This window comes from Pinus tabuliformis, chromosome 4_1 (assembly GCF_031772625.1).
Source record: "Pinus tabuliformis cultivar Carrire ecotype Pingquan chromosome 4_1, CPIR1, whole genome shotgun sequence".
In the NCBI taxonomy this organism is placed as follows: domain Eukaryota; kingdom Viridiplantae; phylum Streptophyta; class Pinopsida; order Pinales; family Pinaceae; genus Pinus; species Pinus tabuliformis.
In genome coordinates, this window is record NC_142303.1 from 478,995,600 (window position 1) to 479,067,688 (window position 72,089).

At 35.9% G+C, this 72,089-nt stretch overlaps 1 protein-coding gene, 1 long non-coding RNA gene and 1 pseudogene across 2 annotated transcripts; 2 read left to right on the top strand and 1 right to left on the bottom strand.

Annotated features, from left to right (window-relative positions):
- The first annotated feature begins 7,537 nt into the window (after positions 1 to 7,537).
- Positions 7,538 to 8,270, top strand: LOC149176570 (uncharacterized). Its single transcript, XR_016258657.1, has 2 exons — positions 7,538 to 7,665; positions 7,954 to 8,270. It is a non-coding gene; the product is annotated as an uncharacterized LOC149176570 (long non-coding RNA).
- Positions 8,271 to 33,051: 24,781 nt separating this feature from the next.
- On the bottom strand, positions 33,052 to 42,026 carry LOC149176571 (transcription factor MYBS1-like; annotated as a pseudogene).
- A 5,350-nt stretch (positions 42,027 to 47,376) lies between these two features.
- Positions 47,377 to 47,913, top strand: LOC149176572 (UDP-glucuronic acid decarboxylase 4-like). The gene has a single exon (XM_089421516.1). The coding sequence runs from the start codon at positions 47,377 to 47,379 to the stop codon at positions 47,911 to 47,913; it is 537 nt and encodes a 178-aa protein (XP_089277642.1).
- Positions 47,914 to 72,089: the final 24,176 nt, after the last annotated feature.

Genomic DNA, 72,089 nt, shown 5'->3' on the forward strand with positions numbered 1-72,089 from the left:
AGTTGCAATCTAGACAAGATCAACTCCAATATCTCCTGATGAAGACCCTTCCATACATATGGCACCATTGGAATATATTCTTTGTATTGATTCTCCGGTACAGATTTTTCAGTATCTTCAGTTTCCAAAGGCACTCGTTGAGAGCATTCCAGCAACACCAACATCATTTTTTCAGAAACCCAATCGCTCACTCTTTTTATCAGATCCATTGCTTTCCCCAAACCCTTGCTTCTAAATTTCAAGGATTTTCTTCCAAATGCTTGAATCTAACCATTTCATACACTCAGTTTCTTCAGTCCACATGCTTGGAGAGATATCAGATATTTTATCATTTCCAAATTGTGCCTGTAAAACAAGAGGGCCAATCATATGCACGAAAGGAAGTCTCCTCCAGAGCGCATTGACTATAGGACCATCAAGATCATAAAATGTAATAATAATTACAAATTTGGCTTCAAGGGTGGTTTGTGCTTCACTTTTGAGGAACTAAAACATGTAATTGGGGGAGTGCGTGAGTTGCAATGATTTGGTGAGATATTTTACATGAAATTGGGGCATTCCACAAATAAAGAGGATTATTTGATCCATGTACCTATTTGTGAAACAACTCTCATATGTAACAACAAGTAATATGATATAGAGTAAGCTCGCTCTTCGTAATCAAGAGGGGGTTAGAACTTAGAACCCAAAATCAGTGCAGTGAAAAATGAGTATTCGATAAGAGATATACCTTTGAGAAAAATATAACCATGGTGGACAACAAGAGGGATGAAGAAGAAAGCGGAGAAACCGCAAGCGCTATGCAACAAGACACACAACCCTTCGAGATAACGTTGAATATGCTTCACACAGGATAACCTTCATTTGTAACCAAGCTTGAAAGTTTCTCGCACGATGCATGAGGCTATTTCGTAGCGAATTGTAACCGGCAAATAGTGGTTTCTAAACAATCTGATGGCATAAATTATTTCTATCGTCTAACAACAAAATCAATGACTCATAATTTTACATGTGGTATGGGAGGGGAGTTAGCCTCAGAGGGAAACCCCTTATGCTGTAATTATAAAATAAATATTTGGTAATGTGGCTTAGTCTATTATATTATATTATGTTATATTATTATCTTATAATCATATATTATATTATAATTTCTATTCTATATATAAGTATTATATTTTAATTTATGAAAAGTTATTTAATATGGATATTGAAATGTTTTATTTGGTTTATCGAGATACTTTTATGTTAATAATATTTTTTTGTTATAAATATTAAAGTTAAATTCAACATAAAATGAGTTAGATATCATGTAATACTAGTAGAACGACATTAAAAATATTAATGCGGATGGACCATTTTACTAATGTCAAGCCAGGAGTAACTCCAGTTTGGCAGAAAACTGATACAATTTATTTCATTAGGTAGCTATTGTTATATACAAAGAATGTGACTGCTCAGTTCATCTTTTGATGACTGTTCACATTCCAAATTCACCCAATCACAGAGTTTTAGGTGTCAACATTCCCCCTCTAATCTGAAGGGATGTTGGTGAGTCCAAGCATCGTTCTGAATCTTTCAAGCTTTTCTCTTCCAAGTGCTTTGGTGAAGATGTCTGCAATTTGCTCATTTGTGGAACAATGAAGGAGATGGATTGTTTTGGCCTCAACATGATGTCGGATCAAATGATATTTAGTATTGATGTGCTTTGTACGATCATGGAACTTTGGGTTCTTGGCCAACTTTATTGCAGAGGTGTTGTAAATCATGAGTGGAGTTGATTGTAATTGTTTTACCTGCAAATCTTCATGAATTTTCCTGAGCCACACAATTTCTTTTGTTGCTTCAGCTGCTGCCACGTATTCTGCTTCTGTTGTGGAATCTGCTGGAACTGATTGTTTGCGTGATCTCCAAGAGACAACTCCTGATCCAAGACTCATAGCATATCCTGAAGTAGATACCCCAGTTTCTTTGTCTCCATCAAAGTTTGAATCAGAGTATCCAATCAAGCTGAAGTTGTCCACCTGTGTATACTTTATTCCAAGTTCTTGAGTTCCCTTCAAGTACCTTAGAACTCTTTTTGCAGCAGACCAATGTCCCTCACAAGGATTTTGCATAAACCTGGAGAGGATTCCAACAGCAAATGAAATGTCTGGTCTGGTAGTAGTGAGGTAGATGAGACTTCCTACAAGTTGTTTATACTTTGTTGCATCATCAGGATGAACACTTTCAAGTGTCTTTGTCACCCACTTTGGGGGACCTTTCTGAGATGGTCTAGGCTGCTCTGTTGATTGAGTTGGGACTGAATCAAGATTGAGTCTCCCAATTCTATCAATTACATCACTTAAAGCATCATCCGTTGTTGGAGTTTCATTCGGGGGAGAGTGATCTTCAGATGAAGATTCCACATGTTGATATAGTATAGGAATCCCCCCTTCAAGATGTGGAATCTGATTATCAAATTATTGAAATGATTTTGTTTTTGGGAATCTATCCAAGCGATCAAGTTGCCGCTCAACAACATTGTCAGATTTGGATGATTCAAGAAAAATTACATCTCTAGATAACACAAACCTTTTATTTACTTCATCATAGAGGCGGTATGATTTGGAGGTGTTTGAATACCCCAGGAAGATACACTTACGACCACTAGCACCAAGTTTGTTTCTATGTACCTTTGGTATCAAAGCATAATAGGTGGAACCAAAGATCTTGAGATGTTCTACCGAAGGAACATGTCCATACCACAATTCATAAGGAGTCTTGTTTCTTATAGCATTAGATGGACATATATTCTTTATATATGCAGTACATAGAACAGCATCAGCCGAAAACATTATCTTTACATTTTTGAAGAAAAGCATGGATCGTACCATATTCAAGATTGTTCTATTCATTCTTTCAGCTACACCATTATGTTGGGGATTATAAGGCACAATTGTTTGATGTTTGATCCCATGTTGGCGAAGATAGTTTTCAAATTCATTTGATGTATATTCTTTTCCATTATCAGTACGAATAGACCCAATATGAGATTGTGCATCATTTTCAATCCATTTATGAAAATTCTTGAATGTTTGAAAGGCATCAGATTTGTTCTTCAATAAATAAACCCAACACATTCTGGTGTAATCATCAATAGATGTCATGATATATTTATTTCCATTTGCAGAAGGAACAGGCATTGGACCACATAAATCTGGATGAATGAGTTTAAGCTTCCTATGTGCTCTTGAATGTGAATCATGAAAATAATGTTTGCTATGCTTTCCTAGAATGCAAGCATCACATTGCTTATGTTTCCTAGGAATTGTAGGCAAACCAGCAACACCATTTTTCTTGAATAAGCGGAGGCTGTCATATTTTAAATGTCCAAATCTAGCATGCCATAATAAACTTGATGGAAGTGTACCTTCTTCATGATGAGAAATATATGAGAAATGTTGTGCATGAGCTGAGGTTCCTTGCAGTTTGAGAAGCCTTTCTTCTTCTATTCCCCTCATGACAAGTGAGTGGTCAGAAGCTTTTCTTACCTCAAGCTTGCCATCAAACATATGAATGGAGTGACCTTGCTGGTGGATGTGGACCAAGGACAACAAGTTTCTCTTGAGTTGTGGGAGATATAGAACATGATCTAGAAGAAAGTCTGGAAGACCAGGCAGTTTAAGCTTGATTGTGCCAAGCCTTGATGGCTTGATTTTTGACTGATCTGCAAAGTATACTGCTCCATCAACATTGTCAGTGAAATCTTCAAAAAATTATTTTCTATGAGTCATGTGACAGGATGCTCCTGAATCAAGCAAACAATCATTTTTCGAAGAAGCAAGTGAAGCATTAAACACATCTTCATTTACTCCAATGTTACATTGTGCCTCAATATAGTGAGTGGATTCAGGTGCTTTACCTTTGTCTGTATCATCAGTTTTACCTTTCTGTTGGTTTCTTTTCTGCTCAATTTTGTCCCATGGTAGCTTGCATGTAGAGGCATCATGTGATCCATTTCTTTTGCAGTAAATGCAATGCAAATATGCCTTTTCTCCTTGAGAATGTCTGCCCCCCTGCCTTTGAAATATCTTCCTCTTTCTCTTCGTCCACCTCTTCCTCTTGTATAATCTTGAGCAGAATGCTTTTCTTTATGAGTAAGGCACACAGTTTCTTCAGACGATTCAGGGGTTGTCTTCCTTCCAAAAGCTTCCTCTCTTTCATCAAACTTTTTCACAAGAGAGTCAAAGGTTATATCTTTGAGATTTCCATTTGCTTGCAAAGACTCAAGATAATTGGAGTAAGTAGGATAGAGTGCCTTGAGAAAAGCAATAAGAGGGATATCCAGCTCAACCTTAGTGGATTTGATATCATGCATTAGAGACATTACTTCAGATGCAAGAGCAAGAGGATCATTATTTTTCAGTTCAGGAGTGAAGAGTTTAATCATGAGCTGAACAACTTCAAGTGCAGAATGTGAGTCATACAGTTCTTTCAGCTTTTGTAAATCTTCAAAGGCAGTTGAATATGATGAAATATGGCGACTCACCTCTTCATTTACAGATGCTGCGATTAATGCATCGGCTTTGCTGTTCTTGTTTTCCCAAATGACGAGCTCTTTGTCTGAGCTAGGCTGTACTCGGTCATTGTCTCCTTCTCCGACACACACTCCTTTCCACAACTCATTGAAGATGAGGGTGTGTTTTATCATCTGGGACCATTCAGGATAGTTCTCCTTGCCAGTGAGAACTATTCCTACTATAGAGATGATTGAATGCATTCTGTAAAAAAAAATACTTCTGCTGATATACAGTGAAATTGTACTCAAAGGGGTAAAAAGATTTCAAATACTTTATGCACTATGTTTCTTCAAATCCCTCCAATGTTTATAAAAGCATCCTCATATAATATATCCAACATATTCCATACTCAATTCATATTCCATTCAACGCATTCAAATCGAAGCCATTCAATATATATCATTCAATATATATACTGGACCATTCTACGCATATACAGACTTGGACGGTCATATCTATAAACCCACAACGTTTCCCCGGATGCACACCACGTTAATACTCAAAAAAGCGTTAATATCATTCAAGCCAAACGCACCAAACTGAACACCAAACTGAACTGAGCAGTAATTTAAAAACTGTGCATTTGAAACAACACCATTCAAAACTTTATTTGAAACTATATCCGCTGCGCCAACATTATACTCGTTCAATCGAGGGGAGGACTTTTTCGAATGAAACTAGAGGTGGCGCATATCATGAATATGCACCCATCCAATAAGAAGCTACACCATTCATGAATATGCACCGCACTAACAAAACTTTAATACAGAGATAGATATTTATAAACAAAATAGCAATATACATACGGTGGCATACCACGCTTCCACTGCGCTACCATTCAACACAGCATACTATTCAACACTGCATACTATTCCAGAAAGTTAAAAAATTCTAACTCCGCACTGCAAATATTTATGAATCACATGGACAAGTACGAGGGAGCTTTCCGTGACCGATCCGGAAATTCAAGCCGCCAGCAGTAACGCCCTCAGTGGTAAGGCCTATTCCAAGGATGTCGACTTCTAGGTACACAGGGAAACGTATTTGTTTGAAATAGAATTCAAAACAACGACAGCAACAACAAACATATTTGTTTGAAATAGCATTCAAAACGTATGTTCATTGAAGATACACAGTCAATTCAAGCGTTCAATGTAACACCGCAATGATACACCGTTAATTCAAACGTTCATATCATGATTTCCCATGGCAATCCAGTGCAACACGGATTGTAGTCAAATGTATACAAAAATGCAGTAAAATGCAATACCAATTCACCTTTGTCAGCCTTCCGCTCTCGACAAAGGCGTTCTTCAAAAAACGCAGACGCACCAAGTAATCATTCACCAAAGTAATCCTTCAGAGGACAAAGGCGTGAGGCAATGAATTACAATGCAGAGGACAGAGGCGTTGAGGACAGTGCTCATGTTAGAACGTCAGAGGACAGTGTTCAGTGGGCAGTGCTCAGACCAACGCACAACCCACAGTAGCAAAAAATTAAGGGAGTTACAACTATTTTGAGAACTGGCTCTGATACCATGTCAGGTCAGGAGTAACTCCAGTTTGGCAGAAAACTGATATAATTTATTTCATTAGGTAGCTATTGTTATATACAAAGAATGTGACTACTCAGTTCATCTTTTGATGACTATTCACATTCCAAATTCACCCAATCACAGAGGATTAGGTGTCAACAACTAAATAAAATTTATCTATATATAAATGAATGTTATAAATAATAATTATGAACTTATTAGAATTGAAATAATCTGAAATCCCTAGTAAATTGGTGGGTGGGGAGCCAAGTGACATGAATCTAGTTTTTTAAATTTATTAAATGCAATGGGCCATTTTGCTCAATAAAATTTCCTTATATACAAATAAATGTTATAAATAATAATGAAGAACTTATGATGGAGGAAGTTAATAGAATTGGAATAATCTATAATCCCTAAGAAATTTGTGGGTAGCTAGCCACCTCAGAAGAATCAAGTTTTAAAAATTTATTAGAAGTCAATGCAAACTAACAAACTATGTAACACACTACAACTATTAATAAGCATTGATACCAAGCATATGCTTAGCATATTCTTTTGAGAATCAAAGTCAATGCAAACTAAAAAAGTGTGTAAAACACTACAACTATTAATAAGCATTGGTACCAAACATATGCTCAACATATTCTTTTGAGAATCAATCTAAGTCCTCAATTAAAAAAATAAACAAATCCTCATCCACCTTAAGTTGAAATAAGAATTTTTGGGAAATTAATATTTTTTTTTCTTATAAAATTTCAATTAATTTGTGACTATATATAGAATATACTTAAAATTAAGCTCCAAATTCAAAATTTTATTTAATGAGCCACATTTTTTTATTATTTCTATATTGTAGTAAGTATTATTTTATTATTTTTTTAAGATCATTCACCACGCAATATCTCTTTCCTAATGGATTATAGAAGACTTCTAAAGAAAAACAAATGAATGAATTAACTTTTTATCCCGATATTAACCCTTTTTTTTAATATAACTGACATTTATATAATATAACTTTAATTATAGACCATATTACACAATAAACACCTATGTATATAGATTCGTGGTGTTTCAGATTGCACCTCAGGTATTTAGTAGACCAGTAGATTTGGATTTGTGGACCATATATCTATTTATACTTTAACCTCCACTTGTTCTCTGCACCATGTACATAGATTCGTCGTCACCTATTTACATAGATTCGTCGTCACCATGTACATAGATTCGTCGTCACCTACTACAGCCCGCGATCGTTGACTTTTTGTTATCTACATCCGTCGTCACCTATGTACATAGATTCCTCGTGTTTCAGATTTAACCTCCGGTATTTAGTACAGCCCGTCGTATTCGGCTTAAGCAGCAGTAGATTTGGACTCGTGCACCATATCTCTATTTATACTTTAACCTCCACTTGTTCTCTGCACCATCTCATCTCATCTCATTCCTGCTTTTCTTTCTGGAATTTGTTTTGTTGTTTTGGTTCATATCAATGGCTTCGAAGCTCGTATTAGCGTTGGGTATTTGCATTTTCGCTCTTTTCCTGTTATCTCCCGTAACAGCCCGACCAGGTAAAATACCACTCAATCACATGTTACACAGCAAAGTTGAAAAGCTTGGAATTCCTCGCTTATTTCAATAGTGTTGTATCATCCTAATGTCCTCTCATCCGATCTCTAACTCTTCACCATTTTATGTTATAGAATATATGCAGTGTTCATAACATAATCAAATATGTGATTTTAGTAAACGTAATATAAAAATAAAAATATCAAAACAAAATTCAGTTATGTTGGAAAAAATTCGCTTAATAGTTTATTACTAATTGTAAAATTGTTTGATGTGTATGGCACATACAGAACGTCCCACCGTGGAGAGATACTGCTGCATTACCGGCCCCAATGGTTTGTGCATCCCACAGCCCTGCCCTCCTCCCGAGGCACATGGTGTAGCCGAGGGGGCTGTTGGTGCATCAGATGGTGGTCACCGCTAGATAGAATAATTAGGCTAGGTTTCGGTGCAGACTTGGATCTATATAAAGTACTCCATGACTGTTTAGGTTTGTTTAGGAGCTAATAAGAAGTGCAATAGCATTCATTATTTTATAGTATAAAGTACTTTATCACTGTTTAGGTTTGTTTGGGAGCTAATAAGAAGTGCAATAGCTCATTATGTTATGTGTTACGCTATTTTGATGATTGATCTGTTAAATGTGTAGCCATTTTGATAATTGATTTGGTTAAATGTTAATATTTATTTGTGTTTTTTTTATAATAGGTTTTGACCACTTTGTTGAGTGGTATATTAATGGTTTTAATGTTTATTTTTGTGTTTTCTAAATATCTTTGAATATATAGTTTTTTATTTAGATTTACAGGTCTTGGAAATGTGAAGATAGATTAAACATTACATCAATTTTAGTTATAAAAAAAGTAATGTATAATTCATAATTTTTAATTTTTTAGGACTCAATATAGATTTATTTGAACTTTGGATTTATAGAGGGTTTATTGGTTCAAATCTATTGAAAGCACAAATTTTTTTGAGAATGAAAATTTTGAAGAATATTTGATTCATTTAGAAAAATGATAAATCCTAAGCTTATAGGAATTTTTAATTGTTCTTTATAGATTTTATTCATTTCAATATTTGATAAATAGTAGATTAAGATGGATATATACTAGCTCCTTATACTCAACATTTTTTTGATATATCTATATCTATCTATCTATCTATATATATATATATATATATATATATATATATATATATATATATCCCCAACCAATTCAATGGTGACTATAAAAAACAAATAAGCATCTTTTTAGTTTTAAGCATTTTTTTAATAATTATTTTGTAGATTATGTATATATTAAGACTAAAATATTTTATTGAAAATGACTATTGAATTATTTTATATAAGGCACATTATCCACACTAAAATGTTTTCACTATAAAAAAAAAATTTAATACATTATACATATAGTTGTCATTAAAACATGTTTTTTTAGATGGTTAATATATTTTTAAATACACACTTAAGCAACTCTCTCTCTCTCTCTCTATATATATATATATGAAATATTTGCGTAAATATTGTGGATTATCATTTTTTTAATTTTTTAATTTTTGTAATTCACTAAAGGAAATATGATGACCATATGTTTATTGTTAATGTTATTAAGGGTTGTAATGTGTTACAAGGTTTGATAGGTTGCATTGACTTTTAATAAATTTAGAAAAACATATTCATGGGTGGTGACGTTTGTGAACCAATTTCCTATTTGACATTATTCCAACTCTAAGAAATAAATTTAAAAGATTAGATGTGTGTCAAGTGCCTCATGACCCACCAATTCCAATTTCATAGGGATTTGACATTATTCCAATTATAATAATTCCCTCCATGATAACTTTCTTATTACTATTTATAACATTCATTTATATATAATAGCTCATTTTCCTCTTGAACTTAAAGTTGTGTAATTTCTTTTCCTCCTCAACTTACAGTTTACCCATGAACTTTTTATACATGATTAATAAGGTAAATGTGTTCATTGGTTAAACATTTTTAGTGTGTCACAATTGTTTATTTTGTTATATTTATGAAGCTTTCCATTATATCAACCACATTAATATTTTTATTTTTAATGTGGCTGTACTAGTTTACTTAATGTTCATATCAAGTTTTGTTATTATTATTTTTGAAATGCCACATATGAACTCTATATTAAGAACAAAAAAAAATTATTCTTCTTCAACATGCTAAGGATTAGGAAGCGATCTAATCTCTGGTACTTTATAGATATACTATTGCTATAAAATTATTTAATTCGAGATTGAATTTGATTTTTTTTAAATAATAAAAAATAATATATTTACCTTATAATGAAAAGTGAAAATCTATTTTTTTTTTTTTTTTACTTTTAATTACTTTATCTCTATAGAAAGTTTACATAACATTGAAATATTCTAATTGGAGTTATGAATTTTTTTTTATTATTCATATAATTTTTTTTGAATTACTATTTATAAACTCTATTTAGCATGGAATGAATTGCACATGGTGTAAAATATATATTATTATCATTTCAGATTGTCCATGTCAACTTCATACTTGGTGTACTAATTACATATCTCGTGAAAGAGACAATTATAGAGAAAATTAAAAATGTTTCACTATAAATTTCTTTATATCTCTATATATAAATATAAAGTAGAATTAACTTGTACATTGAAGTTCCTTGGATGGGGTGTTTGTTAAAGAATAAGTGGGGGCATAATGCATTAGTGGAGGGACATGACATTAAGTGTTGTAGATACCATGCAACAATTTCATTGAAGGCTACTAGTTTAAATGATTATTTTAGGTGGAGATGAAGCTCATAGATGAAGATTCATGCTTGCAAAAAAGGTGGATTCATTGCTACTAAAGGGCTCTATTCTTGTTGGATAGGGAATGAAGAATGGAATCTCATATTGCAAATAAGAGAAATTTAGTATAATGGTTTGAGTTGACACCAAAGATATTATGTGAAAAGCCATTATTGGAAGTAATGCTTGGAACACTTCTAAATTGTCACCACCTGTAAGTGTGTGACTTCTTATGTTATTAGTTGTATCAACTATTTTTAGTATTCTACATCCCCTTTTCTAGGATCTAGAAGTATCATGTATTCTTATGTATGTAATCTTTGTGAGATCAATAAAATTATTGTATGAACTATTTTTAGTATTCTTCATCCACTATTCTCTGATCTAGAAGTATCATGTATTCTTATGTATGTAATCTTTGTGAGATCAATAAAATTATTGTATGATTTGTGTTGTGTGAACAATCTCTCCCTCTATCTCTATTTTCTAACATGGTATGAGAGTGGGTTCTAGATTGTCTTCTGAGTGCTACTAAAATATGAGAAAGCCCTTAATTTGATTACTGTAAATAAATAAGATAGGAAATTGTGTTTTGTGAGTAAATTATATTATTATTTTTTGTTTGTAGATTTGTTCTCCTTATCGGAAGCCAAGAGATAAAAGACTTTAGGGAAGCCATGATATCGGTTTCATTATTGCCCATGGAAAAGTGGTTTTACGTGCTGCCTAGGAAATTTATCCTGTGAGGTTCTATGTTAGAGGATATCCAGATTTGTTCTTCAGTCGATGTGAAAGAGCAATTCGGCAAATTAAGAAGGCGTGGGAGTTCATTCCAAATTGGAAAGGAGTCATTCACCACTCAATGATCTTTATGTTTGTCACCCACACTTATGGTGATCTTTATGTTTGTCATGCACACTTATGGTAACTAGGGATGCGGCGATAGACAAGTTTGAATACAATGATGGTCAAAATTTGCTTCAACGATCAGCCAAAGCGTAATAATATTTTCTTCAGGGTTTTGAAATCCGTCCAATGGTTTTGCGATTTTGCTAACGGATCTCTCTCCCTCTATCCAGAAGCACTGTTTTCGCTGTTGTTAAAACACATTGTGGATTATGTGACCAGTTTCATGGATCTCTGTGTCGAGGTATTATCCATGCCAGTTTAGGGACTGGGATCTGTTATTATCCAACAACCGTATAATATCGAGGTTAGTGGTTTGGGCAGCAATTTTTGTGTTGCCGTTCCGGCACAGGAATATCAGACATCGGCGTTATATAGCGGAGCAACTGTCACCATTGCTTTGTTGTAGACCTCGAGAAGCTTAGCGCTGTCGACAAGTATAAAGCCATATAATGAGGACGTCATGGAGAGTCGAGAGCCAAATATTATTGGTTGTGTGTTTGTGTATGCAAGTTTGTGGTGTGAATTGTAGTATGTTATTATATTGTGTAAAAATCAAATAATACAGAATTACTAAGAACAACTTAATTTAATGTGAAGTTAGTGTTATCTGTCATGTTTCCATAATTTGAGTAGTAGGTTATTTATACAAGGTCAAGATTAAGTTGTAGAATTGTCTATTGAATACATTTTGTACCCATAATGCTATTCTAGATAACTAGTGAATATACGGGTATCATAGAAGATATATTCAACATATGGTGGAAGTTCCATAAGATGGTTGGGTATGGAGACTCACCCATTGCTCTCTCGAGGTTGAGAATATAGAAAATTTTAGGGGCCAATGTTAGCCCTAGGGAAAAATCTAAGAGGTTTTATATTTTGGAGCCCATTTGTTTTTATAATACACCCATTTATTATAATTAGCCCAACATTTACTTAAAAAATAATTATTTATCACATTTTAGCCATTAAAAAAAATAGGATAAACCATGCAAATCCCTATCCACCTAGTTTGGGAGGCTAGATTTGCTTGCAAGGATTTTGTGGGTTGGGAAGTTAGATTTTCTTGCAATAGTGTGATTCTCTAGTTTGAGAGGTTGGATCTCAATCGGCCTCATTTGATTGCAAATCTAGGAGTCTCCATTAGGGCACACTTCTTTAGAGCATTCACTAACATGCAAGGCTTCAACATTGGAATATTCACCATATTGGCGCCTTTGATGATCTATGCATGCATGGGACTACATGCAAGATCCTTTCTGCATGATTTACTTTGTGATTTGCTCCTCCTTTCACTCTACAACTGCATAGTTCTCTCTCAAACTTGTTGTAGGTGTCAAGTCTTCTCATTAATCACTACATGCAAGATGCTTTCTGCATGTCTCTCCAGAACTTGTTGTAGGTGTCAAGTCCTCTCATTGATCAACACTATGGTGCATTACCTTGGATCTTCAGCTAGTGATGCTAAATCATGAGTATTGTAACATATTTTCTGAATCAATAATTGTTTTTGTTCTTTCAATTTTTTTAGTGTTTTTGCTCCGCAAAGCTGTGTATTCAACCTTTACTAGCTAGTTCATCTGTGCACATTTTCTAACACATATACATGGTATGAAAGCCTCGACCCAGGTTTGATTCCCCCGAGTTGCATTTGAGGGGGGGTTTTGGAAGAATCACCGCACCTCTATGGAATCTGTAATTTCCACCTTGGGGATGTTAGCTATTGTTTTCGAATGTTTACCAACACTTGCAGGTTTTGGTGTAACAGAAAACCTCTTCAATTATTGTATCAAGAGGAACTCGAGGTCGTGCCTATTCTTTATAGATTATGGTAGTAGCAATTACTTTCAACTACATGCCCACACAAGCTCAAATATTTCTAGAAAAGCCTAGACATATTCCTCTTCATCGTGTGCATCAAACCTCATCTCACAAACATATTAAAAATACATTAAGTATAATGGAACATAGAGTGTCATTGTTGTACCTCACATAATGTCAAATATGCTACTTATTTTCTACTAATTCCTTCTACCTTTTGTGGATTTTAAGAAACCCATATCATAGGTAGGAGACTTTCATTGTCCATACTGTAAAATCAATCACAATTAATTATACGAGTAGTTGAGATTCATTGATGATGGAAACCAATGTATCCAAATTGTAATTGTATTTCTTATGAGGGGTTAGATTAGGACCTAGATTACATAGGCACTCCCACAGAAAAGAACAATTCATAAATTATTCATCTCATTAAGTTCCCAAATATGCACAATTTTCTACTGTTGCAGAATGGTCACATGCATAGTTGATCATGAGTAAGCTAGCTCCTTGGCACAAGTATTAACGACTACCTACTATGATTCCACCACCAACTCTACACTTGGATGCAATAAGAGGGACATGTGTAAAAATTCAATGACTCTTATAAATACTAATAACACAAACTCTTATAATTTGGAGTTCAATGATTTAACAACTTCAACAGTAAGTAGTAAATATAAAGTGTAAGAAAGCAACATATAGTGCACCCCATGCAATTGAATCCAATTAAATGAGAAGAGAGAACACCACTTGGAAAATGGATCACCACCACCAAACCATGAATCACCTCTGATTCCGCCTACACTGAGGTTCTTGCCACGGATCAAGTGCCTCCAATTGATCTATGCAACGGGTATTTAATACCTTCTTTCATGATATGGTTTCCATTAGCAGTGTCCCACTTTTATGGGTCTTTTTTATCCATTTTCCTAGGTTTATCTTAGGAAATATCACTTTTATATCCCACGCAGATTTTCCTCATTGATCCAAAATCTTTTGCTTATAGATGTGTTAAAGAATTACATGCATAAATTGTAGTTTAACAAAGAAAACTTAATGTGCATATGAGAGAAGAGGAGAAACACATAAATCATGAAATAAGACAGAAAGACTTGATAACGGAGTTCGTCTGACTTGGACTATGTCTCTAGGCCCTCCTTGGTCAATGGGGAGGCCTTCATTCATTAAATGGCATGAGTTACAAAAAAGGAGTTTTATACCTCAATACTGAAAAATGACCGAAAAATGCAGAACTCTCATGGAGAAACAACCAACACCATTGCATTCGTGGCATCGATAAGTGTTGAAACCATATAAAATTTGTCAAATTATGACAAAGTGAAAATTCGGCCCTCCTGCAAAATTCTTCCCTACACTGCGTGCATTGCCTCCTCTCCCTCGGCACACTGATAAACTGTGTTTTAAATATAAATTGTGGTGGTAGATTTCTTAAAAATTTTGTTGGCGCAGTTGGTTAAGGATTTGTTTATTATGGATGAGGTCGGGCAGTCAAACCCCGCCCTCTCCTTTTTTATAACAAATTCCCTTTTTTTAATAAAAAAATGGTTGTGGGTTGGGTCGGGCCCGCCTTGGGTGGCCTACCCACTTTACCCACCGTACCCACCTCCACTGGTTGTCCTTTAATTGCTGGTGGTTGTTTTTGTGTGGGCGTGGTTGGGTTCATGCCCCAAGGGTTGGCCCACCACCCGTTGTTGGTTACGGTGCCGAGGTGTGGGGTGGCGGGGTCATGGCCACCCACCCCATGTTAATTGCTGCATTCTTTGGGTTGTGTGGAGGGGTCAGGGGTCATGACCCTCCTCTCCATAAATAACTGTATTATTATGCGGGTTCGGTTGGGGTGGTGGGATTGGTGGCCTCCCACGCCCTTTTTAATTTTTTTTTGTTTAAATAAAACCAATTGCGCATCTTTCGAAAAATTGGTTTTCGACCAGAGGAGTCTTTTTAATGAGGAAAACATTTCGCCTAGAATCTGGTTAGAGTTGGCTGGGTTCCATCTGTTGGAAAAAGTCCAAATTGTGCCTTCATTAATCATGTTGAGTCATCAAAACTCAACCTAACTTTGATTACCTCTATGTCCTTCATCCAGACTCAGATTGGAGTGCCATTCACACAGTTGGAATTAGGGCAATGAGCACTTTGATCTGGTGTCAAGTTCATCACCTTTCCACCACTTTCAATTTTGAGCTTTTTCCATGCCACTGTGTCTAGAGATCCACCTAGATCGATCCTCCACATTGAGGAACCTTTCTACTGCCAAAAACTTTATCAGTCAATTGGCAAGTGAGGGAATTGTTCCCCCACTCTTTCTTTTTCCATCCATTTTGCCTGGCTAGGGTGCACCCCCTTGAAACCAACTTGAAGTTATTCCACATATCCCCGTTGTGAAGTCCTAGTTCTTCTGTCAAGGATGATGTCTTCAGGTAACGCATTGAAATACCCTGGTGCAAAGTCATCAACTATAGGCACTATTCCCACCTCCTCGGTGTCCATAATCAACGGTGGCTCATACAGATTTAAGTTCTGCACATTCACTACGGAGTACATTTGCATATATATCGACAAATCAAGACAAAAGGCATTGTTCCCAATCTTTTCCAAGATGATGAATGGACCATACTGGATTGGTCGCAACTTCTTCCATTCTCCCTTCTTCTTGTCCTTACTGATACGAAACCACACTTTTTCGCCCAATTCAAATTGATGGTCGACTCGGTGTTTGTCGTTTTGAGGCTTGTACCATGCTTGACTTTTCTCCAACTCCTCATGTACTGATTGGTGAATCAACTAGATCCGCTGAATGAACTACTACGCTTTGTCCCTGTCGAAAGGTCCATAGGAGTCATTTTCCCTTCCAAAGACCATATGAAAAGGGTCTTTTGGTAGGTAGCCAAAACATGTCTCAAATGGTGAAAGATGCATAGATGAGTCACTGCTCGGTTGTAGGAATGCTACACATATGGAAGATGCTCATTCCACAACTTAGGATGTTTTCCACAATAACCTTGCAACAAGTGCACCACGGTGTGGTTTACAACCTCTGTTTATCCGTCAGTCTGTGGATGGAATGTCGTGATTCTTTTCAACTCTGTGCCCATCATCTTCCACAAGTTGGTCCAAAAATCTCCAAGAAAGCGAGAGTCCCAATCTGACACATTCAATGTGGGCAACCCAAAGTGGACCCAAACATTCTGAAAGAAAAGATAAGCAGTTTTCTCTACAGTGATCCGCTTTTTACAAGGAATTAAAATACACATCTTACTAAAACGGTCAACAATGACATACAAATAGTCGTGGCTTTTTCTAGACAAAGGAAAACCTCCTACAAAATCCATCAACACACATTCCCATGGACGAATCGAAATAGGGATTCGTATGTCTAGCCCGAGTTTACTATTAGAGGGCTTTGAAACATAACACATCACACAACCCTTTACATAGTGAGTCATAATGTTCTTCACATGAGGCCAAAAAAAATCTTTGTACATAACACAAAGTTTTTTCGACACCAAAATGACCAGACACAAGGGAGGTGTGGGCCTCTTGGATTACATGTACGCTTTCTCCTGTGGGTATGCATAATTTTCTAAGGTGATATAACAATTTCCCCTGCAAGTGATAGTTGTCCATGTGTGAACCATGGGTTAGTTTTGCATAAATCTCCTTAAAGTCATCATTTTTAGCATATTGTTCAACATAACTTTCAAAAGATAACAAAGCAGTATGCAAAATAACAGAATCAAAAATAGGAGGGCGAGATAGCATATCAGACACTTTGTTGCTAATGCCCTTCTTATACTTTATTACCAGATGAAAATGTTGAAGAAAACCCATCCACCTGAAATGACGAGATTGTTGCAACTTGGTTTGTTACTGAAGAAAATTCACATACATACACCAGTATAATGAAAAAAAATCTCATATAGTTTCTACACCATTGTATTCTTAATACCAAGGATTGTCATGGTATTGGTCCACAGTAATGAGCATGACAATGGATATTTGATCCCATCAAAGAATACCATTGGAATAACTACAAAATTTGCCTAAGGTATTGTCTAAGGGATAATTTATATAAGGATATGAAGGTCGAAATGTTCTGTGCATGTGATTTGGTTTATTGATGAAATGTTTCATATGAAATAAGTGTGTACCTAGTAGTGTGATGATGGATCAAATCTTATAGATCTAAAACGACTACACATTGAATAATCTTCTTATGGGTTGATATATTTGTGATGATGATGTTATGATGTGTGTCTTTTACAATATGTCCCTAGATTTGGGTTTTATTGATGATCTATTATGCAATGAAGGTATTATTTGGTAGTTATAGATATATACACAGTGTTTCTTCGGAAAAATTGCGTAGAGACAAGGATCAACTTTTATGTAGTAGCATATTGATTCTATAGTATGGACATATTTGTATGTAGGTATGTTTCTTGAAAGGAACATACATACGTAAAACTGTCTTAGAAGGGACACTTACATATATGCTAGGGTTTTATTGTACATGATGTATGATCAGTCTTGCTGTGTCTACTACTATATGCCAATGAAGTCATTCCATGTTGATCTATGTTTGAAAATGTTGATTGAGGTTGAACTCATTACGTTGTGAAATTTTTAATAGCAATGATGTTGCTATGAGATGATTTGTATTTGGTTTAGAAATATGTGACAAGTTCGGTGTGTGTTTCAGTGACTGATTTCTGTAGTGCAGTGATTCAGTTTTTGGGTTCACTATTTTGATATATCTACGTGGGATATCTAAAGATAATGCAAGTATATAAGAAAGGATTTCTCATAATAATAATTTATATGTTTTGACATAAGGTTGACTAGGATTTTCAGTGATGAGATCTTGTTTCTGGGATGAACACTAGGTGGTAGGACATATTGATGAAGAGTATATAGCGAATTGAAATGACCTAGTTTTTTTGGTTGTTTGAGATTCAATATTTGATTTATTCAATGATTTGGTGATTAATTTAGTTCAATGATTTGATACAGTGTTGGTTTCAGTATTATTGTCTAATATTTAGAATGGATCCACTTTCAAATATTTTGAAAAGTGATCCACAAAGAGCAAAGGATAAGGGGGTCGTAACTCCCTTCGAGTAGAAGCTTAAAAAGAAGAGAATGTTATAGCCTTCTGGATGTGGGTGCCTACAGATTATTAAGCTTTTGTACAATTACAAGTATTGTAAGAAATTTATCTTTATAATAAAATAAGAAGCCAAAGAAGACAACAACGGTGGTTCTTTCCCACATTGGGTTTCCACCTATCCTAGTGTTCATGTGTTGCTTGTGTGTGCTGACTTATTTTGTTATTAATACACTCAATTCTTATTTAATTAATGTTAAATGAAGCACTTATATATTGCCTCAAGTTAAACATATGAGGAATTAATTGAAAAAGTCAGTGAACTGGATATATTCTACTTTCCTGCATCGCAGTCATGTACATATGTAGGTTTACTTCATGAAAGTTGCATATAGAAATATCAATATAAAAAGAAAAGTTTAACTAGTTTAAAATATCGATTCACTACCCCCGTCTCAGTATTTTTCTAACATTTGGTATCATATAAAGTCCTTAAGAATAGGCTTGTTCACTTAAAGGAAGATTCATAAAGATGAGAAACCGAGAAGGATCATCATTTACCAGGCCACCATTATTCAATGGATCCAATATGTTTTTTTGGAAAGTCATAACAACATCTTCTCTACAATCAGTTAGAGAACATGTTTTGGGAACCGTTGAATGATGCTATCAATATCGATCCTCTATTCCCATAGATCAAATAAAAAAGGAAAACTATGAGACCAATCCAAAGGTTGTCAATGCTCAATTAGGAAGCTTGGAAGAATCAAAATTTGTTAAAGTCATGCACTTGAATACTAGAAAAGCTATATGGGACAAGATCATCCAGAGTTATAAAGGTGACACCAAGGTAAAGAGTGCCAAACTTCAAACTCCTAGAATTTAATATGAAACTCTCAAAATGCATAATCATGAAATTGCAAGTTTCTTTGTTATGGTAGATGACATCATGAATTCTATGAGAAATTTTGGTGGCAAAATAAAAGAATCATTAGTGGTTGAGAAAATATTAAGATCTCTAACACCAAAGCTTGATTCAAAAGTCTCTCCCATTGAATAAATGTAGGATTTGAGGAACCTTACTACTGAAAAACTTCATGGGATTTTAATAGCCTACGAAATGATAAAAAGGGGTCCCTTAGATAGAAGAGAAGTTGAATTCAATGCTACTTCTAAAGGAAAGTAAAAGGAGTAGGTCAAGGACTGAGGATATGTATCAGATACTTAAGAGGTGAATTTCATAGAGAAACTCCAAGTGGGTACTCGAATATTTAGAGGTAAGCTTCCTTTCAAATGTTTTTCTTCTGAAAGAGTTGGTCATTATGCTGCTAAATTCCCTTATAGAGAAAACCATGAGAAAGGAAAATATGCTACAAAAATGAAGGTTAGAAGAAGGCTTGAAAACAAGAGAATATTCTACACACATGAAGATAGGGATGGTATTTCAAATGGAGAAGAAAGTGTGTCTAATCAAGAATATCAACTACTATTGATGAATTTAATGATATTTTTATGGATGCCCTAGAAGAAAAGGATAATCTCATAGAATAAATAACTCAGCTTAAAATGCATTTGGAAGAAGCTAAATTAGTAGAATATGCTCTGAAGAATCAAATCCTAGAAAAGGACAGGCATAATGAAAATTTAGAACTACAAGTTCTATGTCTAACGAAAGAACTTGAAAAATAAAAAAGTATAAAACTTAGATTTGCCAAACGATCTGAGACGTTAGAAGAAATCATCCAAGTAAAACACTCTATTATAAAAAAAGGTCTCAGATATAATAGAGAATCATAAAAGACTGTAAAATCTTCTGAAATAGGTACATGAAGCTATCTCAATGCAATGAAAGCAAGCAGTCAACATAGTTCTAGCTCTGAGCAAAGGAGAATGAGATCAAATGTTTCTAAGTGGAATAAACCTTGTCACAATCAAAGGGAAATCTACACAATAAGGTACCACACTCCAAGGAACTTTTAATTTAATGGTCAATGCTTCACTTGCCATAATTTTTTTCATAAGGTTGCTTAGTGTGTTGCTTCTGAAACTATCATGACTACAAAAGAATAAGACAAGGTTAAAGAAATAATCTTACAATACCTTCTCACCTCTTGACGATGAATCTATATTCTCCTTTTTAAATAAATTTGGGTATAGAGAAACTGAATGCAGAAGAAAAATATGATCTACTCTTCAGAGTGAACAAATAAAACAACATGTAATGTATGGAAAAATAAAACCATAGAATATGAGAATTGTGCTTTATATTTATATGCACAAGATCAAGAAAAGAGGTTTTACATTAATAGGTGATAAAGAGAAGCTTAGTTCGTTTAAGGGAATAAAGAAAAAAAAGAATGTAAGATTTAGAAATAATTCACATGCTTTTATCAAAGAGGAACTATTTTGGTGAAATAAAATTTTAAAGATGGAAATGTTTTGCTTGTTTATGGATTAAAACATAACTTATTGAGTGTTAGTGAGATGTGCGTTCAAGGGCATGAGGTGGTTTTCAGGTAACAAATAGTGTGGTACAAAATATGGATATAGTTAAAATCATAAAAAAGTGGAACAAGAACTCTAGGTAATCTCTATGTCTTTGGAGTTGGTTTAGAACACTGTTACTTGAGGAAATCAGGAGAAAGCTCGCTCTGGCATAGAGGATTGTGGCACCTAAGCTTTAGTAAACTATAGAGGTCAAAAAAATGGGAGCGGTTCGTCGCTTGCGTAACATCTCTCTTACCATATTAAAATCATGTCAATTCGGTAAGAAAATGAGAGTGTAGTTTAATGCCCTAAGAAGTTACTTCAAGTAAGCCACCAAACCTTATTCATACTGATTTATGTGGTCGTACAAGAAATAAGTATACACGGGGGAACAATACTTCATATTATTCATTTATGATTTTACTTGCACGTGTTGGATTGGCCTATTAAAACATAAATATGAACCATATGATATATTTAAATCCTTCAAATCTCTAGTAGAGAATCAGATAGATTTGAAAATAAAATGCCTTAGATCTGATAGAGGAGGAGAATTTATATCAGATGAAATTTTCAACTTTTGTGAACAATATGGCATTAACAAGTAGTTTTTTATAGCTAAAACTCCTCAACAAAATGGAGTGGAAGAAAGAATGAAGAGAATAATCCAACAAATGTCACATGGCATGGTTGATGAGTGTGGAACACCTCATACCTTCTGGGGGGAAGCAAAAAATACAATAGTAAATAAACTTAGCAAAGCCCATATCTAGGTAAACAGTGACAAAAAGCCTCAAGAACTATGGTTTGGTAAACCTCCATTTTCAAGAATTTTAGAGTCTTTTTGAGTAAATGTTACATAAAGAATAATTATGATAAATCTGGAAATTTTTAAGCTATAGTTGATGAAGGAATTGTCCTTGGATACTCCTCTAGAAGCAAAAGATATAAATTATACAACAAAAGACTTCAAAATATTGTTGGATGCATTGGTGTTGTGATTGATGAATCAACAATAGATGATGAACATAGTCCTACAGAAAGGAAAAAGAATGTTGGAGAAGGAATCAATGAAGCATCAGATGAAGCAATTAGCAAGAAAAAAAGCATAAAAAATGACTCCATCCAGCTATGTTCATAAAAGTGATGTAGAATCTCAAATTCTAGGTGATAAGGGAGATGGAGTACAAACTAGAAGAACTCTTATTTGAACTACTAGTTATCTAGACTTATTATCCACAATTGAACCAAAAAAACTAAATCAAGATAATAAATATGAATGCTGGGTTAAGGCTATCGAAGAAGAACTTGGCCAAATAGAAAAGAACCATACATGGGAATTAGTACCAAGACGTCATGATACAAATGTTATTGGAAAAAAGTGGGTTTTAAAAAACAAACTAAATGGAAATGGAGAGGTAATTAGAACAAATCAAGACTTGTATGCAAAGGTGAAACGCAATAACAAGGAATGTAATTTAAGGAAACATTTGCGCCTAGAGCTGACTTGAAGCCATAAGAATGCTCCTTGCATTTTCAAGCTTTCATAGCTTTAAAGTATATGAAATGGATTTTAAATCTACATTTATGAATGAGGATCTAGAATAAGAATTTTATATTGAAAAACCTCAATGGTCTGTTCTAGGAAATGATAAAAACCTTGTTTGAAAACTCACGAAGTAACTGTATCCGAAAAAAGAATCTCCTTCTGCATGGTATTATAGCCTTGACAGGTAGCTCCAACAACAAGGTTCGACTAACAGATTTGTAGATAAAAATCAATATACAAAGATAGATTATAGTAAACATTCAATAGTTGTTGTTTACGTAGATGACATAATATTTGGAAGCAATGAAGATTCTATCAGTCAATATTTTGACTCAGTCATGCATAAATAATTTGAAATGTCATTACTTGGTGAACTAACATACTTTGTTGGTCTTCAAATTCAACAAGCAAAGAATGGTATCTTTCTCTCACAGACTAAGTACCTAAAGTAGATTTTAAAGAAGTATGGAATGGAAGACTACAAACTTGTTGGGTGTGTTTTATATTCATTCCAATGTGTGTTATCTCTCATATTGGGTGTGTGTTATTTTTTGATGCTATATTAAGTGGGTTGAAGTACATATGGTTTTGTGCATGGGTTTTGCAAATTGTTTTGGGAATGATGGTTTTCTACCCATGGTATCTTGCAGATCCAATCAAGAGAACTATGGTCATGCTCTAACCCAGGGTTAATGGATTAGTTTTTATGGATGCTTCTGCATGTATATATATGTATTGTAACCTTGAAAGAAATAATGAAAAATCAACCTGGTAGTCCTAGTTTTGGGATTCAAGAGAAAATCTCAATGTATATATGTTTTATGTTTTATGTTCTCGCTATTGTGTGTTTTCTAATTTTAGGAATTTGTTTGCAGGTAATTTCTAAAAAGGGTTAAAACTTACATTTGGTATTAAGGTTGTTTCAACATCAAGGGGACAACTTTTCTACTGAGGTGTTTTTCTTAGGCTTGTGGTAGACCTTGTTCAGTGTGAGATCTATGAGATCGATTCTTGCGGTGAAATAAGATGGCGAGCAATGGAAATATAGAGATCAAGAAATTTAATGGTTAGAGTTTTTAGTTGTGGAAACTCAAGATGGAGGATCTGCACGTGGATAAATATCACTGGATCATGGTAGATCCAGGTAATAAATCGATGACAATGTTAGATGAAGACTAAGGGAAGTTGGACTAGATGGTAAAGAGAAATATATTGTTGTGTATCTCAGATATAGTATTGTTGAATGTATTAGGTAAGCTACAACAAAGGATTTTTGGGAGAATTTAGGGACTTTGTATCAATCTAAGTGTCCGGTGAAAATAATATTTCTACGAAAACATATATATGACCCAAGGATGAGGATGGAAACTTGACGATAGAGCATATGGATGCCCTTAATACTATGGTAAGTTAGTTGTTATTTGTTGATATTAAAATTTCAGATGAACATAATAAGTGAATCAGTTTTTTGTTTTTTCTACTAGGTTAATGGAATAGTCTGGTTGTTGCAAGAGGTCACAATACAACTACCTTGAAGTTTGACGAAATAGTCTTATCGTTGTTATTGGAAGAGATGAGGCGGAAAAATATGGAGAGACAGAATGGATATGCCTTGTTTGTACGAGGATTTTCGTAGGAAAAAAATACAAATAAGCTGTCAAATGGGAGATATAAATCTATAGGGAAATCTAAATATCTATGAAAACATGTAAAGGTGTGTTGGAAATACAGAAAAGAAGGGCACTTAAAAATATGATTTTATATCCAAAGCTCTTAAGAAAAGGAAGGTATCTGATGATGCTCCTTCTGTAGAGGAAAAAATCACCTCAAATGAATGTGAGGATGTGTACTTGGTTTCTTTATAAAGTACAAATGTAGATCAGGAGGCATGGTTGCTTGACTCAGGTGCATCATTTCACTTCACTTGCTATGGGGAATGGTTCTGCGAGTATGAAAAATATGATGGTGGTGATGTATTTTTAGGGGATGACAAGAAGGATAGAATAGTCAGATGTAGAAAATTGAAGTTGACATTGCAAGGTGGAAGAATTAGAACACTTCTGGGTGTTCTGCATATTCCTACATTAGTGAGAAATCTGATTTCTCTAACCAATATGGATGATGCAGGTGTAAAAATAATGTTTGATAAAGATACCTATAATATGGTTTGCAGAGCACGGGTATTGATGTGGGGAGTTCAAATTGGAACTATGTACAAGGTTCTTTGTAGCACTATTATTAATGGGTGCAATATTTTTGTGGTTCCTGAAAGTGTAGCAGAAAATATAGTGGTCTCTCTTGAAAGAAACATGATATGGCATCAAATACTTGGACATGTTGGAGAGAAGGGACTTCAAATACTTCATGATAATGGTATGGTAAAAGTTATGTCTAATTTCTCTCTAGATTTTGATTTTTGTGAACATTGTGTATATGGAAAGAAAAATTGGGTGAGTTTCCCCTCTGGTGCTAAGAGGGCAAAAGGGATATTACAATTTTTGCACAATGATGTGTTTGGACCTGTGTCGATTCCATCACTTGGTAAGTCTATGTACTATATATCATTTATAGATTACTTCTCAAGGAATACATGGATATATTTCCTTAGGAAGAAATAAGAATTCTTTGACATGTTGAAATAACTTAAGTTTTCGGTGGAAAACTAGATAGAGAAGAAGATAAATGTGTTGCTGACAGATAATGGTGGAAAGTTTTGCAAGAAGGAATTTGAAGAGTTTTGGAAGAAGCATGGTACAGGATAGAAAAACAATACTCCATACACACATGAGAAAAATGGAGTTGCAAAAATAATGAACATGAAGTTTAGGAAAAAGGAAAGAAGCATGCTCGATGGTGTCAAGTTAAGACAAGAATTTTGGTTAGAGGCAATGGAGAGTGCATGTTACCTGGTTAATTGATCACCTTCATAAACGTTGGAGGACAAGTCTCCACATGATTTATGGAATGGTAAGAAACCATCTATTTCACATTTGAGGGTATTTGGATGTGATGCATATGTACATGTTCCAAATGATAAAAGAACCAAGTTGGATATTAAATCAGAAACATGCATATTTATTGGGTACGAAGATGTTTTTAAATATTATAAGATTTGGAACCCATAAATAAGGACGGTTGTATACAATAGAGATGTGGTTTTTACAGAGGTGGAATATGTTATTAAAGATGAAGTCTTACCAAAGGAAAATGAGAATATAGAGTTTGAACTAAAGGAGGAAAGGTCAAACTCTAAGATGAAGATCTGCAAATTCCAACTCTGAGAACACCAATTCAAGAGAGAAGGCAACCAAAAATGTACAATCCATCGGCTTTCTATTCAAATTTATCTTTATCTATTACTGATGACGATCCCATAATTTTCATGGATGGAGTAGATTCATAGGATGGCACGTAGAAGCAGACCCATTGGAAGAAAATGTGTGTTTAAGAAGAATATTAATTGATAAGTCAAGGTTGACAAATAAAAAGATCTGTTGGTAGAAAGAGACTATTCCTAGGTGTCGAGAATTGATTTTGGTGATATTTTTTGTTGTTGTTGCTAAGGTAGCTTCTATTATATTACTTTTATCTGTTGTTGCTGCTTTTGATTTTGGTGTAAAATAGATGGATGTGAAGACAACATTTCTTCATGGAGATCTGGAAGAAGAGATGTACATAAAGCATCCCGAAGGCTTTGTGGTGAATGGTAAGAATGAAATGGTATGCAGGTTAAAAAATTATTTGCATGGGTTAAAACAATCACCAAGGATGTGGTATCAAAATTTTGATACATTTATATTAGGAATTGGCTTCACTAGAAGAAAAGTTAATCACTGTGTGTATTTTAAATCAATTGGTGAGTGTGTTATTTATCTGGTCTTGTATGTTAGTGATATGTTGTTGATTGGAAATGACAAAGAAATTATTGAGGAATTCAAGACCCAATTTTCCTCCAAATTCAAACTGAAAGATCTTGGTGCTACAAACTATATTTTTAGCATGGAAATTAAACGAGACTTGGAAAATGAGATGCTTTGGTTGAACAAAAGGAAGTATGTTGAGAAAATACTACAAACGTTTAATATGCGGGATTGTTAATCGACGAAGGTTCCTATTCCTGTAGGTGTAAAGTTATTTGTTGAACAGTGTCCCAAGACATAAGAGGATGAAGAAGACATGTCTCGTGTTCCATACGGAAGTGCATTCAATAGCCAAATCTATGAAATGGTCTCTAGGAGACCAAACATTACAGATGCAGTGGGAGTATCGAGGAGGTTTATGTTAAAACTAGGGTTGAAGCATTGGACAACAGTGAAGCGGGTTTTCAGGTATTTCAATGGCACTGGTGATTATGGTTTGTGCTACCAAGGAAGACCATGAATGGGTAGAGTTTTGGACATCCGTGGCTTTGTTGATGTAGACTTGGCTAGAGATATGGATTAGAGAAGATCTACAAGTGGGTATTTGTTTAATCTACTTGCCAGTGTAGTTAATTGGATGAGTAAGAGACAGTCTATAATGATCCTTCCAACTACAGAGATAGAATAAATGACAACCACTCATGCAAGCAAGGAAGAATTCTGGTTGTAGAGATTATCCTTAAGTATGGGGTTAGTAAAACGAGCTATACAGATATATGGTGATAGCCAAAGTGAAATTTTCTTGTCAAAGAACCCTACAAATAATTCAAAGACAAAGCAAATTAATCTTTAATATCAGTTTGTGAGTGATATGGTTGAGGAAAAAAATGTGTTGCTTGTAAAGGTGGACACTCTGAAGAATATTGGAGATGCAATGACGAAGTCTGTGAGCACTGAATTTTTTTTTTGGTGTAGAGAAACAATGTCCATTGTAGGGTTGGACCAATGATTAAGCTCTCCTTTGACCCCTTGTGTGGAAAGAAAACAAGAAGTGGGAGAATTTTGGGCGTGTGTTATATTTTTTCTAATGTGTGTTATCTCTCATATTGGGTGTGTGTTATTTTTGGACCCTATATTTGGTGGGCAAACCTACCTATGGTTTTTTGCATGGGTTTTGCACATGGTTTTGGGCATGATGGTTTTATGCCCATGGTATCTTATACATCCGGTCAGGGGAACTATGGTTATGTTCTAATCCATAGTAAATCAATTGGGGTTTATGGATGCTTCTGTATATATATATATATATATATATATATATATATATATATATATATATATATATATATATATATCTATGTATGTATGTATGTATGTATGTATGTATTGTAGCATTGAAATAAATAATGAAAAATCAATCTAGTAGTCTTAGTTTTAGAATCCAAGTGAAAATATGTGTGTATATTTGTTTTATGTTTTATGTTCTCGCTATTTTTATTTTCTATTTTTAAGAATTCATTTGCAAGTAATTTTTGTATAGGGTTAAAACATACAAAACTTGTATGCACACTAATGGTAATAGGTTATAACCTCAGTTCACATGATGATTCTCCCTTAGTAAATCAACAAAAATAAATATCTATGATTGGGAGCTTGCTCTATCTTAGAGGCACAAGACCATAAATAGTGCATGAAATTAGGATTGTTCGACGATTTCAAGCAAATCCTAAACAAACTCATCTCCATGCAGTTAAGAGAATATTCAACGACCTACAAAGAACTCAATATTATGGCCTGTGGTATCCCAATGATGCATATTTCTCTCTTCATGCTTACATAGATGCAGATGAAGAAAATAATGTTTTTAGTCGAAAAATTACTAATTGAGGAGCATTGTATTTCGGACGTCGCTTGGTATCATGGCTCAACGAAAAATAAAGCTTCCTTTCTTTATCTACTGCTGAAGAATAATATGTTTTTCTTGCATCTTTTTGTACTCAACTTCTATCGATAATGCAAATATTGTAAGATATTCAAATCACTTTTCCTCAACCTATAACTATTTTGTGCGATAATACTAGTGCCATAAGTATTTCTAAAAATCATTTCATGCACTAAAAAACCAAGCATATTCCAATCACATATCACTTTTTGATAGAATAGGTACATGCAAAAAAGATCAAATTGGAGTATGTTCCCTTAAACGAACAAGTTGCAAATATATTTGCAAAGCCTCTTCCACGTGATTCCTTTAAATATCTCAAAAATAATCTAGGAGTGGCCTCTTCTACATCACTTCATTAATTATTTGAACAGATATTTCATATTTAGAGGGAGTAATAAATATGTTGTTTTGCTAATGTCTCCCATGGTTGTTTTGATATTCATGTTGCTTATATTACTCACAAGACATGTGATGTAGTAAGAATGAATAGGTTTAGACAATACAACCTGAGGGGGAGTTGTGGTTATAAAATTCATTTTTTTTTTGTTTTAGTACATGAATATTATGAAGGATAGTCATTTTTGTTTCTATATGATTGAGAGACAGTGGGATAGACTTAGGAAAAACCTCTGATATGGTTCATATGGTTATTATTTTGTGTTTTGGTCCTAATGTTGATTTGTGCTACTTAAAATTGTGTTGTCTTATGATGGTTTTTGAGTTGCTAGAATATAACATTGATGCTTTGGTGAACTACTAAAGACACATATGTTACTGAAGGGTTTTTTGTCACTGTAGATTCTTATGGTGTAGATCTGATATGGTTTATGATATTTGCTAATGATTATCATGGTCTTATTTAGGTCTTTTGTTTTGATTATAAATTCCATATCTTAATATTGATGTGAAAATCATGTTAAGACATATGTTATAAATCGTTGTAAAATTTAGTAATGGACTATTGTGGTCAAGTTATGTAATCCCGTCATTTTGGGCATGTGATGTAATGTTAAGTCAAATATGTAATGCCACTTTGTTGGGTGATCAATGTAAACATGAGTCATTGATGATAGGAAAGGTCGTTTCTGATTGAGTCATAAATTCATGTATGTCTTTCTATATCTTTATAAATTCAGCATGTGCTCATGGGGAGCATGGTCAGTACTTAATGTTCATACTTAGCAAATTAGATCTATAACACTCAAGTCAACAAAGGAAGAGAAACCTTCATTCAACATTGGTCATCCATTTTCCCTTGATGTCAAAGGGGGGAGAAGCTTGAAGCCTGGTGTTTGAGAAACTTGGTATATCTACAAATGCCTTAACCAAACACCAAAGTGTTTCCCATTGAGTCGAAAGGGAGATATTCTTGGAATTGTGATAAATGTGTTGTCCTTAATGAAAACCTACATAATAAAGATGTCAACACGGTAATAGTAGGATAGGTATTCAGGCCAGTACAGATGTGACAAAAATATTAGACAAAGGAATATTAGTTCAAAGACAAAGGAATGATAAATATAAAGCATGAATAATTATACACAGGTTCTGAGAAGAAAAGAGACGTAAATACGGGATTCTTGTGAAGAAAAGTTGTGTATGGTATTTGCACCTTAGTATTCTTAATACCATGGTTATTTACCATGGTATTGGCCAATAATAATGAGTGTGACAATGGATATTTGATATAATCAAAGAATACCATCGAAATAATTACAGAATTTACCTAAGGTATTAGCTAAGTCCTAAGCTACATAAGGAGATGGATATCAAATTGTTATGTGTGCAAGATTTTGTTTATTGATGAATTATTTTATTTGAAATAAGTGTGCATCTGGGACTGTGATGTTGCACCAAATCCTACAGATCTAAAATGACTACACATCAAATAATTTTCTTATGGGTTGATATATTTGTGATGATGATGTTGTGATGTATGTCTTTTATAGTATCTGCCAAGATTTGGTTTTTATTGATGATATGTTGTGCAACGAAGGTATTATTCAATAGTTATAGATATATAAGATGTTTTTCTTCAGAAAAATTATGTACACACGAAGATAAAATTTTGGGTAGTAGTGTACTGATTTTGTAGGGGATGGATCTATACGTGGATATTCCTCTTCCAATATGCATACACTATAGTGAGAGTGGAGGTGCCTTAACCTTTCATTTCCGTTGGATGTTTATGGATTTGTTTATCCCATAAGATCACACGTTCATTCTTTGAATATGGTAGGGTGGTGATTGGCTAAAATAAAGATCTGGTTCAACCAATATATGGTCTCGTTGAACATGGAATTCATAAACTTGGTTGGTAATCTCCTATGGTTAATAAAAACTAAGTTTCTCTTGATTTTGCTAAGGGAATGTATTGGTTATTATGTGGCTTTAGTTATTGTTCTCTTATGGTTATTTATCTGGTTATATGCTACTTATAAGCATGGTTTTATGATAGATCTTATTCATGGCTCTTTTCATGTTTTCACTCATATCTGAATAAATAATGAATGCAATACCCAATTGGTGTTAAGACAATAAATGAGAGAACAGAGTGACCCTTATTTTTAAACCTCATATAATTTTTCAGTCCCTTATGTTCAGACTTACATTAATGACCTGCAGGCTGCATATCTACCAATTGTTTGAGAAAATGTGAGTCCTGACTACAGATGGGCAGGTCAAGTCTTAGCTGTAGCTTTTGGTATACAAAAATTATCTTCATTTCTTTTATGAATTCTGGAAGTTTCATAGTTTTTCAGGCTGAGGCTATGTCCCACGCCTAAAAAATAGTGTTAATTCTTGCAATTGCTAGCACATCACTAGAAGGAAAATGCCACAGTCACACTTATGCAAGCCTATGGGAGCGACTAGGAACCCATAGTCACATGGATGCATTGGAAAGGGAGTGAATGGGGATCTATGTTAGGGAAAAGGTGAGTTGTATCACATATTGGACACTTGGAGGGGTTGGGTTTCTCCTGGGGGTCCTGTCACACCCGAGGGAATCAAGTAAGGTCTACTTGTGTCGACTCCATTTCTTTAAGGTCATCTAGGAGGTTGGGACATATCATAGTAGCCCCTAATCTTATGTTTACCTCGGTAAGCTGTTGAAAGTGGGTAGATGTGAGAGGAGGTGATGTTACACCTTGCATACCAAGTGAGAAAAAATTTCACATAACGCCTGTCTTCTACAATATAGAATGATACTTCTCCTTTTCGATATCTCTAATTTTTCCTTACCACACCTTTCAACCATTTGTTCAACTACCTCCTCAAGATATATATAAATAAAAATGATATGTTATACTTGAACTAAATTTATATTAGAATAAAGTTAATACAATCATACATATATGTTTACTTACTTACTATCTATCTATCTATCTATCTATATATATATATATATATATATATATATATATATATATATATATATATATATATATATATATATATATATATATTATATTTGGAGAAAAATTATAATACTAAGATGAATAAATAATCATACATACCAATCCATGTATTTATGTAATAAAAAATATTTCAATTAGTTATAACTAGCATTTGCACCATATGCTGCAAAGGAAACATCATAAATAATTTCCAATGACACTTCCATATGTGTTTAAATTTTGCACAAGTTTTTGCTAGAGTAGATTTCAAAGGCTTATGATCAATTGTAAGATGCCTTTGAGGGACACATAATATCAAACTGGAAAAGGACCCTCTGAGTATCATAAAAGTTAATAGTGCTGCAACCATATTGGCCTTCCAATGTCTAGCTGCATTTGTTTTTCATTTTGAGTTGATGATGATCATGGCTGAGATAGAATGCTTGATTATTATGAACCAACCCACATTCCCATCATCATTCTCATTGAATTCTGTATTCTAGAAGAACTATAGTAATTAAAATGGAGTTTCAATGTGAATATATAAATGGTAAGAATGAGGATAGCAATACGTTGGAGATGAAAGCTTATGTTCCAGATACGCATCCATTTTTCCCCCAAAATAGCAACATAGAGGATAAAAGTGTTGGAATTTAAGTTTCTCATTCGCCTACAAATGTGTGAATATGGATAGCTTTGACTATTGACTTAGATGATAAAAAAATGGTTGTGCTGAGGGTAGTATACTACAATAGAGAAGATTTTGATGAATCCTTTATTGAGGAAAATGAAAATGACAACAGATTGAGAAGCAAGAATTTTGAGTTCCACATATTGATTTTTTCTCAAAAATCTTCTATAGTTAGTACAATGATTGTTTCTGAAAACACTTGGACAGAATGTACAAAGTGGGAAATGCATTGATATTTCTATCTATACCTGTGTTGAATTCCCTCTATAAAGAGAGGATGTTCCATGTAGTGGGCATGTTGCATGAATAAACTACAATCCTTGATGATGTAGTGAAAGACAAAGAGGTGCACAAAGCATCCTAAATCATGTTGATGCTAAATAGAGAAAAATTATTGAAATCTCCATATTTGTGTATTATGCACCAAATTGTAACAATTATCATATAATATTTCTATATGTATCCACTTTACCAGATGCTTTCTCTTTTAAGATTTTGATTGAAGAAATGAAATAATAAAATAATAGAAAATCAAGTTTTTCTTGATGTGTATCCCCATCAAAATGATTATTTGAAATAAAATTATCATCCTCCACTTTGGAAATCTTAGTGGGGGAAGAAAATGATCTCTTTAATACAAGAGAGGAAAAGGTGCATATTGAGAAATGATAAACCAACTGATTAGCATTTAGAATTTCAATTGACATGCATGATTTCCCATTGATACTATCAAAACAAACATACTATCAAATGTAGCTTTGTAGTCCAAAGTGTTGAGCTCCTTCCCTCTAGTTATCTATGCATAGCTGGATGTGGCATAGGGTAATAAATTGGAACAACATAGGGATCATGTTCGAGAGGAAGCATTATAGGAGTGCCAATAGTGGAAACCATAGGCCCGACAATGGGTTGACCAACAATCTCTCCATATACACTAGGAAGCCCTCGCTGAGAAGCATGACTAGCAGATTGCCCTGCAGATCCTAAAGATTGATTTCCTTGACCAGTTATAGTTCCTTGTGGTGATGATACACCACTCCCATTCACACTAGGAATATCACTATTTCGATATCACCTTCTATCCCTCTTCATTGAATTCAACCGAATAAAATACTTTTGTCCATGACTAGCCACCTGTGTGGGAGATCGGGAATAAAAAAACTCCTTGAGATGCTCCTCGAGTCAACTTTGCCAATTTTTTCCAGACCAAGTAAGAACATCCTGCATCAACAAAGATACACAAATACCACCGGAGACATCATTGAAAACAAAAAATGGAACACAACATTTACAACTGTCTGACGACACTGTACTATATGCCTAGCAGCAAGGGAACACAGGGTTATTATGCTAGTTTTAGGTGTGGCTAGGATACATGTTTTTGCACAGTTTCCTTTTACTTCTCATTCTAAATTCACTGATATTGAAGACATCAACTCTCAAGCATTCATTAAGTTCAATCACAGCCAACTCTCTAGCCCTCAATGCTCACTTTGAAAATGAAGATACATTAACTGTTCAAGTAGATAAGGATTATTTTCCACTCACTGTTATTAAATTTTCAAGGGAATTTTTACGGTTGTTTACCGCAATAGTCTATTCACCAATTCTTTTTTATTTTGTTGATTTTCAATTGCATTTACCAAGTTTTTTTCCAAGAGAATGCCAAATTATTGACTCATTTTCGAGCCATTTTTTGCCAAACCAAGTCACCATACTTAAAAGTTCATATACACATACCTGATCTATGATCCCATTTAATTTTCCTATAAAGTAAGATTTTCCTACTCTATTATACTCTATTATGTAAGTAGATTTTCTATTCAATCAAATATAATTCAAAGAGTTATCTAAAATAACCCTTGTTTGCCAAAACCATGATTCTATCTAAATATTTATAATTCCCAGTTTAATATTTGAAAATACTCAGAGGAGATGAGAAATGATTATTTGACAAAGCACATGTTAGCATAAGGAGTCATTTAAGGGAATATCTGGAGTGTCTCCCCCTTGAAATCATTTGATCAACTCGAGCTAATGTATGCAGGCTCTTATAGTGCCTCAAACCTAATTTAAGAGTATTTACTTCGAAAACTATTTTTTATTTTAATTATTAGTTGTCACAACCTAATTTAGGTTGCATAAAATTTTCTTATTGATTTTGTAGGACAAACCTCTAGAAATTAACCATATAGGAGAAACAAAAGCATTATCCTTCTAAAAAGTTTCAAAATACTCACCATAAAGAATACCATCATGAAAATCAAATTGTTCAATCTGATTTGTTTATTTTCATGTAGGAAATGAAATGAATTGAGATACTAAGTTCATATTCACATCATGCCAATAAAAAATATTCTCATTAATAGCCCACCACCACATCCTCATGCAGTCTCTATTTGCGAGAAATATTCAGAACTCGATTGGGTTATAATTTATAAATAATAACTTCTCCTATACTCAACCCTCATCAGACCCTAAGGGAATAAAGCAAGAGTGGCAATCAAAAAAATTGTGAAGGAGAACCAAGTGCAAGTGAATATAAGGGTTCAATTTTAACATCATAAAAATAATTCTTTCATAAGAAAAGAAAACAATAACATCAAAAAACCCAAATGAATATAAATTTGTATTTCTTTCTCACAAATATAAGGTTAGAAAACCTACGCGAGAATTTTTTTCCTTATAATAATAACAGGTCCATAAGAATAAAAGCTAGAGGCAATCTGTAGGTTAGGTGAATAAACTAATGATAAAGAATCTCAGATAGCTATACAATTTGAAGCTCTAAAAAGCCTAAAAAAACACAAAACCCAAATCAATATACATTTTCCAGTGTAATTTAATATATTGATATATTAGATAAAAAAAGGGAAAAAATTGTCGAACGGATTGAAGACAAATGAATAACACTCGTCTGTAAAAATTTTGCTGAAAATAAAATTATTGGAGAGGAAAGGCATCAAGGGCTTAAATTGTTACCTGTGTTCTTCCCCGGTCCATGGAATTCGCTTGCAACATTCTTGGTTGGATTTGAGTTTTTTCTTATATGTATCCCCATCAAAATCATTCTTTGCAAGACAATTAGCATCCTCCACTTTGGAAATCTTAGTGGAGGAATAAAATGATCTCTTTCATACCACACAAAAAAATATGCATATTAAGCAATGGTATAGCAACTGATCAACATTTATCAGATCAATTGACATTTATCATTTCCTATTGATACGATGACAAAAAGCATATTATCAAATGAATCTTTGTAGTCCAAAGTGATTAGCTCCTTCTCTCTAATTATCTATGCATAGTTGGTTGTCACTTAGGGTAAGCAACTGGAAGAACACAAGGAGAGTTTGCAGGAGGAAGCATTATAGGAGTGACGGTAATGAAAACCATAGGCCCAAAATCGGGCTGACGAACAGTAGCTCCATATATACCAGGAAGCCCTTGCTGAGAAGTATGACTAGAAGATTGGCCCTCAGATCCTGAAGATTTATTTCCTTGACCACTTATAGGTTTGTGTGGTGATTATACATCACTCCCATTCACACTAACAATATCATGAATATTAGAGCCTCTTATGTCCATGTTCATCAAATTCAACCAAATAAAATTCTTTTGTGCATGACTAGCCACCTATGTGGGAGTTCGCGAAATAAAAAAATTCCTTGAGATGCTCCTCCCATTACCTTTGCCAATTTTTTCCACACCAAGCAAGAACATCCTACATCGTAAAATTTACACACATTATCATTAAAATAAGGCAAGGTAGATTTTTTGATGTCCTGCATTTTCCCAAACATTCCTCCATCGTGAACAAAGTTGATTTCAACAAGTTCTCAGCTATTAATATTTTTGAAACATTTCTCAATAGTTCAATACTGTCGGAGATAACAATGAAAACACAAAATGGATTACAACATTGACAGCTATCTCACGACCCTATACTATATGCCTAGTGGCAGGCGAACATGGGATTATGATACAAATTTTAGTTGTGGCTAGGATACATGGTTTTGCACAATTTCCTTTTACTTCTCATTCTCTATTTATTTATATTGAAGGCTTAAACTCTCAAGAATTTAGTAAGCTCAATAATAACCAACTCTTTGGGAAATCAGTGTTCACATTGCAAATGGAGATACATGAAATATTCAAGTAGATAAGGATTATTTTCCATTGACTATTATATTAAGTTTCAAAGGAAAATTTAAGGCTAGCACAATAGTCTATTCACCAAATCTTCTCGTGATGAATAATTTATAGCAATTTAACCCAAACAAAATCACATTGTACAAGCTTATGGGGTTGGGGGAATGGCAAGAGGTGAGGATGAGTTTATGGTAATGGGCATAGTTTCAAATGAAAGGACCATAGGTGGTGAAATAGAGAAGGTACATGGATAAAAACCATAAAGCACAAATAGCACATAAGGGATAGTTGGTTGGAAGGTTTGTTCCCAACTTGAGATTGAAAAGAGAAACTTTTCTTGATTTTATTCATTGTTTACGGGGAGTAAGAGATGATAATTTTCCTACTCGAGGCTACTGGGCCATCTCACAACTTGTCTGAGGATAGCCAGGAATGGTTTTATACCACTCCTTGTATTCAGCTTCTGGAAAAGTGGGGAAAAACACGTTGGAAAATGTCATTAGAAAACAAAAGAAAATACAAACTAGAGTAAAAGAATGTCCCACTATATCCAAGGACTTTCTTAGAGGAATTAGGTATTATGGGACCTACAAGGACTATTTGCTACTTCAAGAAATATACACATAAATGATCCATAGGAATTGAAAATTTACACAATTTGTGAATATTTAAAGGTTTTGGATCACTATTATCACTAACGAGACTCACAGGTTGAACTCACTAGTTACTGATTCATTGAGAAATTATTTTGGCCCATTTACACGAGTGTATTATACAGATTTTCAATCGTAGTAGCCAAGCTTTCCAAGAGAATATCAAATTTTTGACTCTTTTTCCTAGCCATATTTTTGCCTAGCCAAGTTACCATACTACAATGTTCACACAAAGGTAGCTAATCTATGATCCTATTTAATTTTCCTATAAAGTAAAATTTTTCTACACTATTATGTAAGTATATTTTCTATTTAATCAAATATAATGTAGAGAATTGTATGAAATAACCCTTGTTTTCCAACACCATGATTCTACCCAAGTATTTCTATTTCCCAGTTTAATATTCGAAAATACCCACAAGAGATGAGAAATGACTAGACAAATCACATGTTTCCATAAGGAGTCATTTAAGGTAATATCTAGAGTGTCTCCCCCCTGGACTCATTTGATCAACTCTAGCTCATGTATGCATGCTATTAGAGTGCCTGAAACCTACTCTAAGAGTTATTACTTTGGCAACTAATTTTTATTTTAATTAAGGTGGCCTTAAATTTGTTTATTGAATTTGTAGGACGGGGCCTCAAGAAATTAACTAGATAGGAGAAACAGAAGCATTATCCTTCTAAAAAGTTTCAAAATATTCACCATAAATACAACAATAAAAAAACTGAATAGTTCAATCCGATTTGTTTATTTTCATGTAGGAAATGGAATCAATTCAGATACTAAGTTAATATCCACATCCTGCCAATAAAAAATATTTTCATTAATATCTCACTGCGAGAACCTCGTAGAGTTACTCTTTGCAGGAAAAATTCAAAACTCAATTGGGTTATAATACATAAACAATAACTTCTCGTGTACTCAACCCTTAGAAGACCTTAAGGGCATAAAGTGATAGTGGTAGTCAAATAAATTGTTAACGAGACCCAAATACAAGTGAGTATAAGGGTTTAGTTTTAACATAATAAAAGTAGTGTTTTTAGGAAAAGGGAAAACAATAAACCCAAACGAATATATATCTGTATTTCCTTTTGACAAAGATAAAGGTAGAAAACCTGCGCCATAATGTTTTTCCTTATAATAATAACAAGCCCATAAGAATAGAACGTGGAGGCAATCTGTAGGTGAGATCAATAAACTAATGATAAAGAATCCTTAACAATTATAAACTTTGAAGCTCTAAGAATCACAAAAAAAAACCAAACCCAAATCAATATAAAGTTGTCATAGTAATTTAATATATTGATATATTAGATAAAAATGCGGGAACAAACTGTCAAATGAACTGAAGCCAATTGAATAGCATTGGTCTATATAGTTATTACACAATTATCAGGGATAAAAGGCATCCATGGCTTAAATTTTTACCCGTGTTGTTCCTGGGTTGATGGAATCCCCTTGGGACATTCCTGATCAAATTTGGAGCTCCCCTTTCTTGTTTCGTTACTTTTAGATGTCAGATTCGCATAAAGAGAAGAATAGGTTCGCCCTCTCTTGGCACTTCCATTATCAACAAATTTCTATGCATTCACCATCAAGGACATCAAATAAGAAAACATTTCTTGAAATTCGGGGCTTGGAGCATAAAATGAATTTTGGGAAACCTCTTGCTCAATGACAATATGTTCCACTAGTGATAGACTATTCTCAATCTCAGGATACTCTTCAGTTGCAATCTGGCTAAGACCAACTCCAATATCTCCTCACAAAGACTCTTCCGTACATATGGCAGCATTGGAATATATTCTTTATATTGATTTTCTGGTATAGATTTTTTAGTATCTTCAGTTTCTGAAGGCACTCGTTCAGAGCATTCTAGTAACACCAACATCATATTTTCAGAGACCCAGTTGCTCACTCTTGTTATCAGATCCATGGCTTTTCACAAACCCTTGCTTCTCAATTTCTGAGGTTTTTCTTCCAAATTCTTGAATCTAACCATTTCATACACTTATTTTCTTCAGTCCACATGCTTGTAGAGATACCGGATATTCTATCATTTCCAGATTATGCCTGTGAAACAAGAGGGAAAATCGTATGCACGGAAGGAAGTCTCGTCGAGAGTGCATCGACTATAGGACCATCAAGCTCATAAAATGTAATAAGAATTACAAATTCGGCTTCGACGACGGTTTTTGCTTCACTTTTTAGAAACTAAAACATGTAATTGGGGGAGTGTGTGAGTTGCAATGTTTTGGTTAGATCTTTTACATGCAATTGGGGAATTCAACAAATGAAGAGGATTATTTGATCCATGTACCTATTTGTGAAACAACTCTTATATGAAACAGCAAGTAATATGATACAAAGTAAGCTCACTCTTCGTTATCAATAGGGGGTTAGAACTTAGGACCCAAAATCAGTGCAGTGAAGAAATAGTATTCGATAAGAGATATACCTTTGAGAAAAATATAACCATGGTGGACAATAAGAGGGATGAAGAAGAAAGTGGAGAAACCGCAAGCCCTATGCAATGAGACACACAACCCTTCGCGATAACGTTAAATATGCTTCACAGGGATAACCTTCAACTATAACCAAGCTTTCAAGTTTCTCACATGATGCGTGAGGGTATTTGGTAACAAGTTGTAGCTGACAAATAGTGGTTTCTATACAATCTGATGGCATAAATTATTTTTATCGTCTAACAACAAAATCAATAACTCACAATTTAACATGAGGTATGGGAGGGGAGTTAGCCTCAGAGGGAAATGCCTTACGCCGTAATTATAAAATAAATATTTGGTAATGTGGCTTAGTTTATTATATTATATTATATTATAATATTGTCTTATAATCATATATTATATTATAAGTTCTATTCTATATATAAGTGTTTTGTTTTAATTCATGAAAAGTTATTTATTATGCATATTGAAATGTTTTATTTGGTTTATTGCGATAGTTTTATGTTAATAATATACTTCTATTATAAATATTAAAGTTAAATTCAACATAAAATGAGTTAGATATCATGTAATACTAGTAGAGACATTAAAAATATTAATGTGGTTGGACCATTTTACTAAAAAAAAAAATTATTTATATATAAACGAATGTTATAAATAATAATTATGAACTTATCAGAATTGAAATAATCTGAAATCACTAGTAACTTGGTCGGTGGCGAGCCAAGTGACATGAATCTAGTTTTTCAGATTTATTAAAAGTAATGGGCCATTTTGCTCAATAAAATTTCCTTATATACAAATAAATGTTATAAATAATAATGAGGAACTTATGATGGAGGAAGTTAATAGAATTGGAATAATCTATAATCCCTAAGAAATTTGTGGGTAGCTAGCCACCTCATAAGAATCTAATTTTAAAAATTTATTAGAAGTCAATTCAAACTAAGAAACTGTGTGACACACTACAACTATTAATAAGCATTGATACCAAGCATATGCTGAGCGTATTCTTTTGAGAATCAATCTAAGTCAATGCAAACTAACAAACTGTGTAACATGCTACAACTATTAATAAGCATTGATACCAAGCATATGCTGAGCATATTCTTTTGCGAATCAATCTAGGCTCTCAGTTAAAAAAATAAACAAATCCCCATCCACCTTAAATTGAGATAAGAATGGGGTTTTCTAAGGAGGCGGAGGAATTCCTCGAGCTAGTTAGACTACGGCAATAATAATCTTTGGGCAATTAATAATTTTTTTTCGTATAAAGTGTCAATTAATTTGTGACTAAATATAGAGTTGGCTTAAAATTAAGCTCCAAATTCAAGATTTTATTTAATGAGGCACATTAATTTTTTTTGTTGTTACTATATTGTACTAAGTATTATGTTATTATATTTTGATGTCATTCACTTCACAAGATCTCTTTCATAATTGATTATACAAGACTTCTAAAACAAAAAAAGTGAATGAATTACAAATCTACTAAAAATAAAACTCCTAATCAAATAAAGATTCTCTTTTTCTTTATATAATTGTGGTAGAAATATTTTATTTATGATTTATATTTACACATTAGATTGTTAACATATACCCTAATAAATTCACTTTATATATTTTAAGTAATAACTATGGGATTTATATATATTACCATATTATATTTATTTTAATATTATGAATATCTTAAATATAACTAAATCAAAATATAACATTATCACATTAATACTACATCATAATATTATCACAATATAATATATTATTTCAAAATAAAGATCTATTTATATGAATAAATTTTTTACCTACCTCATAAAAATTACAGTTAATTATTACAATATTTTATATATTTTTATCTCGATATTAACTCTTCTTTTTAATATAACTGACATTTATATTATATAACTTTTATAATAAACCATATTACACAATAAACACCTATTTATATAGATTTGTTGTGTTTCAGATTAAACCTCAGGTATTTAGTAGAGCCCTCTATCGTTAACTTTATGTGATGTACTTTCGTCGTATTCAGCTTAAGCAGCGGCAGATTTGGACTTGTGCACCATATATCTATTTATACTTTAACCTCTACTTGTTCTCTGCACCATCCCATCTCATTCCTGCTTTTCTTTCTGGAATTTTTGTTGTTGTTTTGGTTCATATCAATGGCTTCAAAACTCGTATTAGTGTTGGGTACTAGTGTTGTGCTTTAGATTTAACTTTTGATATTTAGTCCAATGCATGATTTTAGTAAATTTAATACAAAAATAAAAATATCAAAACAAAATAAAAATATAATTACTAAAATTGTTTGATGTGTACGGCACATACAATTCGTCCCACCATGGATCCAGATCTGGCCATAATGATTTGTGGAAGATGATTTGTGCATCCCAGAGCCACAAACGACCACAATGATTTGTGCATCACAGAATTAATGTCCACAATGATTTGTGCATCCCACAGCCCTGCCCTCCCAACGCACATTGTCACGCCCCTACACTTGCAGTAGTCCTTCAACCACTTATAGCGAGGTGCGGCACCACCGAACACTTTCTTTTCACCATTACTTATGTTCATGGACTACGCCTAACCAATTGTCTACTTAGTTTGTCTTTCTCAACTAAGTATTATTATTATTATTCCTTTATACCAGTGAACACCCATACAAATTCTGTCGGCCAGATAAATCGTTCTTGTGGACAAGACCGATCTCCCTAGTATCAACTAATATCTAGCGACAAGCAGAACAAGCAAATCTACCTTTCTCTAAATATTGTGAATTATAAACAAAAACCAAAAGGTGTTTTTAGACCCTACCTTAAGTCCAACGCTAGTTTGTGGTAGCCACGCTTTGATCATATGAATGAGCTTCCTTTTAAAGAACCTGCAAACACAAACAAGTACACATCAAATAACACCTGCATAGCCAATATAATAAATCATATTCATCATGGTGATCAAGGAATCCATGAAATAAACTATAGAAGACAGCTTATTGAGAAAAATAAACTCGATTGTATTAACTTTAAACAAAGAACAACTTTACAACCTTGGTGCCTTGATGTTGTACAAGCTCCTCCCAGGGTCCAAGAAAGAATCTCCTCTACTTTGACAAGCTTCACACTCTTCCCAATGAGATCAAAAGGTATGTAATCTCTCCTCTCAAGCTCAATTAGGAAGTCTAAATTCCAACAACATTTACCCTCAAAAATATTTAGCTTTCAACCTCCCAAGTAACCAACCCAATGCCTCATTTTATAATGCAGAGCAAGGAAGTTACCTGGTCCACCTATGGAGGGATAGAGTCCTCCTTCAAAGGGATAAGCTCCTCACATCAAGGGGTTAGCTCCTTTAGTTATGGGATGCATGAACCACCAAGGAGTGAACTTGCCACCTCAATATTCCCTCTAGAAGCTTCCAGAAATAACCCAAAGTGAGTTTTTAAGAATGTACTTGCACCTTTTTAACTTTTACAAGGGTCCGCACCCATTACACAGAAATAGAGCGGGCAGGTCCATAGGGGACATGACCAGGGGGTGCAGGACCACAGGTAATGCTAAGAGAAAGTGTGGAACCAGAGTTTTAGAGATTTTTAAGGACTTCCTCTCATTTTTCAAGGCTTGATATGAAGAGCTGAGGTTTAATACTTGCATAGGAGGAAAGTATGAGTGGTGATAGACTCATACTGATTGTAGAGTGTCATGGTGACAATATTTTATGCAACAGATTGCCCCCTAAAGTGCAAAGTGTATAATAGATGAGGATTTCATTTATCATCTAAGAAGAGTGAATTAATTTATCATTTCGAAGACCATCTTGTGGAGAGCCTAGTTGGAACCTGTAAAAACATTCCAATACAAAATATATATATGTGATCCTATCATCGTTGAGGTAGGCATTCCCATACTCAGATCAAAACTGACTAGAAAACTAACTAAACTGCTCTGATATAGGAATGATCTTATAATACATCATAAGTATAGACATATGTAGACACAGTATGGGCACATCCATCTGTTTATGAATAGTCCATTGTATAATGAATAACAAAATTCCTCACAGCCTGGATGGTGGAAACTAGATCTAGGGTCTTGATTTCTACTTCCTGAAATAGTACGATTCTATCCATGTGAATGAATGTGTCGAAGTCGAGCATGATAAAAACCACTTGATTACTAGTCAATGATGCAAACTGTTAACAAGTGTGAGAGAAACCACCAGTAATGTCAATGGCCCTCAAAGTACTCAGTACAATCCATGAAATGTGAATAGATGAGTTGATGTCGAACATCTCACGGAATCCTTTGATCAAAGGTCAATGATGCAACTTGTCGTCGAAGGTAAGAAACCTGCCATTGAGGCATGCAGATTCCAAGGTACTCACAATTTCTAGATAATCTTCTAGATAATGAGCTGAAGTTGATAGAAATCAATTCGTCGTAGGCAAGCCCACAGCACGAAATCATAGATCAAGTTTGAAGAAATATAGTTGCAAGGACTGACTCAGGGATGGTCAAGATGGATGATAGATATTTTGCAGATGAATGGTTTATTTGCACTTACCTCTTGAACACATAATGACACTGCAAATGGTTTGCTAACAATTGACCCAAAGCTAATACCCAGAAACCGGCTAAAGACTTTCAATATGGTTTGATTAACTGTTAGGCGAAGGATTTCCCAACCCAGGTGAACAAAAAATGTCGTGTTGAAGAATGGTTGAATGTTTTTCTGAGACACAAAGTATGACAAATACATTCATTTTTCTCTCTTTTCCCTACCATTTCTGGCAAGTACGTCTTTATTTTTGGCAAGCTTGAGGAGGATAACATTTGCTTGGTTATAAGCTCATCCTTCATATGAGTCCAACTTAGTTTAAATTCGAACCTTAAGAAGGAGTGGTCCGTTCCTGTTTGTAATTGAACAGGTCCTTTACTGTTAAATTTTAACGAGTCCAGTATAGGAGAAACTTGGCATTTTTCAATTTTAGGGAGTCAGAAGAAAAATTTAAGAAAAATCCATGGTTGTCCATTTTCGTAAATTTGTGTCTGCCAAGCCCGAAAAAGTATAAAATTATACTTGAGAGAAACGCTTGACCATTACGATCAAGGAGTAACTTTTATAACTAGTGTCTCTGATCTGAAAAAGTAAAAAAGCGATCAATGACATGTCGTTTTATAACCAATATTGAATTTGAAACGACAAAAAATTGGCAATCTTTTCATGTTTATGCGGTCAGAAAAGAGCTATAAGTGGACCGTCCTTTTAATTCCATTTTAACGAGCTTAAAAAGAAAAACTCGGAAATCTTTTCATATTTTACGAGTCAGAAAAGAGCTCAAAGAGAACTCAAATGTTTTTCGTTGAAAATGATCAATTTTGCCTGAAAAATCTGATATTCTTCACAAAAACTCAAACATTACTCATACCTGTTTAAAATAAATAAAAATGCATCAAAAGGTTACCTTTTTAAAGTGAAAAATAAACAAATTAAAAATTCATTTATTCAAAAAATCCTTTAAAAAGGGCTTTTGTAAATTCATTTTTACCATTTGACTTCAAAGTGAGAAAAAGAGCTTTTGGGTAAGAAACTTCCCATGAAGATTACGGAAAATCCGTCCGTTGGAATTGAAAACCGTCACCTCTAGGTAATCCAAATCACTTTAATCTTGCATTTCAACCATTTGAATTTTGTTTTTAGGTTTCTATTTTGATTTTTAGGAAAAATTTAGTTTAAAAGAACGCTTGTGGGGGTCCGCAGGCTCAACATGCAAAACCTGCGGACCCCGACTTTTTCCTAGAAAGGAAAGAGTCAGGGGCATGCACCTGCTATTTAGGCAGAGTGTGGACCTATGCATTGTCCTTAACTGAACAGTGCAGACCCCGCGACATAAATTTTCTAACTTCAATTTTTTCAATTTCTGCCAAAAAACTTTGAATTAAAATGTTCTAATCCGCCTTTTCTTCCAATGTAGGATATACACAATGTTCATTTGGCAGGAAGGAGAGCACAAAGATGTGAACCTTGTTGCAATTAGTCATCAACATTCAATAGATGCATTGAAGGAATGCGAGTTATTCAAATTCTGGGCCATACCTGGCATGAGGGCCTAAGTAGACTTTTTGCAGTGGCTAGTGGACAGATGGAATATATAGGACCAATGTTTCATTATTGGTGGCCACCAGCTCGAAATGGAGCCAAAGGATATTTGATTCTTGACTGGTTTGCCCAAGAGAGGTGAACATTTGACTCTATTCAGGACTAGGCCAGGTGGCCAGTCTGTTGATAGTCTTCGGCTAGAGTTTTATAACGACCAAACCAAGGAAGAAGGGATTGATATCAAAACCATCTCCCGTATTGAAGTCAAAGTGATTGCATTTACTGTCACCAGACTCTGCGGAAGCGCAACACTGCATGTAGCCACCGGATCCCAAATGCGAATGGCAGTAGACTACTATCAAGGCACCATATTCAACAGGTGTGAAGCTGTGTTGGCTAGTGTAAAAGGCCAACTGACTAGAGAAAAGAACAGACAACTAAAAAACGTTGGATATGGTTTCTTAGTTGTGATCTTTGGTCTAGAGAGGGTCCCAATGTTGGTCCCACAACATCTTTCTGTTGGATCTGGACTTCCCCGAGAGCCCAAGCTGATGCATTGGGTTGCAGTTATAGTTGAAAATAACTAATATTATTTTGTATTAATGGAGAAATGGTTACACCTGTTGTAACGTATCTCCTTAGTTTAGGATTTGTTCTTAGAGTTTGGGAGTTTGGTTGCAACTTCCTGATCTCTAGTAATGTACTTAATGATGTAATTGCTCATTTGATGTATGTAGAGTGAACAGAGAGAGTCTCTTTGTTTGAGTACAATCTCCAATTGCAATACTCACCCGTGAACTGTAACTCCTTCTTTTTAATTCAAATCTAATTTTTATCTTGGTATCAGAGCACGGAGTAGGGATAGCCTTAGTTTTTTTTACGATGCATCATTGATTACAGAACTGTAGTGGTAGTGGAGTGTACAGAAGCATTCGTAGGATCAGGTGGACTGCAGTAACACCTGGAACATAGGTCTTAGATAACTGATCATCTCTAAGTGCAAGAAAGTTTTGGCGCGGTTTCTTCGCGAACAGTCGCGCCATTTTTGAGTGAAAGGAAGAGCTAGCGCGGTTTTTTAAGGAACAGACATGCCACTTGGCATGTCTTTGAGGGTGATAAGCGCGCCAGCGCGCCAGAAAGTCCTATTGGCACAGAAAATAAAGCTTTAATCGTGCCAATTTCGTAAGACGCGTGTATTTTGTTTTTGGCGCAAGTATTTCGCTGTCGAAGAGCACCAACCTCTTTCTCTTTGAAAAATCTACAATTTTTGCAGATCGACCTTTGCCTGGTGGTGGCGTATTGGAGTTCCTGATCTGTTCAGTGGTAGCAGATCAGACTTGCTCACTGGTGGCATATTAGAGTTCCTGATCTGTTCAATGCCAACAGATCAGACTTGCCCGGTGGTGGCGTATTGGAGTTCCTGATCTGTTCGGTGGCAGTAGATCCGACTTGCCCGGTGGTGGCGCATTGGAGTTCCTGATCTGTTCAGTGGTAGCAGATCAAACTTGCCCAGTGGTGGCGCAGTAGAATTCCTGATCTGTTGGGTGGCTACAGATTGGACTTGCCCGGTGGTGGCGCATTGGAGTTCCTAATCTGTTTGGTGGTAGCAGATTGGACTTGCCCGGTGGTGGCGCATTGGAGTTCTTGATCTGTTCGGTGGCAGCAGATTAGACTTGCCCGGTGGTGGCTCATTAAAGACTGATTCATCAGAGGATCAGAAATTTATCAGTCCAATATGAATAACAGTGATGAGTACTCTCTTAAGCCAGAAAAGGCGTGGTTTATTATCAGGCCAGTCTATTATTTGCTCAGGGAGCAACGGTTGCTGTTAATTTTGATAGGAATTGCCATCACATCAACTTTCTTTATCCTTCAACGTGGTTTTTTAGCTTCTAATGTTAATGAAAATGGAAGGTTCGTGCCCAAAAAACCTCATCGAGTTGTTTATGAGACTCCTGTTTCTCGGTTTTCTCAGTATCATTCGGGTTCGATGGTGAATTCGGGGGCTGAAGTGCTCCTAGGTTTGAAGAGAAAGTCCCTACGAGTTGCTGTGATGGGTGGAGCTGGCTTTGTTATTGCCAAGTGTGTTGGGGCAAATGTTGAGGTTTGGAGTGCTCGAATTCTTAATCCGCAAATGTGCCATGATGATGGTCGGGTTGCAAGTAATTTTGTTGCTCAGGCTTTGTGCAAGGAGCCTTTGACAGTCTATGGAAATGGGAAACATACCCGGAGCTTCCAATTTGTTTCTAATCTGGTTGAAGGCCTTATGTGACTTATGGAGGGCAAACATGTTGGTCCTTTCAATCTTGGGAATCCTGGGGAATTTACAATGTTAAAACTAGAAAAGGTTGAAGAAGGAAAGGATGGCTCTAACAGTGATTGGCACATTCCATTGCTAATGGAAGAAAACAGTGAGGAAGATGAAGAGCAGGAGCAGAAAGAAGAAGAAGAAGTAACAGTAAATGTAACCAATAATGCAAGCCTAGAAAAGGCTGAAATTGACAGATTTGAGGTAAGTCCCCTACCAAGGAGATCAAGTAGGAATACTCGATTACCTTCTAAATTGAAAGACTATGCATTAATGTCAAAGTTTTTAAACATTGTAGAACCTTCAAATTATGAGGAAGCATGTAAATCTGATGCATGGAGGGCTGCAATGTATGAGGAAATAGAATCAATAAACAGAAATAATACTTGGGATTTGGTTGAATTGCCTGAAGGTAAAACCCCGATATGATGCAAATGGCTGTATAAACTAAAAATAAATGCAGATGGGAGTATAGAGAAACTTAAAGCTAGACTGGTAGCAAAGGTTTATTCACGGAAAGATGGAATAGATTTCGATGACACCTTTTCTCCTGTAGCCAAATTAAACACCATTAGAATGTTAATTTCCTTAGCAAAAAAACACAAATGGAAGTTACACCAGCTAGATGTTAAGTCTGCATTTCTGAATGGTGACTTAAAGGAAGAAATTTATTTAGTACAGCCTGAAGGTTTTTTGAAAAAGGGGCAGGAACATCTTGTGTGTAAATTAAAAAAGGTAATTTATGGTTTAAAACAGGCACCCAGGTCATGGTATGAGAAAACTGACTCATTTTTTGTACAGCATGGCTTTCATAGGAGCTTGAATGATCCAAATCTGTATACCAAGTTTAATAAACAGAGGAAAATTAGTTTGATTTCTTTGTATGTAGATGATATGATTGCAACAGGGAATGCTAACAATCTGATCAAAGAAATCAGATGTCACAAGTGTATGAGATGGAAAGACTCTGGACAAACCTTTCTTACTCAAGGGAAGTATGCCAGAAGCTTGCTGGAAAGGTTCAAAATGGTTATTCTAGCAGGTTTTTCAGATTCCAATTGGGCAAGTAACTTGGATTATCGAAGATCTATCACAGGTTACGCATTCTGCATTGGTTCCGGGGTCATAGCATGGAGCAGCAAAAAGTAGCACACAGTAGCTCTGCTTCATCGAGAGAAAGTACAGTCAAAAGAGATATGTGTTGCATATTGTAAAACTTGTGATAACATGGTTGATATGTTTACTAAGCCTCTTGGGCGTGTAAAGTTTGAATTGTTTAGAGGGATGCTAGGAGATCAGGATAATCCTTTCTCCATTAAGGGGGGGAGTTGAAAATAATTAATATTATCTTGTATTAATGGAGAAATGGTTACAACAGTTGTAACGTATCTCCTTAGTTTAGGATTTGTTCCTAGAGTTTAGGAGTTTGGTTGCAACTTCCTGATCTCTAGTAATGTACTTAATGATGTAATTTCTCATTTGATGTATGTAGAGTGAACGGAGAGAGTCTCTTTGTTTGAGTACAGTCTCCAGGTGTAGTACTCACCTGTGAGCTGTAACTCCTTCTTTTTAATTCAAATATGATTTTTATTTGTTATGGCCCGTCATCCTGAGGAGGGTTTAGAGGTTGTTCAATTTCATCCTGAGTATTTTCATTGGTTGGAGAACCAAGTTTTTGCGATTCAGGATTTTCCTTATGCTGGGATGGATTATCGTGGTGACCCAGACATGGCTCTTCCACCAGGAGAGCAGTGGGATGACTCAGGTAAAATCATTCTCAACATTTTCTAATTTAATTTTTTTTTTTGTTTTTAAATCATCCAAAAATGATAGTAAAAAGTTTCAAATGCAGATGTAGGTCCACGGTGACCAACCACTCTCCGGCCCTACGAGAGGAGACACCTAGATGCAGTAGTACCAGCCCCAAGAGACGAATCTACAAATACCCTAGCCGAATTGGAAAATCATCTAGAACATTTGACAACAGACATTCCAAAGACTAGCATAGATGAAATTCCTCTTAGGTTACAGTGCTATGTGATTGGGGTCCCAGGACCTTTCAGGAGGTTCCTTTGTAGGGTGGCCTAAGTAGTGGTTTCTTATCGTGATCATCACCAGTGATAGGATGATCACCTTTTGTAGACTCATATGACATTTTTTCTTTTTCTACTATCATTTTTATCGATCATAAGGTGTTTTTAAACCTATGATTGAAGACGATGTATATTTGACACACTTCTATGCTATGCTATATCACTATTATTGGCTATCTTGTAAAACATGTTATGGAATGTTTTTAAATTTACTGTTTGATTATTGCAAATGTCTACTTAACATTTGAGAAGAAACTGCATTTTCTAATGTGTTTAAATATCTTGGAATATGTTCATATTCAATGTAGTCAAATTCACATTCCAAGAGACGAACTCTCAAAAATAATCTTAATAACATTGGATTTCTAATGGCATAAACTCTATTAAGTTGCAATACAACGAGTTCAGAATCTAACCTCACAATCAAACTCCGAATCCAAAATGAAATGGATTCAGATAACAACTCAATCACTGCACTATACTCTGCAATGTTGTTCGTTGTTTGACCAAGGCTTACCCCATGCATAGATACGAACTCATCAGAGGGTGAATAGATAACCCAAGCTGCAGAAGAAATGTTCCATGTATTACGACAAGCACCATCAACAAAACCAATGTATGTTTGAAAAGATGTCGACATCTGCGATATCAATAGTAAAATCATGATAATTAGGAAAAATGACAAAAACACTCTCTAAACTAAGCACACTTTTCTAGTCTAAAACACACTAGCTAGAAAGAAAACTAATCTAACTAAAATCTCCACACCCAGATTTAAGCAGAATATCTCTTCAGATAAAGACCATTTCTGGGCTTACCTAAAGAGACACCGTCAGAATCTACCAATTCATAGGCCCCTTTTGCCAGCTTTCACTTAACAACATAAGGACCATGCCACATAGGTACGAATTTTCCAGCCCCTAGCTTATCATTTGCTTGACTGTATAGTAAGACTAGGTCTCCTTCTGAAAAATTACGAGGTGTAACATTTCGATCGTACTGAGATTTAATTCATTTGGCATGAGTTTTGATTGCTAGTGCAGCATCACGTCGATTCTCATCTAGCTGAGCCAAGTACAATAAATGTTTCTCCTCTTCGGAAGTGGCTGGAAGTAATTCTATGGCTGTTTTCAATGATGGGATTTCACATTGAATGGGTAACACAACTTCCAAACCATAAACTAGTCAGAAAGGAGTTAAACCAGTTGATGTTTTTACTAAGGTTCGATACGGCCAAAGTGCTGAAAATAACATGTGATGCTAATTCGACCTATGAATCCCAATGATTCATCAGATCATAATGACTAGAACTTTGTTGATGGCTTTAACCAGACCATTAGCCTATGGGTAATATGGAGTAGAACTATCGTGACGTAGGCCAAGTTGATCTATTAGTTCAGTCATCATGATGTTTTGAAAATGACGCCCATGATCAGTGATAATCACTTGTGGAACACCGAATCTAGTAATTATATGATTGAAAGCGAAAATTGCAGTAGTTTTTCCGTCTGCCAAAAATGTAGGCATCACCTCGGTCACTTGTTAAAATAATCTACCCCAAGGATGATATACGCATGCCCCCCAGCCGAGTAAGGGTTACATGTAACAAAGTCGATACCCCACTTTGCAAAAGGACCGATGACAACTATAGGGTGGAGAAGAGCAGGTGGAGCACGCATCTTTCGATCAAAAATAAGATAATTGTGGCATTTTCAGATGACATAAATACAATCTTTAAACGAAGACGGCCAAAAATAGCCAGCACGCAATATCTTTTGGGTTGTGGCATACCAAGATACATGACTGCCACATGCTCCAGAGTGACAGTCATTTAAAACCTTTTCAGCTTCTTCATGAGTTAAACAATGTCGGAAAATAGAATCCGCCACATGACGATAGAGTGTATCTCCAATAATTTTGTATTGTTGGGATTGGAAACGTATTTTCTGTCAAAGAGATCATGAAATCGCAGGATGAAAAGATTGGGTTTGGATATAAACTATGATATCTCCATACCATGGATCAAAAGTGTTGATAAGAAACAAGGATTCGTCCGTAATGGGCTCTTCCGCTAGAGTTTCAGTATCAACACGCGGGAAGTCACACATCAACTCCGCAAAAGCTAAAGATTTCTTTGACTTAGATTTTCCAAATTCCAAGTCAAATTCCTGCAGGATAACAATCCATTTGGAATACTTGCCCCCTAGCAATTGTTTTGTCAAAATATAAATCATAGGGTTACAGTCAGAAATTACAGTAGTTTTGTGTAGTAAGATGTAATGAAAAAGTCTTTGGACAGCTTGAACAACTGCCAAGGACAATTTCTTCACATGTGAATATTTTAACTTATTTGGATTCAAAGTTTGACTAAGGGACTAAATCACATGTTCACTACCGAATTCATCTTCCTGAACTAACACCATTCCGATGGTGGAATGAGAGGTGGCGAGATACAAGAAGTAATCCTGGTTGTAGTTGGGAGGATGCAATAATGGTGCATGGGTCAACGCATGTTTAAGTGCATCAAAAGATTTGTTAGCTATCTCATCCCAAAAGAATGGAGTATTATGTTTCAACAACCTGGTAAAACCCTTTGTTATCTTGGCGTAGTTAGGAATGAATCGATGTAAAAAGTTTTCTTTCCCTTGCAAACTTTGAAGTTGGCAAAGAGTCGAAGGAGGAGGCAATATGAAAATAGCTTCAACCTTCGAGGGATCGACACAAATGCCAGCTTTTGAAACAATAAATCCTAGTAAATGACCTGTTTCTATACAAAAAACACATTTGTGTGGATTCAACCTAATTCGATAATGCCTACATCTCATAAACATTGCTCGTAAATGAGTGAGATGCTCGGCTCTACGTAATGAATGAGCAGGTAAATCATTGAGATAAGGTTGCATAATGTTCTTGATGTCATGAAATACGTAAGACATAGCTATTTGAAAATTTGCTCGAGCGTTCTTCAGCCCAAAAGATAATTTGCAATAAGCAAATGTCCCCCATGGACAAATGAAAGCCATTTTTGGTTGATTAGCAGGTAGAATGTTAATTTGATTGTAACCCGAAAAACGATCCATAAAGGAGACATTTCACTATTGGCACAATCGTCAATGATTTGATCGATATAGGGAGTTGGATAATTGACTTTGGGACAAGCTCGATTAATATCCCTATAATCGACACATATTCTTATCGTTCCTTGCTTTTTGTTAAAAAGAACGATATTTTATACCCAATCCGTTAAGGGAATTGGATAAATGAAACCAGCTTTAAGTAATTTCTCAATTTCTGTTTTAATAGCAGTAGCTTTTTGTGGGTGGATCTGACACAAATGTTGCCAGACAGGTTTAGCATCTTAGTAAGTTTTGATTTCATGAACAACAATTGATGGATTAATTCTTGGGATTTCTTCATATGACTAGGCAAACACATCATAGAATTCTTGAAATAGGGCCTTATATGTTTGAAGTTCATTTTCCGTACAGGAGGCACCTATTTGAATGTTTTCAACAATTCCAGGTCTAATTGAAATGTCAATAGGAACCGTTCGAGAAATATTTCCCAAATTTAGCTCAGAATCAGGATTTTGCATTGGATTTTGTGGTTCTTTGGCATAATTAGTAGTAAAAATAGATGAAAAATCATTTTCAAAATGATCAATCTCAGGTAAGAACGAAGATCTATGATGGAGATCTTCCCATGGTAAGTCATCAATAGACAAAATTTCACGAATCTTCTCATCAGTATGAACGAGTTCGGAAAATGTTGTTGAATCTGAGTTTGATGTTGAAAGTGATTCCCCATGGGCCACATTCATTAGATCAATTTCAGTTGAAGATGAGTCGGAAAATGACTGTACAGCCTGATACGCAATTTCATAGGGACTCAAAGGCATTGCATCACCAAATGAATCCACCTCATATTCGGAAGGTATGATCCAAGGATCATCATAAAAAATAGTGTCTGATGAAATCATATGAATGGTTGTAGTAGAAAGCAATACATTAGGAGGAGGAAAGGAAAATGTTCCTAGTAAACCAGAATTTTTAACTAATCCTACTCTAACATCCTCGTAAGGGATAGTTGTTTTGCTTACATGTTGGATACTTTTAGAAGAGGCTAGGTCGGATGAAAAGTATGTTAGCTAGTCTATAGATACGATCTTTCCATTATGAGGAGAATTTATAAGCCAAAAGACCAATGAAACAACAATAGTCATAGCATAAGAGCAACTACTACCCAAGAGAAGGTTGTAATATAGAGGGGCATCAACCACTTCCACATCTAGATTAATAGTTTTACCTTCAACCCCTATAGGTAAATCTTGTAGAATTCCATAAGGATGGAACCCACGGCCATCAAAAGCCTTTAGAATCATCAGGTATTGGTTGAGTGTAGGAGAACCAAGCGATCTCCAACACTAAATCAACATAATACACGTTGGAGCTCCCTCATCAATCACAGTCCTAAAGCAAGGTTTGTTTTTGACTAACACTGGAATCCGGAAAGCCATTTGATGAGGTAAGTGAGGTGTACTCTTTTCTAAATCAAAGATTACAAGGTTCGAGTCCTCAATATCAACACCTCCTATAGCCGACAACAACAATTTACAATGTGCTAGACATGATTGCAACACCTCCAAAGCCGACATTGCTGAAGGGGAAATAGCTAAATCTTCAACAATGTTATAGTTCTGAGCAGCTCTCGCATGCAGATTGAAAGGTGACTTTCGAAGTATACCTTTAGCAGGCGGCATTAGGAAGAGCCTATCATCTTACTATCTTGATTAGGAAAAGTATCCTTCAAGATAGCAGGCGTTTGAGAACCTTTGACGATTTTCGCAACCTCAGCGTGATGAGGGTAGTCTCTTGTAAAATGCCCTTCATCATAAATGAGACAAGGATAACAAAGTTTACGTTTCTCATCGATAGATTCCGTTTTATCTAATTTCTCTTTCAAATTTTGCTTATTTTTCTTCTTCCCATTCTTTTTACCGCCAGATTTTGATTTGGCCGTAGAGATTCTATGACATGAATATTGGTAGGAATTTCAGCGGAAGATTCTCCTGTTAGGAAATCTGATAAAGTTATAATGGGAGAAGAATTCTTTGAAGATTTCTTCTTACTTTTGGTGTTAACTAAACCAATCATACCATCAGTGGCATGAGACCTTGAAGGAGCTGCAGTTATTTGATTTTGTTTAGGAAGGTCGGGGATTTTTTCTTGTAAAGTACTCAACTACATATAAACAAGGTCAAGGTACTGAGCTTGAGAAATCACTTGCTCTTCAGTAACAACTCCTGCCTTTGCTACATCCTCAATGATTTTAGGTAATAATGATTTAACAAACCATTCTTCTAATATTTGATCCGAAATAAAAACTTTCACTAAACGATGTCGACGTCTCCATTCGTGAATGTGATTTGAAATATAAGTGGTCGTTGACTGTTTTAATGAAGTTAACAATTTTGTGCCATTGTCATATCTGACAGGTGATTGAAATTGAGTTAAGAATGAAGCAGCTAGCTGGCTAAAGTTATAAAAAAAGGCTTGCGGTAACTCAACGTACCACTTGGTCGCAAGACCAATCAAAGTGCATTGAAAAAGATGTAAACGAATCGAATCATCTATAATGGAGTTAGATGCACACCAGAGGTGATAAGTCATCACATGGTTTGACGGATCCTCTCCTGATTTACCTTCAAACTTTGGGATATCACTGGGCAACTTATTCGGCATTGGCGGCCAAAACGGAAGATAATTAATTGAATCATTCGTAAGGCATGACAAATGAGGAAAAATCCAAAGTTGCAATGGATGGTAACTGACAATTATGGTCTCGAAAACCCTGGGTCATAAGACTAGCCCCAAGAGGAGGATATCCCAGATACCTTGGAATTGGAATTGCATTTGGGATATTATATCCTCCCAGAAAACTAGGATTAACTGGACCATACTGGGGTTGTTGAGGTTGCTGATAAGTATATCCAAGGTACGGTTGATACTGATAGACTGGGCTTTGAACAACAAGACTAAATTGGTACTGTCCCTGGTACAGTTGATAAGTAAATTGAGGTTGACTTGAGACAACTGTACTTGGACGAGGTTGTCCTACAGGCATCTGAACTGAAGTATGAATTTTAGGTCCAAACTGAGGTAAAGATGCTTGAGGAGTTGATGCAGGAACAATATAAACCAAAGTTGTCGATACTCCAGAAGTAGGTGGGGTAGATTGAACAGATGCTGCAGTAGTTGTAGTAGTCGTTTGAGGCAGAGTTCGAGGTCAACTAGGCCCAGACTAATGAGCTACACTAGGTGCAGAAGTTTGAATAGTAGGCTGGACAGGTTGCTGGGTTGAACCAAAAACTAAAGGTTGTCCAGATTGAGATGACAACTGTAGATTAGGTTGTAAGATTTGTTGAGATTGAGATGGATCCCACACCATGTTCATTATGAGGTATGGACCCATAGAAGGTTGAGCATATTGAGGACCATAACTAGGTTGAGGGTAGGGTTGATAATTCAAAGGTACATTTCCAGCTCCTTGGACAAATGATTGACCTGAAGGTGGTTGGAAACCTTTTGTTGGGTACTGAACTTGATGTTGATAACCTTGAGGCACGTACTTAAACTGGGGTTGACCTTGACATACTTATTGATACTGGGGTTGACCTTGAGGTACATACTGAGTCCAGGGTTGACCTTGAGGATCGTACTGTCTCGAAGGTATGTATTGTCCTTGAGGTTGCCCCCTAGGCGGTAACTGGGTACCTTGAGGTTGCCCCCCAGGTGATAATTGAGTACCTTGAGGTTGCCCCTCAGGTGGTAACTGACTACCTTGAGGTTGCGTATTTGGAATGGTACCTGACATCATAAGAATATCTTCTACACTCAATGGTTTAGTTCCATTATTACCTATTAATAACCCGTGTTCAATGGGTTGAGGAGATGCTCCTAAAAAAGTACCAGTGAGTGACTGATACCGAGAAGTAATAGAAGGACCGCCATACGAAAATGTTTCTGGTGATTGGGAAAAAATGGATGATTGTCTCGACATATTCAAAGGAGGATAATAACCTCTAGGTGTTGGATGAAAAGGAATGCGAGGTGGTTAAAAACTGAGACCCAGATTTCCTAAAATGTTGGTCAATGAAATATACCGAGCATCCCTCCTAGGTGGACTATAAAAGATTGATTCATGCTCCCTAAGTTCTATAGTTAGTTGATTTTTAGGGATAATCATACCTTCTTCAGGATTAACAAGTTCTTCAATAGCAATAAGTCCAGAAGGAAGATTTTGGGTAATGATTCCTCCTACCCTGGGTGAACCAGGACCACTGGAAGTTGGAGAAGAAAATCCTGCCGATGGAGTAGCAATAGGTTCAGTTTCAGGCTCATAAATTTCAGGTTCTTCGACTAATTCACTAGTAGAAAAAAAACTACTAGTAACTTCGGAAAATGAAATTGGTTCAGAAATACACTCTATTGCTTGAAATTGATAATCAAGATGAACAACTAAAGAATATTCTCTTTCTTCTGGGGATCCAAATCTATTGTCACTAGGAGTTACAAGAGCTCATAGCCCTTCAAGCTCGCTTGGTGAATACTCGGGACGTTGCCCCCAAAGCCTATGGGATTGTCTCGGTAATTCAACCACGATTAAATATTTTAATTACTTCACACACAAACAAATAAAAATCTCAATAAAACCACCTAAAGTCTCTAAAGAACCAACTCAAGAATAGATAGAAAAGATAGATCAACGCCTTAGAATTCAGCCTCTTCGAGGGGGCAACCTCCTTTACATTACATAAATGAGCAATTCTTGGATGATACAAATAACAAAACCTCCTTTCTATATATAGGAGTCTAAGGAGTCACAATATAATCCAACCGACCTAACAATAATAATATAAAGCCACAAAAATAACAATAGAGGGATTCTATGGGGCACAGAAATAACATGTGGGTAATAGGGGCACAACAATATAAATAAGGGGTATAACTACAATAGTAATGGGGTAATCACTAGTATTATAGGGACCCAACATGCCCCTCTCCTTCAAAAAAGTGTTTTCCACAACACTTGAGTAGTTCTGGATACTTCTGCATAAAATTGTCATCCTCCCATGTGGAATCTTCAGCGGATAAGTTCTTCCAGTTGATAAGATACTCTGAAATTGATCAATTTCGTAGCTGTCGAGTTCTTGTTTCTATGACTGCTTCCGGTTCCAATATAATTTTTCCTTCCTCGTCAAGTTATGGCAATATTGTTTGAACTGGGAGCTTGTCACCTATAACCTTCTTTAAACATGAAACATGGAAAACTGGGTGCAATCGAGAAGCTGCAGGAAGCTCTAATTTGTATGCCATAGTACCAATCTTTTGCAACACCTTGTACGGACCATAATACTTTGGTGATAATTTATTATCCTTCTTAGCTTGCTTTAGGGACATTTGCTTATATGGTTGTAGCCTTAGGAATACCCAATCACCTACATCAAAACTTCTTTCACTGCGATGTTGATTTGCTTGTTGTTTCATTCTATTTTGTGCCAACACGAGGTTATCCTTTAAGAGGTGGAGGACTTGTTGTTGATGTTCGATGTGATGTTCCACTGCATGAACCTTAGAATTTTCTCTTAAATATGATGTGATGGATGGTGGTTGATACCCATAAAGTGCCATAAATGGGGTCATTTTTGTTGTTGTATGGAAGGAAGTGTTATAACACCATTCAGCCAGCGGAAACCATTTGACCCATTGTGTCTGTTTATCAGACACAAAGCAACGAAGATATCCTTCCAAACATTTGTTTACTATCTCAGTTTGCCCATCAGATTGAGGATGATAATATGAGCTATGAGCTAACTGAGTACCAAGACAAGAAAATAATTTTGTCCAAAGATTTCTAGTGAAAATGGGATCTCTGTCACTTACAATAATCTTTGGGTTTCCATGTAGCTTTTGAATTGTTTCCATAAATGCAGTAGAAACTGTACTGGCTTTAAATGGATGTGATAATGCACAAAAGTGTGCATACTTGGTAAGTATGTCAACTACCACCATGATGACACCCTTTCCCTCAGACTTGGGTAAACCTGTGATAAAATCCATTGAAACCTCCTCCCAACGTTGGCTTGGAATGGATAAAGGTTGTAATAGACCCGGTGTCTTAATTGTTTCAACTTTATTTTGTTGGCAAACCAAACATTCCGCCACAAACTTTTGAATATCTGATTTAAGGCCATCCCAAAAAAATTCCTTCTTAACCCTGTGGTAAGTTTTTAAAAATCCTGAGTGCCCTCCTAAGGGAGAAGTGTGCAATTCCATAAGAAGATTTTGTTTTAGCTGGGAATTCTTGCAGAGGTATAAGCGATCTTTGTACCATAATGAATCATTTTGCCAGCTAAATGTATCAGACGTACTGGAATCTTGTTGTAGCTTTCGAATAAGTGCCCACACTTCTTCATCATTCCTCCATTCCTCCCTTGCTTCGTTTATCCAATCTGGTTGGATAATAGAAATGGCGCACAACAATGCTTCCACATCCTCATCCTTTCTTGAGAGTGCATCTGCCACCACATTTTGCTTCCCTTTTTTTTCATAACCCAACATCTTTGTGACCCACTTTTGTTGCTCTTCAGAGGATAATCTTTGTTCTAAAAAGTATTTAAGGCTATCATGATCCGTTTTTACCTTGAAGTGTCTTCCCATTAGGTAGGGTCGCCATTTCTTAAGTGCATGGAGTATTGCCAACATTTCCTTCTCATAAATAGCTTTGCTTAAAAACTTTCCCTTGATTGGACGACTTTCAAAAGCAATGGGTCTTTCATCTTGCATTAGAACAGCACCAATTCCATTTCCTGAAGCATCACATTCCACAATAAAGGTTTTTGTGAAGTCCGGTGTAGCTAAGACCGGTGCTTGGCACATTGCCTCTTTAAGATGTTCAAAGGCCTTTGTTGCTTCCAGAGTCCATGAAAATGCATCTTTCTTCAATAATGTTGTTAGAGGTGCTGCTATTCTCCCATAATTCTTAACAAACTTGCGATAATACCCTGTCAACCCAAGAAATCCTCACAGATGCTTTATGGATGTGGGAATTTTCCATTCCTTAATGGCTTTAATTTTGCTAGGGTCTACCTTAACTCCTTCATGAGATACAATATGACCCAAATATTCCACCTCCTGGACTCCAAAGAAACATTTGGATCTTTTTGCATATAATTGTTTCTCCTCCAATAGTTGTAGCACCCTGTCAACATGTTCAACATGATCCTTCCAAGACTTGCTGTAGATTAGTATATCATCAAAAAATACTAACACAAATTTTCTAAGGAATGGTTTGAAAATTGAATTCATCAAACCTTGAAATGTTGAAGGTGCATTAGTAAGGCCAAAAGGCATGACCAAAAATTCATAATGACCCTCATGAGTTCTAAATGCCGTTTTCGAAATGTCTTCAATCTTCATTCTGATTTGATGATATCCCGAACGAAGATCCAACTTGGTGAAGTAAATTGATCCATGCAATTCATCCAGTAATTCATCAATGACAGGAATGGGGAACTTATCTTTAATAGTGAGCTTGTTGAGCTCCCTATAATCCGGACACATGTGCCATGATCCATCCTTCTTGTGCACCAATACTACTGGAGAAGAGAAAGAACTTTGACTTGGTTGAATTATACCAGCCTCTAGCATTTCTGCAACCATACGTTCAATTTCACTTTTTTGGACATAGGGATATCTGTACGGCCTGATGTTTGGAGGAACACTTCCTGGAATCAGATGAATAGCATGATCATGATCACGCATAGGTGGGAGACCTTTGGGAGTCTCAAATACCTTGGAATGATTGTCCAGGACTTTTTGGAGATCTGGAGAAATAGATGATTCCGATGTGGAAACATCTAGCGAACATAATTGTGCAATTACACCTCTTTGCTCCTTTTTAGAAGCTTTGTCATACCATTAGAGCTGATTATCTTTCCTGGTTTCCCTGCAATACCCCTTAATTCAACTTCCTTTCCTTCCATAGAAAATTTGATGAAAAGTTCTTGAAAATTAAAAGCTATTGTACCCAAGGATTGTAGCCATTGGACTCCTAGTACAACATCAGCACCTCCCATTGGAATGGAAAGCATTGGGCTAGTCAATACATATTCTCCCATGGATAGCTTGATATTATGGCACTTTCCAGAGAAATTTATTGTTCCTCCATTTGCAATCATCACTTGACACTCTGGTGCTGGATATAGGAAGCAATTCAATTCTTTTGCTACCCTACAATGAATAAAATTGTGGGTGCTTCCTGAATCAATCAACACTATTACCTTTTTCTTCTTGATTTGTCCTTCTATCTTGATGGTTTGAGGAGTGGTAATTCCCGCCAATGCATTACAAGATATGGTCGGATTTATTTTTTCTTCATCTAGGCTTTGTTCCTGGAGTATATCTTCTTCTTTTGACCTTTCTTGCTCCTTTTCTTCTTCCTCTTCACAATCTATGTAGAATAATTTCTTCTCAGCACACTTATGACCTTTAGTGTATTTGCTATCACAACTGTAACAAAGCCCTTTTGCTTTTTTTCTTCCAATTGTTGTGGTGTCAACCTTATAGGTTGTGGAAGACTAGGGGCAACAACACTTCCGTCTTTATAGTTGTGAGTGGTATGCTTCCTGGTTGCCATAATTTTGCTTTCCATTTTTCTTGCTAACCTGAATGCCTTCTCTAATGAATCAGGTTCCCAAAGGCGAACATCATGTTGGATATTATCCTTTAAAGACCCTATGAACACATCAATCCTATGCTCCTCTGGAATATCTTTTACCCTTATGTTCAATTTTTGGAACTCCTCAATGTGCTCCATTACTGAACCCTTTTGTTTGAGACTTATCAATTGGCTAAAAAAAGTGTTGCTTTTTGTATCTTCATAATGTGCTATCAATTCTTCCGTAAAAATTGCCCAAGTGATAAATTGTTTACGAGAGCAAAGCCATTGATACCATACAAACTGATTTGGTTCCAAATATACAGTTGCCATACGTACCTTTTGTGCATTTTTCACATTATTGAGATCGAAGAACTGCTCCATCTGTAATATCCATGTGGCGGGATCCTTGCCATCAAACTTCCTCATATCGATTTTTGGAATATGGTGGGTCTTTTATCGAACATTAGAGTCTATGGAATCATGATTAACATTACTTTTGTTCACATCATGAGTTTCCTTTAGAACCTTTTCACCATTAGTAAGTATTTTTTGTAGAAAACTTGTCAAATCTGTCTTCAAATCTGTCTTCAAATTTGCCATGTCTCTCTTCAAATCTGTCTTCAAATATATCTTCAAATTGTCCATCTTAGCTTCCACGCCATTTATCTTATATTCCACACCATTTATCTTAGCTTCTGTTAGCTTTTGTGAGCATGACATTTGTTGCACTTGTTCTTGTAATTTTGATATATCATGTAGCCTTTCTTCCTCTTCTTCATGAGTCATACTAGAGCTTTCAGGTTCCTTACTAGGTGTTTGTATTTTCTTTCCTCGGGGCATCAGTTACCGATAATAATGCTTTACTATGCCCTTTGAATTCCGTTAAACCAAGCTTACACAAAAATTAAAAAAAAACTACACACCTTTTTTCACTTTATAGAAGCCTGATATTGAATCTGATGTATCTCTGTAATTTCAGATCATCCAATTCTAAAATTGCAACTTGTAGTAACCTTCTGTGTCCTCTTTCCAATGCCACAAGTCTGACCCAAGTTGGATTCTCCAAGGAAGAGTTATGTGAAATCTCCCACAGTGACTTGCTTTTAGACTAGTTCAGTACAACGAACTTGTTCGACGTGCCACGAGTCACTGTTTCAACCTTTGGATCTGAAGCACACATACAAGAAACTAAAGTCTATCCTCTTTCTGTACCTTCTTATGAAATTTCCATCCAATCCCCAGAGAGAAGGTTATGACGATTTTCCCCAGGTCACCTGTTTTGAATGTAATTCAGGAGTCTGCAAAAAGACCAAATTCCTAAAATCATATCTCCGCAAATGTCGTGCGAAAAGCTCTGAAATTCAGACCCAAGGTTCAGCGTGATTTCTTCTCAAATGGGTTTTTTTGCGACTTCTGAAACGTCACAGAAAAAACGTTATAGCAAAAATGCCACGATGACCTGTTTGGAGCAGCGAAACCCTAGAATCCAAAGCTTTGATACCAAATGTTATGAAACCAGCTCAAGAAAAGATAGAAAAGATAGATCAATGCCTTAGAATTCAGCCTCTTAGAGGGGGCAACCTCCTTTACATTACATAAATGAGTAATTTTTGGATGATACAAATGACAAAACCTCCTTTTTATATATAGGAGTCTAAGGAGTCACAATATAATCGAGCCGACCTAAAAATAATAATATAAAGCCACAAAAATAACAATAGAGGGATTCTATGGGGCACAACAATATAAATAAGGGGTATAACTATAATAGTAATGGGGTAATCACTAGTATTATAGGGACCCAACATGCCCCTCTCCTTCAAAAAAGTGTTGTCCTCAACGCTGGAGTAGTTCTGGATACTTCTGCATAAAATTTTCATCCTCCCATGTGGAATCTTCACCGGATAAGTTCTTCCAGTTGATAAGATACTCTGAAATTGATCGATTTCGTAGATGTCGAGTTCTTGTTTCTGTGACTGCTTCTGGTTCCAATATAGTTTTTCCTTCCTCGTCAAGTTATGGCATTATTGTTTGAACTAGGAGCTTGTCACCTATAAACTTCTTTAAACATGAAACATGGAAAACTAGGTGCAATCGAGAAGCTGCAGGAAACTCCAATACACATGCAAGGGCAGAGTAACAAAGCTCAATCCCCTTGAAGGCTCCTTGACATAATCCAAGGTTTACCAACAAGTGACCCCAGGCTCCTCGATAATGGTCAATCCAAGGTTTACCATTTTTAATATGTGTATATCTTCTATCATTCCCAATGAAGAAGGATTGATTACCCTACATGTTCGGATATGATCTCATGCTTGACTCCTTTAAGAGGAGCTTCCCAGAGCATAGATGTAATAATTGGAATTTATCTCCTACCGCAAGATATAGCTACTTGTTCGTTCTAACTATCTTGGAGAGTTAATTACTCCCTAATCTAAGATACTATCCTAAGCTATGTTGGTGATAAAGAGCCTTAGAAATAAAAGATTTCTAGATATATTTTATTTTAAGCTTTATTTTTATGGTTGTTTCTTAAGTCAAAAGGTGTGGAGATGAAACTCTATGGTGTGAAGACTCGACTCCAAAACACTAAAAATGCACCTAAGATTATAAACAATCCTTTTTCTTCAATGAATTTCTATCTAAAGAAAGAGTTGAGAATGCAATTTCTTGACAAACAAATCTTTCCTTAACAAACAAATGAAAAGAAAAACTTTTTTGTCTTTTTCAATAAACTCAAAAACGAGACTACTAATGTTGCTCATGAAAAATATCCCTTTCTTTTCAACACTCAAACACTACAAAAACAAATTCTTTTCAAAAGAGACTTTAAAATTTCTAGAAAACACTCAAAACTATGAAAGATCTAATCTTGAGATCTACAACTTCTAAAAACCTAATTGAATAAAAAGCTTTCAAAATTTCTTTTTGAGGATGTTTTATGTAGTTATTCATCAAACTAAGGACTAATTCGTTCAGAATAACAAATTAATCAAAAAACACCCAGCTTATGTTTTCTTTTTAAAAATGAAATTCAAAACTTTCAAAACAAGTTCATTCAAAGCTTTGCAAAGAGAAAACGAGATCTATTTCTCACCAAAGGTAGATTTCACAAATCGGTCCGACTCATTAAGAAGACCAGCAAAAACCAGGGTAATCTGAGGTTTCTTAGGCTTCTAAACTCTGAGTTACTACAAAGACCAAACGAAAATCAAACTAGGTAGGAAAAACTTCTAGAAAGTCACCTAAAACCAAAATGCCAATGGAACTCACTAACAAAACGTTTCTGACAAGACACATGCAGATTTAGGCAGAGGCTAAAGAAACATAAACAAATCCTAAGCTTAACTGGATAAATAGATATTAGGTTTTTCAAAATTTTGACAGGGTCTGCAGGCGTCCGGTATAACCAGGTGCAGTATTGCTCTATGTAGTAAAGCAACAGTGCGGGGATGTCTAAACTATGTTACAAACAGAACGTACAGTCCTCTTTCAAAAGCGTGAAAAACAAAAAAAAAAACTCAAAATCTAAATAACTACCCAATCCCACAGACATCAAGCAAAAACTAGAAACAAATAAAAAGTTTCTCAAGTCAAAGTAAATGTAAAGGCAAAAAACCAAAGTTCAATTCCCCAGTGGAGTCACCATTTTGTCGGTCGGATAAATTGTTCTTGTGGACAAGACTGATCTCCCTAGTATCAACTGATATCTAGCGACAAGCAGAACAAGCAAATCTACCTTTCTCTAAATATTGTGATTTATAAATAAAAACCAAAATGTGTTTTTAGACCCTACCTTAAGTCCAACGCTAGTTTGTGGCAGCCACGCTTCGACAGTCCAAATGAGCTTCCTTTTAAAGAACCTGGAAACACAAACAAGCACACATCAAATAACACCTGCATAGCCAATATAATAAATCATATTCATCATGGTGATCAAGGAATCCCTAAAATAAACTATAGAGGATAGCTTATTTAGAAAAATAAACTTGATTGTATTAACTTTTGTTAAACACACATGGACAACAAACACAATATGAAAGATAAATCATGCAGTACATTTTTTATTAACATGAGATATACATTTATAGTACAATACGTGACTCTTGGGTTTCAGATCCCAAGGTCCCTTGGACTGGTTTTGTCCATTTGACTTCCACACTAACCCATTTAGGATTAGGTGTCCAACATTCCCCCCTTAATCCGAAGGGTTATGTATGAGTCCAAGAAGAGAGCTGTAATACAAAATGTGCAAAAAATGCATGGTAGCACTAGGCTGAATGTGCTCTATGAAATGTTGGTATAAAGGGCAGTGGTTTAAGGATGACCACCAACACTGGAACACTTAGTGCAGTTCCCGGAACTCTTCCAAAACTGGCAAGAAACTGAAGTTTTCTGCTAGAGGAAGTGATCCTATTGTTTTAAAGAGGGAAACCTTCAACCATAAAAGGGAGGTCTCACCCCGCATAAAAGGTGAAACTTCAACCTGAAAAGGGAAGTCTCAACCTGTGATGGTTTAAGGATAACCAACAACTCTGGAATGCTTAATGCAATTCCTGGAACTCTTCCAAAGCTGGCTAGAAGTTGGTGTCTTATGCTAGAGGAAGTGTTCTCAATTTTGTTCCCGGAACTCTTCCAAGGCTGGCAAGAAGCTGAAGTCTTCTGCTAGAGGAAGTGTCCCAGATTGCCAATTGAAGGCATGCTCAGGCATCTTTGTCTCTGGCTACCACTCTGAAACTAGTGTGGCAGGTTGTGGCTCAGGATCGCTTGATGTCACTTTGAAGCTTGTAGATGACCATCATTTCCCCCCCTGTCAGATACAAGGTGAGATGATGGAGAAAACTCAACTGCTAGACTGTTCAATATTCTGGAACAAGTTCTAACATGTGTTTGGAATATCTTCTTGGCTGTTGATGCCCATTGCCAAGAAGCGATCCATCCAAGATGAATCTTTGTTCTTGCAGGACGTTTGTTTCTGAAGCATCTGTGTGAAGGATGGCTAGTTTTATGACAGTGCTTACATGGATGAAGATCAAAACAATGATCTTTCAAATGGCCAACTCGGTCACAATGTTGGCATTTCACGATATGTTGTTGTTGTTGTTGCTGTGGAAGAGGGGCAGAATCTGGAACAGCTGGAGATGAACTGTCATGAGGAGGAGGTGAACTGTCATGAATGAATCCAGCACTCTGAAACTGAATGGGCTTGGCATAGTCTAGAATATGAAAGGACAAGTCCTTCTCATATCCAAGACCGGTTCTGTGCTTGTTGTGGACAAGCTGTTCCCAAGGTCTGATGATGGGCTTGGGAAGTGCAGACTGAGTTTCTGCATCTGCATATACAACTACTGCTTTATTTGAATAAACTGTAACAGTATTAACATGCTGCTGATGGGTGGTTGTCTCAATTTTCTGAACAAAAACAGGTTCGGAATGGTGTCTATTTTGATGTAGCTCTTCTTGCTGTAGCTGTGATTCAATCTGTAAAAAATCAATCTTTTCTTGTGCATTATATAAGCATGTCTGAATTTCTGAGAGAGATCCTTTGCTGATTTGTAATGTGTCATCAACAGTAGATTGTATAAGAGTTTTCATGAACTCTAATACTTCACTGATTCTGGCCATTTATGCGTTAAAAACTGATCAAAACTACTACTTAATGCAGAAAAGTAATACCCACTCACAGTACACAGCAATATCCTTTATAAATGTCAGCAAATGATCAGTGTGCAATATAAAGGATTACAATCAGCTCACCAAAATCTTTATGCAGCAGTGGAATCAAGGAATCAATGCACTATAATGAGTTTTAAATACAATGCCACAATTGGGGCAGCAGCAACTGCAAACTTGTTTGGATCCTTCAAATACTCCTTCACTTTCTCGGCCAGTGGAAAAGAATAGTCAACTTCAATAGCGACTGCTAATACATTCTTGTAACTATTGATGATAGCATGTGGAGCAGCTGCAATTGTGGGATTACAGATCGCTAGAGAAAGAGTTGTACATAATCTCATAAACTACAAATGGCTTGCTGTGGTGTGAAAATGATGATCTTCCAGAACAGAAAACAAATTCCTCCTATGGCAATGATATTAAAAGCTCTCGGTCGCTTTGTCTTCAATATGATAAATGCCACCAAAAATCTTTAAAAAGACTTTGATATCCAATGCCCCACATAAAATTCAATGCGCTATGGTAAATTCAAACTTTATTGTTTAATATAGGTGGACTCTGCAAATTGTTACTTCTGTTGCCGTATAAATAACAAATATTTTCACCGTCCTTAAATAAATATGTAGATGTCATGTTCATTGCTCCTCAAACAAATAATAGCTTGCAGCAACAAAATACAAAAATGAGATTGAGCTCTAATATCGTATTTTCAGGCATTATATAATCTTGCTGTGAGCAACAAGCCTTCTTTGTATTCGAGTCAGGCTCTGAGACAAGAATAGTTTTCCCTTCTCTGATGCCAGCTCCTGCAGCCTCCTCTGAGGCAAGGGCCTTCTTGCTGATTATCCTGGTTCTGCTGCTATCTTTTATCACCTAAATAGCCAAAACTATATAAATAATTGGGCAATGTGTACATTGGTATAAACAAGAAACCGGGCCAGGCGCATCTGCCCACGGTTTTGAGCCATTTAACCACTGTATTTGATCAGAACATCTAACGGATATATAGAGAAAGATTATAGCACATTCCCCTTTCGTTTCACACGCTTTGGAACAGGGATTTGCGAGTATTTGTCTTCAATCCTCGCCATGAAAATCTGCACTCGAACTGTCAAACCAAACTTCGATAAATTACCCGTTTAAAATTGATTTATGGTCATCAACAGTGATAGAATCTCATCCCAGCACATGATTTCATAGAATGTATCTTGAGGAGCAAGACCATAATGCAAAGCAAATGGGTCATTAACCTAAACACGTTCATTTTTATTTATTTCAACTCTTTACGCAAAGCAATATGTCCTTCCACGATTCGGATGTGCGAACTCTGAAATTCAGATCCGCTGATCTCTCTTTCAAAATCCGCCAATTTAAAACCCTTACTCACAAGCCGTATGAATCCCGCCAAATTATAAACAATTCCATGCTTTGGAGAATAGATATCAAATGCCTTAGTAACAGATAACCTTTTTTTTTTTTTGGCAATTTTAGTTACAGATAACTCGGGAAAAAACATGTTTACCCAAACGTAGGTTACTTTTTTGAAAATACGGAACAAAGAGGAGTACTAATCCTTCAAAATAATTTATGAACAGCGTATAGCATTAGTGTAGCATCATATACCGTCACGTTGTAGCCATTGTTCATTGAAGAAGACAATCAATCAGCACCCCGCGCACCAGAACGGGAGGGTTAATGACGAATGGAGGAACACTCACTGCATTAGAACGTGTTGGCTTCCACTAGGCTTCCACTGCGCAAGACCGTGAGCACCTTCAGTCACAATGCCTCCCGCTCCTTCTCACCGCAGCATAGACAACATCCCATTTCCTGACCTGCAATGCCAAGCCTTTTGCTGCTTCCGGTGGCTTTTCCTGGAATTTTTCCGGCACGTAGAAACTGACGACGAAGGAAGACTCGCAGAAGGGGCCTCTTGACGGAAAGATTTCTGTGAACACCGGGGCCGTCATCGGCACCTTGGCTTGTTCTGCATTCTGCCCTTGAATGTAATCAAACAGACTCAAGAATCCAGTTCTGGTAGCTTCTAAGAAGGAAATGTTTTTGATGGGAGGAACTGTGGATAGATATATATGGATTCCGAAGTTAATACTGTAGACTGGGCGTGTGAGCACTCTGGAAGAGTAACAAGGACACTTATGGTTTTAAAAAACTCAGTGACTCATATCAACTCCTCGCTTAGGCATCAAAAGAGACTTCAACACATATTCGTTGCAACTTTTCCATGTTAGGCCAACTGCTTCATTCACCTAAAACACATAGCTGACAAGTGCAGAGATACCGTGTCAGGCCCAGAGTGCAGGTACAAGGAAAACGTTTCAAATCAGGTCAGCGCAACAGAAGAGCAAGGCGCAGGCCGGACTGTATTAGAGCAGAAATGCAGAAATGCACAGTCCCTAGTTTAGCGCAGGAGAATTGATGTGACCACAGGATTCAGGACAGAGTATGTGGCAGAAAAATAGGAGTTGCAGGAGAATCTAAACGTCTATGAGGCCAGCAGCATGAGAGAGGGCAACGTAGTATATGGAAGTCCAACAGTCAGAGAATAATCACAGTGCTGTTATACCAGAGTTCCTACCACAGCGTTCAGCGTTTACTCAAAACGCATATGACAAAGGGCGCAATCAATCAAAATGACAGACAGACATCTCAGAACCACTTGGACAACCGCTTGGACAGCGCTGGACAACGCTGGCAGTGTCAGGAGCAGCTAACATTTAGCTGAAGAAATATTCGTGAGAAAATATTCCTTAGATGCAGAATTGATGGCAGAAATGACTGCACAGAAAGGCCATAAGACAAATGGCTCACATTAATTATGCAGGGCAGGAATACGCCTGCTCTGATACCATGTTAAACACACATGGACAGAAAACACAATATGAAAGATAAATCATGCAGTACATTTTTTATTAACATGAGATATACATTTATAGTACAATACGTCACTCTTGGGTTTCAGATCCCAAGGTCTCTTGGACTGCTTTTGTCCATTCGACTTCCACACTAAGCCATTTAGGATTAGGTGTCCAACAACTTTAAACAAAGAAGAACTTTACAACCTTGGTTCCTTGATGTTGTACAAGCTCCTCCCAGGGTCCAAGCAAGAATCTCCTCTACTTTAACAAGCTTCACACTCTTCCCAATGAGATCAAATGGTATGTAATCTCTCCTCTCAAGCTCAATTAGGAAGTCTAAATTCCAACAGCATTTACCCTCTAAAATATTCAACTTTCAACCTCCAAAGTAACCAGCCAAATGCCTCATTTTATAATGTAGAGGAAGGAAGTTACTAGGTCCACCTATGAAGGGATAGAGTCCTCCTTCAAAGGGATAAGCTCCTCACATCAAGGGGTTAGCTCCTTTAGTTATGGGATGCATGAACCACCAAGGAGTGAACTTGCCACCTCAATATTCCCTCTAGAAGCTTCCAGAAATAACCCAAAGTGAGTTTTTAAGAATGTACTTGTGCATTTTTGTCTTGTACAAGGGTCTGTACCCATTACACAGAAACAAAGCGGATAGGTCCACAGGGGACATGACCAGGGGGCGCGGGATCGCAGGTAATGCTAAGAGAAAGTGTGGAACCAGAGTTTTAGAGATTTTTAAGGACTTTCTCTTATTTTTCAAGGCTTGACATGAAGAGCTGAGGTTTAAGACTTGCATAGGAGGAATGTATGAGTGGTGATAGACTCATACTGACTGCAGAATGTCATGGTGATAATATTTTGTGCAACACATTCATTATCCACAATAATTATAAATAACAAGACAAATGCAACAATATAAAGGGAGGGGAAACTCCCTGGACAATGAGTCTGCCCGAATTCAATATATTAATCAACTTTTACAAATATACACAAGTATACTTGGAAACCCCAAGTTTCATACTTAGCCAAATTTACAACGTGTCACACCTTCATGTGCCAACGAAGTTCCTTGCCCGAGTTGAGCAGGCGCCCTTGCACAAATCACCAACTGCACTCCTTAACCAAACTTCGTTCACCCTTGCATGACAGGCGGGTGACCTCACCTGAGTCACCCATTTACCTCTGCACGACGGGTGGGAAACCTCACCTGAGTCACCCGTTCACCTCTGCAGAATGGGAGGGTGATCTCACCCGAGTCACCTGTTCACCTCTTCATGACGGGGGAGTGACCTCACCCGAGTCACCACCCGTGTATCCTCCTAACGGTGGGTTCCTTCACCCACGTCTTCACCCGATAACCAAAGTCTATGCATTCACCGTGTAGCGCTACCCAAGAGTTGGCACATAAGATCTGTGCCTCTTTTGTTGTGGCCTACTCCTTCTTCGCACTTCTCCTTTGCATTCACCAAATGCTCATTCAAATTGCTTGTCGATAGATGCCCCAAATTCTCCAATGCCTTTGTTACTTATACAAGTGGTTTGGTGAGTCGAGTTGTCCAAGCTGACTCGACCACTATGTGCAAAACGCCCTCACATCATGTCTATTCGCCTTATTCATTGTTGGTCAGCCAACAATCTTCGCCTGAACTGCCATTCTATGTGAGTTGGCCCGTGGGTTATGTAACTCGCTCCCCACGCTATAAAACATCCATCGCTCCACCATCCATGCGCATTATACACTTGTCTCTCCGCACATCTTCGT

Excerpts from the sequence above, each read along its gene's own strand:
- LOC149176572 (XM_089421516.1), top strand. The coding sequence starts at position 47,377 with ATGAATAACAGTGATGAGTACTCTCTTAAGCCAGAAAAGGCGTGGTTT.